The sequence below is a fragment of the Lutjanus erythropterus genome, chromosome 20, assembly GCF_056507025.1.
Source record: "Lutjanus erythropterus isolate fLutEry1 chromosome 20, fLutEry1.hap2, whole genome shotgun sequence".
NCBI lineage: Eukaryota > Metazoa > Chordata > Actinopteri > Lutjaniformes > Lutjanidae > Lutjanus > Lutjanus erythropterus.
The window spans coordinates 28,229,278-28,279,871 of NC_139336.1; the positions used below are offsets into that span (position 1 = coordinate 28,229,278).

The following is a 50,594-nucleotide window of genomic DNA, read 5'->3' on the forward strand; positions in this document are numbered from 1 at the left end:
AAATGAATCAATTATCAAAAGTGTCTTTCCATCAACATCAAATTCTCTAAAAATATAATGTACATCAACGTAAATTATTCCACATCTGTAAATTCTTAATGTCAAATGGAAACATGAGCCAATACAAAGCAAAGCAGACTGATGAAGCCAACATCATTTAATTCGACAGTCAAGTCATGAGCAGCAGAAAATGGTGAATTCAGACCTTTAATAGGTGGACAAAGTGATGATGCTTCCCTTTAATTGTGATGCATTTCTAAACTAAGACAGACTTTGGATTCATTTTAAGCTCAGTGGAACAGGTCGTCTCCCTCACTGAACGCACTCAGCTGTCAGACGGCTGCGTGGATGATTCCTCAATGATCCACCAGAGGGAGACCTTCTCAAACTCGGAGGTCTCAAGTTCTTTGCTGAGCAAAACCATAACACTGAGGAATAAATTACTAGTTGCTAACACATCATAATATGCTTAATACACTGTGTATGAAATAGAAAATAAAAAAGAAGAATTTCCTGTTATGATTCTGTTACCTTTTCAGTAGAAAACAAGAAGGCAGCATAATGTGAGCGTAACTGTCACATAAAGGTTTGACTGCATGACAAACAAAACAAAATTTCTCTAAACCAAAGACTCAGAACATTTACAAAAGAGTTCATCTTAAGAACAGTGAGAATACTTGGAATTTTACACATCTGCTGTAAAGAATAATTTGCTCTGATTGCATCAGTGTGCGTGACCAAGACTGAATCATATCTGAATCACACGCACAGAGAACAAGAAAAAACCCCAGCAACAAAATGTTTATCTTGGCTTATTTATCATCACTTTGTCCTGCAGCTGAAATACATTTTTTTTCTTTATACAGGAGAAAGTGCATCTTTGATTTTGTTTTTTACCAAAGAGCTGACAAGACTTTATTTTAAATGGTCAATTAAACAGTAACACTTTATTTTAAGTCCCCCTATTTAGTGTTTATAAGCAATGTGACATTAATGTACATGTATTTGTCAGCAATATTGACATTTGATATTAATTTCATATTGTAATTATCAGTTTATACACCAGCCTCCACCTCTGGGTGCCCTCAGGAATTCTAATCAGGTTTTCAGTCTTGTTTTTAAATGTGTTTCGGGGGTTAAATTGAATAGATCACGCTGTAACAACTCTAAAATAAAATCATCACATACTCTGATTGTTCCTCATATTCTGTGCACTTTTGTTGCCAGTATGGACGTGAAATAGGTATTAAATTGCATCATAATGGTCTTAAAAAGTTCTTTAAAAGTCTTAAATTTAACTTTTTGAACCCTGCAGAGACCCTGTATAATTGTCAACATTAACTTTAACACTTTTATCTGTTTATACCAGCATTATAATGTGTTATAAACCATCTATTAAATGTTTTGTAAACTGTAAACAGGGGGCCTTCAAGTGAAGTGTAATTATAGATGTTTATGACTATTGACCTATTGGAAGTATGCGTAAAAATAAAGTGACTAAAAATGCCTTTTTACGTATGATTAACCTGACAGCACTGATAGATGACGATCTGTCTAAACTCTTAAAGGCTGTGAGGTCGCATGAAGTCATAGCTGGAAGTGGCGGAACATATTTGGCCTCTGAGGGGAGACTGAGGTTTTGGCGTTGGGTCGTGCGTCCAGCTGCGATTTGGACTTTTCAAAAGTCATAAACTTTGTTGTTTCACGCTTTTTGGTTCACCCTTGTCTCTATTCTCTCAGTCATAACTTAGATTTATTTCGCTCTGTTCTTTGTTTGGAGGAAAAGAAGTTGCAGATGTAATCTTGTGAGTTTGACCCTAAAAAGATGGTGTCATTTTTGTTTTCATGAATAACAAGAACATGCTATAAAATTGAGTACATGGAGCTCAAGAAACGTTCAGTCCTGTTTATCATCGCTTTTCATCTTACTCCCATTCCAAGAATTTCATGGTTTATTGCATCTGTCAAGTGATATGAACATTTTTATTTTACACATTATGCCATTTCAACTCAATTTATAATTGTTTCATTACGTTTTTTTTGTTTTTTTTGTTTTTTTTTTTTAGAATTTCCTTGATTGAGAGTGAAATCTTTTTTTCATTCTAGGGAAAGGAAAAGATGGTTTGGAGTTTGGTTTTCATAACAGATCATAAAAAGTGAAACAGGGATCACATGTCAACAGCTTTCATATCAGAATATTCACACTTTGAAAGCAAAATGTCTCTTTAAGCTGGACATCAGTGATGATTTATGCAGTGGTAGAATGCAACTAAATACATTTACTTAAAGCCACTACAAAGAACTTCTTCTTCTTCTTCTTCTTACTTCTTAATGTATAAACAATAATAATCTAATTAGTCTTTATAAATAATGAAATAACCCTCTCAAAATACACCATCCTGCATAATGAATACTTTTACTTTTCATATTTTAAATTTATCTGATAATCTGACATACTGTTCTGTCAGTTATTTTGCTTGCAATGCAGGACTTCTCCTGGTACTGTAGTATTTTTACGTTGTGGTATTGCAACTTTTACTGAAGGCTCTGAATATTTCCTGCACAGTGCACTTCCTGATAGTACCCCTGTAAATCCACCAGGTGGCGGTCAGTCATCGGTCACAGACAGTCTGTACTGTGAGACTGCAGCCCTTCGACTGACGCACAGCAGCACACGGCGCTCAGTGAACTCATTAAACTGCGCAGTGTAGTTCACACAGAAGCACATGAAGATAATCAAAACACAATCATGAATGAAGCTCCGCGGAGCGTGGCGAAAATCTGTGTTCGTGTTGTTTATTTTCAGACTCAATTACTGAAATTAGACTTTCTTATGCAACAACGTTTAACGTCTTTCCTCTCAAAGATGTTTGACAGCATGGTCGGCCGCCAAAAAGACACAATTAATACAGCCTGTCTCTGTCGGGGTAGTTGTTGTTACCATTTCTTGATAATCTGTTACTTTTTGTTCCTGGAAGCAAAACAATCATCTTCATCGTCTTTCTTGCGCAGTTTTGGAGCATCACAATCAAATGCAATCATCGGTGTTATCGTCCTTTCATCAAAAACATAAACACAAACAGATTTGTTGTTGTTTTCAGCGGATGCCAAACGTTCCCTCAGTGCCACCTCCATTAAACACTAACATCATTGTTTACATGTTGGTTATTTGTTTGACAATGAGCCCGTTTGCAGGGAACAGTACACGTCATGATTTGCGTTTGATTAAAGACGGGCCGAAATTAAAGCCCTGTGCACATCCTTTTAACAAGCTGGGGTCATCTCGTCCTGGAAAAGACAGGGAAAGAAAAAAAAAACTTGGCAATATATTTCTCCAAAATCCCTTCTGGAAGTAATTAATCACCATCATACAAGGGCGAGCCTTAAAAGATTTCAAATATTTGCTGAAGTGCCCCCTTGTTCCTAATTATATCTCCCTGCTTGTCCCCCCTCATTATTTAGAACCACCCACAAAAAGATGCGGCGCTGAATGGGAACCAAAGAAAATGTTTAATAGCAAATGAATGAGTGCGCCACTGTGCTGCGATAAAGTCCCTAATGAGGTAATTTTATTAGCAGCGGCTGCCCAGAACTGTTGGAAACCCGACGGAGGAAACAAACAGAGAGAGGCGGCATAGAGAAAATTAGTGTTACCCAATTCATTAATTAATGCATTAGTGCGGGCAGCAAATTAACTGCCCCAAAAAACCCCATTCAGTGAAGATTATGATGAAAAAAAATACATTGTTGCCCTCCGACGTAATTACAAGACAGTGCAAATTCAATTCTAATGAGGCGAAAGGCACCCCCTTAACATACATCCCTTGTCCCCCCCCCCCCTCTAAAAGGGCTCTTGCTCTTGTCGGAGCCTAAGTTTAAGGAAGTATTGAGAGTGAAGGAGACAATAATGAGAGATCGGCCCGGTCCTGAGTGCTTCATGTGCTGCAAACAGGTAGAGGGGATTGAATGGCTCTCTTTCTGGGACTCCTGGGGGGCCTGTCTTCCCAGCACAACAACACTTGGCCCTGAGAAAAGGGTCCGCTGAGGAGCCCGGGGAGTGAATGGACCTGTGCTGCAGTGGGTCAGCCTGAATGGCCACAAGTTCTTCAATTATTACAAACTATGTTGTGCCGGCCGGGGCTGCACACATGTACACAAACACACACACAAAAACACACGTAGACGGCCCTCACCCTTCCACCTCTCCCTCTCATTGAGTTATCTTTACTCAGGCTTTGTCTCCTCTAATTGGAGCTGATGAGGGACTAATTGGTAGCTTTTTTACAACACCCAGTACTTAAGCGATGGCAAGCCGAGGGAGGCGGCATGAGCGGAGTTAATGAGAGGCTTTGCACAAATAAAAGCTTTAAAATGGGCCTGTTTCACAGAATGGGGAGAAAAGGAAAGTTGAGAATATCTTTTGTGCGCTCCACATCTTTCACTTATGTGCAGGTATCTGAAAAGAAGAGGGAGTGGTGGAGGGCACACACACACACTGGTTTGCCGAAACGTTGAGCACTTGTAGGCATAAAGGGATCTGTTCTGTATTGTTTGGGGGCCCATCGTTTAGTGTGTCTGTTAATAATGAGAGAGGGCTGCTCTTCAAATGAATGTGGCAAAGTCCTCAGTGGACAATAAGTGCCCTCTCTTCCCCCCGGACCACACTGGACTGTGTTGAAGCAATCTGAAATAAAGGTTTAGTCTTTCTGCATTGTTCGGGGTGAGTATGTGGCCTATGTGCGCAGAACTGAGCCAACAAATAATACAGCGGCCAAGCCAGTCTGTACAGCTCCGATGTGGAGTAATCACTGAATCTTTAAAGATAGCTGTTTGAAATAATCACCGATCAAACGATAAACGGGGGCTTGAACCGCCATCGGAGGGGACACTGCAGAAATACTGAAGCTCACCGCACTGTACGTCCCCCTGCTGCCTTAAAAATGTGAGCTGACCGAACACACTGTGAATAATTGGCTCAAAGTCGTCTAATGAGCCTTGAAAATGTAAAACGAATCGACCCTTCCCAAGCCCCGCCTCTGTCAACGTTCTCCTCTCCTGTAAACGTGACATATAGTCCCGTCTTAAGTTAGCTAATGTTTGCTAAATGCTAGCTAACTAGCTAGCTAGTTATCAATGTATATTTGCCAGCTATTTTGCTAGTGTTTTGCTAACAGTATAGCTAACTTAAGATGTGAATATATGGCACTTTTACAGGTCCTCCATCGTATTTTCTTGTCATTATTGTGTATTAAAGGAACATTCTTGAAAGACTGAGTAGTACACAAGCATTGATAGAGGCAAGGCTGAAAACCAACATTGGATCACCCTGACCTTTGACCCCTCAGGTCATTAAAAATCCACATAACTGTATAAATGTTACCACATGGGTTCGGGAACACTTTGGAAAACTGTTGTCAGTTTGTTGCTGCATCTACAAATGCAAGTTGAGACTCTAACATGCAAAATATATATCAACAACGGATGTCTGCAGACGTCTCTGGGCTCATCTGAGATGGACTGACGCAAAGTGGAAAAGTGTGCTGTGGTCTGATGAGTCCACATTTTGTTTTTTATAAATCTCGAAGCAAAACAGGAAAAGGACCATCCAGATTGTTACCAGCACGAACTTCAAAAGTCGGCATCTGTGATGGTCTGGGGGTGTGTTAGTGCCCAAGGCATCATGGGTAACTGTCACATTTGTGAAGGCCCCGTTGATACTGAAAGGTACATACAGGTTTTGGAGCAACATATGCTGCCATCCAAACATCGTCTTTGTCAAAGACGTCCCTGCTTATTTCAGCGAGACAACGCCAAGACGCGTTCTGCATTTGATCCAACATCGTGGCTTCATAGTAAAAGAGTTCAGGTTCTAGACTGACCTGCCTGCAGTCCAGACCTGTCTCCCATTATGAAACAAATAAAACACAACAGAGACCTCAGACTGCTGAGCACCTGAAGTCGTATATCAAGCAAGAATGGGAAAGAATTTCCCCCAAAAAGTCCCCAAAAGCCGACTTAGTGTTGTTAGAAGAAAAGCTGATGTGTCACAGAGGTAAACATGCTCCTGTCACAACTTTCTGAGATTGTGTTGCAGGTGTATATCTACAAAAAAAACAACAAAGTTCATCAGTCTGAACATTAAATATCTTTTCTTTGTACTGTATTTAATTGGATATTAGTTGAAAAGTTTTTGCAAATCATTGCATTCTGTTTTTATTTATGTTTTACACAATTAGCCAAATTTTTTGGAATTGGGTTTTTAATCTGAATCAACTATGTTCGGGGGAAGGAAATAAATTCAGTACAAACCTTAATCAAGGTTAGCATTGTTTTCATAATTAAGGAAACTTAACCTTTTTGGTTTATCTCAACATTCATTAAAGACACAGCAAGTTTCAGTCATGAAGTTTCTTTTGAAACCTGAACTAACAGCAGCACATTAATATGAATCAAGATGCTTTAAGCCAGAACAACTCACATTTATAAGTTATGAAGTGTTGTGAAAATAAAATTTAAAACTGATATAACTTGAAAGTATTAAAACTTATATATTTATGATAAGTTAGCCAGAAAAGATTAGTTGATTCTGCTAAATTTCTGCATGTTTTACAGTGTAGATGTTAATTTAAATATAAAAATCACTCTTCTCCTGGTCGTCTTGGACCAGTCAGCGATTTACATCATGGTGGTAAACTTAAGAAAATGGCGGGTTCAACCACAGGACGTTTCCTTAGCATGCTGTCATCTCAGCAGACATTTTGTTCATGTGTTAATTGATTGTTTTGTGCTTTTCAGGTATGAATAAACACCATGATGCAACAGGCTTCGTTTAACTAAGCCACAGCGTCACAGCAGGAGGTGACGAGCCACTCTCCCTTTCCCCTTCACGATCCACCGGGGACAAGCAGCCCCATCCACAACAAAAATGTTATTTTATTTATCTGATTAGTCGAGTTTAGGATCTCTAAATACTGACATATCCATATGATGGAGAGAGCAAGTGGAACTGAGGTAGAAAATATCAAGTTATGAAGAATTAACCAGATCAAACTGTGATCAAATGCAGACACTGATCACTTTTTCAAATACAGTTTTGTTTAAAAATCCATATTTCAGGCTACAGATCAACCCGCTGTCACTTTCTGAGATAACGTTTCCTGCAGCATCGTATAATTCCCTGGCCAAATATTTGTGCTGACTCATGCGATCGGCTATTCACCGTCTCAGTGACCCATTAACATCCTACAGGTTCCCATTGTCCTCCCCTAAATGGATCCATTAGCATTGCTTTTGTTATTTAAATCCCACATTTCCTCACAAAGAGTGTGGTTTAACTCTCTAATGAGGACTTCCTCACACAAAAGGACACAGGCCTCTATTTTTCTCTGCTCTCTGAATCCACTGCAAACCTGTGAGACTTCACAACTTTTAGATGTTAGCATCTTATTTATAATTTAATGTACTCCACTTAAAATTTCCAATGTTCCTCCTGATGTTGTCGGTGGTTTCAGAGGTGTATTTTAAAAATTCTGCACTATATCTTAATTTTCCCAAAGAACATTAATAAGATTTTAATTTTTATATATATAAAACACTTGTATTTGTATCTAATAGGAAAAGTTTAAAAACTTGGGGTATTGCCGTGTAGTTTTTTTAGTCGACTGTACGTCTGTTTTTGTTTCTGTCATGTTGTTTCTGCCTTTTGAAGGGACGTTTAGAAAATATGTAATGAAAATAACTCTGTGATATCAGGTGATGTCTCAGAGACAAATGAAGTGAAGATTCCTTGAAAATCAATTATTTTAGAATGTTTATTAGTGGTTGTTTTATTTTGGAGGGCACAGGGAGAGATGAGGGAAAAAACCTCAAGGGTGAAATTAAATTATTCAATTCGTTTTTATATTTTTATATTTAATTTAATTGTTACTTTGTTACCCAGATTGTTGGGCCTGTTTTGATGTGTTGGTGTGACGGCATACATGTTGTTTGTGTTTATCTGGATGTTTTGATTGTCTATTTGTTTTATTTTTAGTCTGACTCTGATGTAATCTTTTTCTGTTTTTTATTGTTTGTTTGGTTGTTTTACTATTTTTGTGTGTTTATTGTCGTCTATGTCCGCTGGTGAGCTGTTTGTTTATGTATTTTTCTACCTTTTCATAGTTGCATACCCTGCAGTTCATCTGATAAAGCCATGTTTGTATATTCATTGCATGCCTATGATTTAAAACATGATTTTTTTTTTTATTGCTGCTGACATTAACCCCTTCAACACAGAAAGAGAAACATAAACAGTTATTTTCTCTTCATCGGTGAAGAATTATCTTGTGTTATTCTGGCACAAGACAACTTAGAAAAGCTTAGACTTTTATAACTTTTACACACAAGTTTGTGATAATATTGTAAATGTTAAGTCCTGTATTAACAAAGACGTGTTAATAAACGTCACAGACTTGAATTACCTGTTAAATGTAGTCAGTAACGTATCACAATATTAAAATAACTTGATTAACTATAAAGAAAATGTAAACCATTGTTAATAAACTGACTACAGCAGGAAACCTTGTCACTGTAAACCTGTGCAGATCAGTTCTTGCCACTTGCTGATCATTTGATAAAACACTCAGAATCCCTGGATTAGTGTCGCCACAATGGTCTGTTTTGTTCTGGGGTTCGTTCCTGAACCCGTAATCACGGCTCATCACGGTGAGTGATGCTGCACCTCCAGAGGCTACAGGAAGAAGCTGGAGAGAGTTAATAGAAAGCGAGTGGAGCATAATTGTGTCATCGCCCGTCTCCTACTGAGGCTTTCAGACTGCAGTGAAAACTTCTGCAGCCAGCACGGCTATGTCAGCTGACCTTTCGCTGACCTTATGAAGGCTTATGAGCCAGTCCAGAACAGGACTGCTGAAAGGACGAAGACCTCAACGAGTTTTTTAACAAATCTGATAAGTTGATTATTGAACTGAGGGTCTGTTATTACTGATTTTAAGATCATATATTGAGGTTTCCCCTAAACATCTGTGCACATTGCAGGTATGTGCTGGAGGTCTTCCCAAATAAAACTAATTGATTTCACCATCCTGGGAAAAAAAATCCTGTAACTAGATATGCTAAGTGCTAGGCTCATCTATGTTGATAAAAAAACTAATTTTGAAGATGGTTAAAAGAAGTTGGAGGAACCTGTGCAAGCAACATAAATAGTCACAAGTTTGCTAGCTAGCTAGCTAATCTGCTTAAATTCTTAGTTTGTTAGTTACATATGATAGCTAATGGTAGCAAAACATGTGCTAACTAACCAGCTAATCTAAATCAATTCTTACAGTTAGCTAGTTACTTATGATAGCTAATGTTAACAAAACACATAGCCAGCTATTCTAAATCAAGTCATAGTTTGATAGTTACATCTTATAGGTAATGTTAAAAAAAAAACACTTGCTAACTAGCTAGCTAATCTAAATAAATGCTTAACGTGCTTGTTACGTATGATAACACTTGCTAACTAGCTAGCTAGTAACTTTGGACCAATAAAAACATATACTTGTATGTTAACAAGAAAAGATTAGTTGATTCCATTAAATTCCTGCACGTTTTACAATGTAGATGTTAATTTAAACGTAAAAGTCACTCCTCTCCTGGTCGTCTTGGACCAGTTAGGGATTTGCATCATTATGGTAAACTTAAGAAAATGGCGGGTTCAACCACAGGACGTTTCCTTAGCATGCTGTCATCTCAGCAGACATTTTGTTCATGTGTAAATGGATTGTTTTGTGCTTTTCAGGTATGAATAAACACCATGATGCAACAGGCTTCGTTTAACTAAGCCACAGCGTCACAGCAGGAGGTGACGAGCCACTCTCTCTTTCCCCATCATGTGACAATACAAACATCTTTAGATGAACAGATCCACCAGGAACAAGCAGCTCCATGTACAACACAACTTTTATTTGTTTTACCTGATTAGGTCAGTTTTTTAAACTGAATGATGGCCTACAGCACAAAGAGAGTTCTAAGTTCTAAGATAGATTTTAAGTTTGATGCATCATATTTAAGTTAAGACATAATTTAATCAGGGTTAAAAATCAATCCTTCTTGGTGCAACCCAGCCAAAGTGTAATAAGAAGGCACTTTATATATATATATATAGCTGAATGAGTACTGTGTGCGCATTTTATTAATTTACTTGACAGCGTGACTCGTGTACAGACATGCCCTCTTTTCAGTTCAACCTCAACTGTAACAAAAACCGGGGGGAGAAACAGAGACCACATTAAAGTGTCTGATGAGAAAACGCCCTGTTGGCCCTACAGGCATCCCATCATGCACGTGGACTGAGCAGCGAATGACGGGCTTATCATAGTCTAATCTGTACATCACAAATGAAAACACATCAATGATAATAATAAAACAAACAGATCATTCTTTTAATAACTAAAAACAGGAATTGTAGCCTACATGAGTGATTTGATCTGGAATATTTTCACAGATTCATATGTTGTTCATACAAGTATTACTATTAATATAACGGTTAACTTTTGGGACAAACAGGACAGGGTATGGGACAACTGCTTGTAATTCGGAAATGTCTGGTCACCCTTTTCACTAGCTAGCTAAAAAGTTAACAAGACATTACATCGTTTGCTGGCTAGCTAAAAAGTTTTTAAAAAGTTATTCTGTTAGCTAGCTAGCTAACAGGGCTGCACAGGTAGGTAAAAAAAAAAAAAAAAAAAAAAAAATTTTGACCGAAATCACGATATGCAATACAATTAGTGGAAATGATCAGTTTTGCGTTACAATCTTCATGTTCACTAAAACAAAATTAAATTGTGATGATGTGATATTTGTTGATGTAAGTTTAAGTTTAAAGTCAATATTGGATTTTAATTGAAATTTAATGTTTTGGTGCAGACTAAAACTACACTGAGGTTCAGATTTAATCTGTCTTAATTTCATCACTTTAAAGTTTGGTGCGTCAATTTAATCAGGGTTAAAAATTAATCTGTCTTGGTGCAACCCAGCTAAAGTGTGATGAGAACTGTGTACTGTCTGTATTTTATTTATTTTTATTTTATTAATTGAAAATGTGACTCGTGTACAGACGACCTCTCTTGTCAGGTCAACCTCAACTGTAACACAAAAAAAAAACGGGGGAAAAAAATAAAAAAAGAGAGACAAAAAAAACCGTCCAATGAGAAAACGCCCTGTTGGCCCTACAGGCATCCCGTCATGCGCGTGGACTGAGCAGCGCTACGTCAGCAGTGATACAGAAACATGGCGGTGTCCACAGCACAGCGCCGGGCTGCCACCACCGCTCCTCTGCTCGTTTTAACTTTTCTCTCGGCGTTGGTTTTTCGCGGCAGCGTCGCGGACGTCGCCGCCGGTGCCTCGGCGACAGAAGAGCCTCCTCACCGCCGGTTCGAGTACAAATACAGCTTCAAAGGACCGCACCTGTCTCAAAGCGACGGCGGTATCCCGTTCTGGATCCACACTGGAAGTAAGTTTGAGTCCAGCTGTCAACATCACACACAGACCCGCTGCTGCTGCCGGTTCAAACTTAACGGACAGTCCCTCTGCGTGACAACGAGGACAGCCGAGCTCCGGCTCTGTTTTCGGTTTGTAACGGACGGCGTTTCCGCTCAGGAGGTGAAGAAGTGAGCAGCAGCGGTTTGCTTTGTTCATTCAAAAAATAAACTACACGAGGGAAGTCGTGCATTTTAGCAGCCCCAGCCTCATGTTAGTTAGTTAAAGGGCCACAGTGCAGCTGTGCAGACAGCTGACATGTCAGTGGGTGCAGACACATGCAGCTGAACTTTCCTCCTGCAAACATGGGCCTTTGGAGTCTTGCATCACACACACTGAGTTGTCCTGTTGCTGACATGAGCAGTCACTGAGATTAGACCACGTTAACCTGAAACCACCACTGATGGTTAAGGATAAAAAAAAAGTGACATCATAAAGTATAACTATCTGGAGTTTTTTTTTTTTTTCTTTCAATTCATAAAAAGAGAAAGATATCAAGGTGGCAGGAAACCTCCTCTGTGATGACAGGAAGCATGACTCAAACTTTGTGATTACATGGTCCATGTCTGAACCTCCAGAAAACCAGAGGGACTGTACTCTGAAGTGATGTTAAAGGGATAGTTCAACCAAATATCAAAATTCAGTCATTATTTGTTAGGGACGTTCCTGGCAACTAATTTCTAATTTCTAGTCGAACAGTAAGAAAACACTCGGAAAGCAGTTAACATCGATATGGCTGAATGATTTTGAAAAAAATATCTGGTTGCGATTATTTTGGCTGTTATTGCAATCTGCAATATGATTGGTAATATTAAAGGTAATTATTATTCTTATTTTGAATGACCGTGGTGTGATTTTTTTCTTTTTTTTTTGCACAAATCAATTTGAAAATTGCAGGAAGCCATATTGCGAGAATTCCAATTAATTGCGCAGCCCTAAATTCTAAGCACAATTTATTATTTGTAAATGTGAAACACTGTCCGGAAAAATACTGTGTGTATTGAGACCCATTTGAAGCTGTTAAATACAGTGTACAGTCGCCAAATCATATTGTGTATGTTGTTGAAATGTGAATGAACATTGCACATTATCCTACAAAACAAAACAAGACACGAAATGCTAAATGCTTCATGTGTTGCTAGCGTTAGCAGCAGCAGCAGCTGCAGCAGCCTTCTCTGCAGGTTAATGTCTGTGCTGAATGTGGTTACACGCTGCTCCAGTCAAGTGGTTATATGTCAGTTTATTCTAACACAGTTTATGTTATGTTATATTTTTATTTCCTATATTCAAACAATGAAAAACCGCGCTGGTTTTACAAGCTGTCACCTGTCCCAGTTTTCTGATAAAAGCATCCGGGGTTGAGTGGGCCACTGGGGCATATGCACTGGGTGAGAGGGGCCGCGGTCTGACGGGGGCCAAATAAATGAATAAATAGTTTAACCGACTACTATTGGTAGTGTGTAGTGTAATCGTATAGTCGAATTGCGCGTATCCCTGTTATCTCCTCACCTTCATGCTGATTGAAGGCCAGGTTTAGTTTTTTTAGTCCACAAAATACTGCTGGAGTTTCACAGGAAAACAGTGTTGCAGAATCTCCCAAACAGTGGAAGTGAATGAGGACCAGTTTTGAAATGCAAAAAAATAAACAAACAAACAAAAAAAAACAAACTCCGTACTGCCCGTCTGGTGTAATCCAAGTGTCCAGCGTGCCGTTCACTTGTGCGTGCACACCGTCGCACCACATTTTGTGGAGGCATTTTATGTTTTGTTTTGTTTTTTTCCCCAGTTGTCACATTACATTTGTGGCTCGTCAGACGCACACTGCTGGTATAAGTCCTGCCATTGGCTGCAGTGTCACGGCGTCTGCTATCTGCAAAATCTGTTTAAAGTCCCCAGTAAACGAGAACAGTCTCCTAGTTGCAATCTACACACTGAAAACCACAAATGAGCACCTGGTCCACTAATGGTACAAACATAAACAAGCTAACAGCTGTCATCTTTTCTTCTGCAGTGATGTATTCATTTTAACACCAGAGCTCTCCTCCCACCATGCAAATGTTCCAGCAATGTTCCCCTCAGAAACTGTTTTGCAGCAGCACTGTTGTTGCGTCCTGCGCTGAGTGCCGCCCAAGACGACTGTAATTGGTTTAAAGAAATTCAAACAAGGCAGGGCGTTTTTTTCCCCCCTTATAGATGAATGTGTATATGTTGTTCCAGACCTTTCAGTCTGGGTATGTGAGACTAATTTTTGGTTGAACTATCCCTTTAACGTTGAGCCTAAAGCCAGAGTGGCTAGATCACCATGGTAACTTATGCTGTACACCTAACCTGAAGTGGTTTGGTTTCAAAAATCAAATGTGCAACAAACTACAGTAATATTTAAGAAGTGCAAGAAGACCGTAACAGCAACACCTGTTCAGTTCTTTTACTGACGATATTCTCTGCCTCTGCCTGCAGATTCTTAGCTGCTAGAATACGTTATATATGAAAACTTGGGCTGCAACTATTAGATTTAGTTATTTGGTCCATAAAATGTCAGAAGATGGTGAGGAAATGTCAATCAGAGTTCCCCAAAGCCCACGATGATGTCCCCAAATGTCTTGTTTTGTTCACAACTCAAAGATATTCAGCGTACGGTCATGAAGGACTTAAAGAAACCAGAAAACATTCACATTTAAGAGGCTGGAATCTGTGTGAATGAGCTCAGAGCCCGGTGAGGAAAACCTAAGCTAACAAAGACGGCTGATAACCGCCATCGTGATACCCGTTATCTCTGACTGGGGTTTGAGGTTTTGTTGAGTCAGCTAAAGCAAAGAAAGCCCGGCTGTCGAACTTTCCTCGTAGCTCAGGCCCCAGGATCCCCAAGTTGTTTGTTTTATCCAACCAACAGTCCAAACCCCAAGTAACTCGACAAAGAAAAGCAGCAATTTAGAAGTTGGAACTTGTTCATGTTGTGGAATTTTGCCTTGAAAAAGTTACTTAAACAGATGAGATTATTGATTTATTGATGACATTGATCCGTGCGTACCACAGCAAGGCTGGTTCAGGTCATTTTAAGAGAACAGTGCAGCATTTTTTTTCTGATTTATCAACTCTTGTTTAGATAAAATTGCTTGTTTTTTTTCCGTCAAGCTCAGCAAAACCCATCGTTTTTCAAGTTACAATGATTTGAAACAGAGGAGAGGAGCAAGTCATGATCATTAGTGACTTCAACAATTAATAGATTATCATAATCAGTGTTGAAGCACAAGTCTTATGTTATACTGAGTAAACACTGACATGTACAAACAAATCTGGATCAGGTACTGAGGCAGTTAAATGATTACAAGGCAGACACACCCTGATCATTCTGACTTATGATAACAAACATGCTACTCGGCTGTGGAGCTTTTCCACACTGACTGGAGTGGAAGAGGCAGCCACACAGAAAATGACTGTCTCTAAATACTTTGCATGTTGTTCCAGTGAACTGTTGTTAATTATTTTTATAGAGAACATTGAACTGAACATGCTACTGAAATCCTGCTCCCTGTCTCCACCCCAGATGCGATCCCCAGCGCAGACCAGGTGCGCATTACGCCGTCCCTCAGGAGTCAGAGGGGCAGCGTGTGGACGAAAAACAGAGTCAGCTTTGAACACTGGGAGGCCGAGGTGACCTTCAGAGTATCTGGAAGAGGCAGGATGGGAGCGGACGGTTTGGTAAGGACGGCTCAAACTTCTGTATCTGTTAACGAACCAGTCAGGGAATGTGTTGCTCTGATTACAGTTTTTATAAAAGTTAAGTTCATGTTTAATATACTGACTGCAAGTCTAGAATTAACTACTTACTGCCATTTTACACCACATGCAGCAACCAAAATGTGTCTGTAGCACAAAGCGTCATGAGTCAAAAGTTGGTAGTAAGTGCTGGGTCACAATCAGTAAACCTCTCTTACCTCAGATTAACTTTGTTTTTTATGTAGGGAGAGCAAATGAGCTTATTTTGTAAAAATTAAAAATAGATTAAATGTGTTAGTTTTCCCCAAAGTATTGGTTTGTTAACGTTACAGAAACTCAGCTATGGACTCCAATATCAAAATGACAATGAATGCACCAAACAACAAACCAAACTAGGAACGAGAATTTTCATTATTGAGTACTCCTTCGACTCCTTTCGATATTAGATAATCAGTTGTTTGGTCCATAAAATGTCAGAAAATGATGTCTTCCAATGTCTTGCTTTGTCCACAACACAAAGACATCCAGTTTACTGTCAGAGGAGTAAGCAGAAATCAGAGAATTAGTTTTTTTGTCTTCTGCTTAAGGAATGACTCAAAATGATTAATCAGGTTTTTTTTGCTGCAGCTCTGAAACAATCCTTACCTCATACTTAAAACAATAAAAAAAATGCTTTGCAATAAGTAATAAATTGTATCTTACGTTGTTTTTGTTTTTTTTTTCAAAATAAGTTCAAATACCTTGTTAAAATGGCCTACATACACCTTGCCTTCATTCAGTATTCGAAGATTTATAAATATGCAAATAGTTCCTGCTCACTCCACACCTCCAACACTTAAGTAGCTGCAGCTGGTTTCTCCTCTGTTTTGTAAGGTAATCACAGTTAGTAGCTACATCCAGCTACTCCTGTCGTCTGGGCATCGCTGCTAATAATATGTACGCGGTCATCACTTCGATTAACAGGATTGGTTCCTGGGGTTTATGATGTCATATACCCAGCCTGACTTGTGCAAGAAATGCTCAGATAAGGTGTTTACTGCTTATTTTGTTCCCAATCGCATCTTAGAACACATGCAAAACACCAAATTGACATGTTAACAAGGCTGAAAACGTGATTTTCACTGGAGGGTGTCAGCATGTGTTTCCTATCAGACTCTGTATATTAGATGTAGAGAAACTTTAATTTGAAAGAAAGGTGCACATCCTGTTTCAGGAGGTGTGTCGTGCCCACAGGGTTAATTGACAAGTATTTTTCTACCTGACAGAATTGATTTGTCCTGTTTGATTAGTTTCACTGCACCGACATGTGACAACAGCAGATCTGTTCATAGCAGCACTATAACACATAAATACTTACACATCTGTTTACTGTCACATTCACTGTTTCCCTGGTGACCTGACTAACTTTATTTGTCAGCAGAGAAACTTCAGAAGCAAATCAAAAAACAACCACAGTGTTATGGCCGCTGCCTTTGATTGGCAAACTAATATTTCTGACCACGTGTTCTTTGCGTAACAGGCTGTGTGGTTCACCACTTCACAAGGCCTCGACGGCCCGGTGTACGGAGCCACGGACCAGTGGAACGGAGTCGGAATCTTCTTTGACTCTTTTGACAATGATGGAAAGGTTGGTGTCAACTCAACATTTCCAACCATTGTTTAGCTTTAACTAATGACTGCATGTTTCCAGGAGCGTTGCTGAGAGTTTCACAGTGAGTTTCTGTGTTGAAGGAGGGCTGGTTGCAGAAACTCACCGATGAAGACGTGTTCAGTCTTTGTTTTGTTTCTGTTCTTGTTCAAAGATCTCCTTGTACAGAGGCAGCACACATCAACACACAGACGGCCTCCGTTTGGTTGTTATCAACTGGTTCGGTCACAGAGAAAGACTTTTATAAAACAAAAATATGATTTTAAGCTGATGCATTTGTGGGATTCACATAACATATTCATGGTCAGCATATTAAATATTGGTTTGGGCTCAAAAAAGTTTTCTCTGTGACTTTTTTCACCACCGTTCCAAACTGTCCCAAAACACAATTAAAACTATCATAAAGTAAATCCTAGTCATAAAATTATAAAATGTCTGTTTTTCTACAAATTATATACATAATTAATAAATAACAATAAAATCCATCAATAAAATACAATTGAAATAATTAAATTAGTTCACATTTTATTAAAACATTTGTTATAAATACATATTCATTCATTTTTTTAATATTATATTCTCATTCAGTTCATAAATCAACAGGTTTTTTTGTTAATTTTTTTTTCACATCTGTAAACACTGCTTGTTCATGCGTACTCGCATATAATGCATCATTGACAACTTTGTCATAAATTAATGTTATGGTTTAAGAGCAGTTGTGTTTTTTAGGTCAGTTCTACTTTCCATCCCACTGCTGTCCAAAACATAAATTTTCATCGTCCCTGATCAACTTTTTTCCACCCGAGACAGCAGGACACCTTCAAGTTAGAGCCCTGAAAGAAATACAGATTATAAATTTGTTTATTTTGTATGTTAATTAAATTTTTTTTTTTCAATTTTAGATATATTTAATAGTAGATGGTAATATATCTACCATCTATCAATGCAAAATAAATCTTTCATAGGCCTGTTTATATCATATTTCAATAATATTTGTTTGTGTTCAGGTGTGGGATTAAATATTTTTGAGTAACCTAAAAGCAAAGCCTCCTCTGTTTTTTTTTTTAGGATTATTAATTCTGTTTGTTTTCTCGTCCTCGTTCCAGAAAAATAACCCAGCCATAATTGTTGTGGGAAACAATGGCAACCTTGTTTACGACCATCAAAAGTAAGTAAACATTTCCTTCGCTCTGCTCCGATGTCGTCATCAACTCAAATTTTAACAACTTAAAGAAGATTAGGAAATATGATTATATTTGCTTGGAAAGTAAATAATCCTCTATCTTTTCCTAATCTCCCTCGGGCCAGCGAAAGCTTTAAATCACTTTTTCAATGCCATTCCAGTTTGTCTTAGAATTCACACTGTTTACAAAAACATACATGGGCATTAATGTTATTCACTTATTTAATAAACTTTGATCAGACTACATTTCTTCCCATTGACCATTTATGTGAAGCTCAGTGCTGTATGGAGATGAATGTAACCGCAGTATCTTGTCTGTTGTTTTGATCCAGTGACGGCACAACACAGGCCCTCGGCACGTGTTTACGAGACTTCCGCAACAAACCGTATCCAGTCAGAGCCAAAATAACGTACTACAAGAACACGCTGACGGTAAGAGAACCTGCAAACACTCACATGTTGAGCATCAAATACAGTTTTTACCTCATTAAGAACTGGCGCCGGCTGATCTTATAATGTTTGATAATCAGCTCAGTCAGTGGTGTTTTGTTCAGCTGCGTCATTGTTCTGTCGTCCTCCTCTCAGGTGATGATCAACAACGGGTTCACTCCAGACAAAGAGGACTACGAGTTCTGCACAAAGGTGGACAACATGGTCATTCCCAGGGAGGGATTCTTTGGCATTTCAGCCGCCACTGGTGGTTTAGCAGGTATGACTCTCTTCTCTGTGTCAAAAAAACCTTAAAACCTCTCTAACTAAAACTTTACAGGCTAGACTTGTTCTCTTGTACCAGCTAAAATATCAGATTATTAGGCTTAAAATGTCAGATGTGGAGGTACAACCACAACACCAAAAAAGTTGTGACACTGTGTGAAACAAAAATAAAAACAGAACGCAGTGATTTGCAAATCATTTTAATTCAGATCAAACTGACAAACTTTATTGTTTTTGTAAATTTACACTCATTCTGAATTTAATGTCAGCAACACATTTCAAAAAAATTGGCAGAGATGCAACAAAAGAGTGGTGGATTGTTAGCGGGTGACAGAATCATGTTTGGGTATTAAAGGGGCGTTCACAAGCGTGATGGGGTGAGAGTCACCACTTTGTGAAAAACTGTGTGGGCAAACAGTCCAACAGTTTAAGAACTGCAAAAAGTTTGGGATTTCACCATCTATGATCTATAATATCAGTATGTAAGGGGCAAGGCACTACATTAAAAACTGCATTAAGAACCCATCTAACTGTATAAAGATACTACATGGACTCGGGAACACTTTGAAAAACGTTGTTGGTAAACACAGTTTGTTGCTGCATCATATATATATATATATATATATATATATATATATATATATATATATATATATATATATATATATATATATATATATATATATATATATATATATATATAATATAACATATATCAACAACATCCAGACACACAGCAACTATTTATTTCAAAGACCTCCTCCATTCAAAAATGTTTTTCTTACATTAATTTTCCCATTTTTGAGGGAAGAGGAATTTCGCTATTTTCCTTTAACATAACCCCATTATCTCATTATTATGAGCTAATTGCTATTATGACTTCTGTTGTGGTCTTTCTTATCAGTATTTCCCCACCTTAAAGCCATAATATGCATCATTATTTTTTTTTTTAAAAAACCCAATGTATAGACTCATATAAACATGTTCCCTCTAAATCATCACTAATGACCTACTAAGTGTTTGGTGGTGACTGTATCTGCACAGATATAAAAACTCATCCGTATCAATCAATGACACGACTCTATAGTTTGTTCACCACTGTATTTACCACCACACCCCTGTTTATAACCCTGTTATTACTGTGCAGTAAAGTGACGCCAGCATTTTAAATCTGTTTATTTTCTAACTCAGAATTTCTTTCCTTCATCAGATGACCACGATGTTTTGTCCTTCTTGTTATTCAGACTCTCGGAGCCCGGCCAGCAACCGGTAACTACACTTTCCTCAAGACCCTCATATTTTTTCCACAATCCTGTGTGTGCTGTTCACCACTCTGTAGCTGTGTGTGTGTGCGCACGTGTGTGTGTGTGTGTGTGTGTGTGTGTGTGTCTGCATGCATGTGCACTACATAGCCTTAAGCACAGCCTCTATTGAACTCAGAGAGGGTTTTTTTTTTGTCTTTCCCACTGAAGCCCCCACCTGAATCTGAGATTCCTAAAGAGGAGAAGGACAAGTACCAGGAGGAATTTCAGAACTTCCAGCAAGAGCTCGACAAAAAGAAAGAGGAGTTTCAGAAAGAGCACCCAGACGTCCAAGGAGAACCGAGTTAGTGTTCTGAATTTTATTATGTGAAATATAGTGACAAGAACTGCACATTTGTTTCTGTTTTCACTCTTAATCTCAACAATACAAGTTAAAGAGTTTGGAACATCAAAGAGAAATTCCCAAACACTGCTTTTGCACTTCCTGTTGAAAGGTTTGCAGATTTTATTTTAATTTTGTTAATGTTTTTCTGTCCCTCTTCACAGTTGAGGACCTTTTTGAGAGCGTGAATGACCGGGAGATCCGTCAGGTGTTTGAAGGCCAGAACAGGATCCACCTGGAGATCAAACAGCTGCACCGGCAGCTCGCCATGATCCTGGACGAGCAGCGGCGATACGTTTCTGTCATCACCGATGAGGTCGCCAAGAAGGGGCCGAACGCTGAGTCGGGACAGGTGAGCGTGTCACTGGCAAGAGACGGGTCCACACCAGCTGGGGACAGGATTATAAATCATTTCATAGTCTGATAAATAGTGAGTGGTTTTGATCCTATAATATTTAGATTGATTTCTAATCAGTTTTAGGGATGGGTATCGTCAAGATTCTACTCCTAATGATACTACAAAAAATAAAGACATGACATGCAAAGATGTGAAAAGATTCAACAGTCTTTTAACTGGGGTTAAAGCTGCGGTCATCTCCTGAGCACAGCATGTCACTAAAATCAGTCCACCTTAAGTGTGCGACCACTGGAGAGACCACTGGCAACCTGCTTCTGGTTCTCTGATCCGTCACCAATTGTCATCGACCTTTATATGTTCTAAATCGTTTGATCAGTGGTCTTAATAAAGGCCAATCAGATGACGAAGCGGCAAGGTACAAAATGAAAAACCACCAAGTGACAAATGTGGGTAGATTTCCTGTTTGGTGAGTAAATCTCTGCTCCACTGGTGGGTGATACTTGTCCCAGAATAGTGATGTAATAAGTCAATTATCCTAAGAGTCTGTCTGGTTTCATTTATGGGCACGCTGCTTCTGTTCTCTGCTGTCTGCTGTGTCAGAGTGGGGGCAGAACCTCATGGTGCTTTCAGGTGCACCTTGTAAACTCTAAAATCTACAGAGCTTTGCAAAGCTGGGGGGCCCAGACAGGGACTTCATAGTGCATTCATGTGCACTCCAAACTTAAGTCTGTACTTGAATATCTTCTTTGTGAAAATACATAAACCTGCATCTGTTCTTACTTTCATGTTCTTTCCTTCACATAATTTCAATAATTAGATGCTAAAATCAGAACAATATTCCATTCATTTCTGTAAAAAACTGTTACCAAATTGTTGTCAGCAAACTCAACCATATTATTGTACAACAGGTCCACAAGTACATCTGATCATTTTCAAGTTGTTTTATACTTAATATACAGTGTTGTTCAGAATAGTTTAGGTATTGAGCAGTACTGTTTCCAATGATCGGTGATTGGTCCTGAAAGTCTCTATCAGAGCACCCGTACAAACAAATTATCAGTAGAGATAAAAACCCACTGGTTTCACTTTTTCCTGTTTTTATGACAGGTTATGAAAACTAATAAACCTTTTTTTATGACTCCTTTACCTAATGTCAACACTGCAGTGTTTAACCTTCAGACCATTACGTTTTATTTCTCTTACAGCTGGATACCTCCAGTCAACAGCAGCTGAGTTCTGTCGTAGCCACCCAGCAGGAGGTTCTCAGAAATCTGAACGACTTGAGGTAAGTAACAACCGGGTCTTTGTTGTTGATGTCTTTAGAAACTAGCTGTTGTTTTTGTTAAAACATAAAGACGAGGTCCTTGATACTCCAGAAAAAACAAGGGAAATCCTCAAATCCCTCAAATCATATTTAATCTCAGGATGCGGTGGCTGCAACATCACAGGTGTCTGCCAGCCTCATAATCCAGCTGCAGCAACAGCTACGTCACACACACACACACACACACACACACACACACACACGCGCGCACACACACACACAGGCACTAAAAGCCTCAGCAGTAAATGGGATAACATTTGTTGTGATGAAATAAAAAGATTAATTCCATTTTAGCAGTTGCATAATTCAGATCTGATGTTAAAAACGGGACTTTTTTGCAGAAGTTTGGACATATTCTCAAACAGTTTAATAAATGGTTAAAATCTTTGGGCTGCTGGTAAAGGTGACTAATTCACAACACTTTTTATTTGGTTTGAAGCCAAGTTTTAAGTAATTAAATAATATATAAGTTGCAGATTGAACCAGGATTGGCTTCCAAATTAGTTGTGATATCACAGATCATGTTTGTAGGCCCACCGCTTATAGGTGAATCTGGCAAAGAACCGGAAGTTAACAAGCCGCCATTGCTGCGGTGGCGTCTCCCTACAGTTTGTGCGCGAGCCGTCATAAAAATTTTACAGTTTTCTACTTTAATGCTTACTTTTTATGTAACGTTACTTTTGACGGCGCTGTCTAGGAAGTTGTAAAAACAATGTGAAGTTCGGCTGTGAGGGTTCATGATCACGATCTACATGGTTTAAGTCATTAATTAATATTTAACATAACTAAAGTGCAGCTAGAATAAAAAAAAAAAAAAACATGCATTTTGTATCTTATTAATTATTAATCTCCATCAATTATGGATTGTTAACTTGTTCAACTATCAGTTAAAGAAACTGCACTAAATCTGCAGCCTTGCATCCGACTGTAGGAACAAGGGGACGAGCAGATTTTAAATTGAAGGGGACTTCCCACTCTCAGATGACAGCCTGCACAGACTTTAAGATAAAACAGCTTAAGAGATTTTATGATGGTGTGCCTTCCGCGGCAAAGACTCAAAGCGACTGTTTGATTTTGGTACTTACAGTAACTAAGCCTGATTAGGTGTACAGAATGTAATTTTTGATGTTCAGAGCTTGTATGTCGTCAATAACATATTTCTGCTTTTGTATTGCTCGCCTGTAAGGTGCTTGTGGGCTTAGTCATTGTGAGCACGCAACGGATTAAAAAGAAATGTCTTCTTCTTTTAGATTTGTGAGGGGATTTAAATGTTTTTTCTCAATTTCACCGGTGATTAAGTTACGAATTATCTAACTAGTCTGCTCATTTTCAGCTCGGCAACATTAATTTACTTCACTGCTCTTTTAAAAGTCTGCTGTATTAACAAAGAATTTTGTGTTTATGTAGTCAATAATGGCACGTTTGTCCCGTCGCTACAGTTTGATTGTGCGTCTTAATTTCAACACACCATCTGCATTAAGAATTAATCAGAATCACAAGATATTAAAGATTTTATTTTATGTAACATTAATCTCTTAGTCTCATGTATCATAAAAGAACCAAGCTGTTTATATGCCCTAAATCCAACAGGACATTCATCCTCAAATGACTTTGCATACATGATTTTCTTTATTATATCACTGACCCATAACTCGCACGGACCCAGACTCTCACTTATACGCGTCTCGTTTGCTAATTCATCCTAAATATTTGCGTAAGTGAATGAGACGGCAGGGAAAGACGGAGCTTCTGTGATGATTCGATTTGAAGAAAGCACATTATCCGAGTGGCAATTTCAAGATACACAGGAGTAAGCTGATTGACACAGTAAATAAGTTCAGACCCTGGCAAAAAGGCTGCAGCTGCTCCCTCTAATGTGCTAATGTGTGCGACTGATCTGTATTACTTTGTAGATTAAGCTCTCAGTTTATCCTGACCCATCTTTTACACACTGAGTTTATGATACGACCTCATCTCAGACTCCAAGGAGGGCTTTCGGCTCATAAATGGGTCACTTGTAGCAGATGAAGATTAGATGTAGTAGGCTTTAATAAATGCTCACTTACTTTCTCAAGGGAGATTTTTTTTTTTTTCTCTCTCTCTCTCTCTGCGAAACAAATTAGATTTTGTTTTTATGTCATCCCTGTCCGGCCCGTCCAGACCTCGGCCATGTGGCCGAGCGAGAAAAGGCCACATCTTAGCACCGTTTTGTCCTTATCAGATTAGTAGTCTTTAAATACATCTGTCATACACAGTCAAAAACATGCTCTACCTCCAATTGATTTCTTGCCACAATCCTCCCCCTCAGGGCCTTCCTACTTACGCCGCTGGAATTCCTTTCATTTGTCAAGTCACTTTTTTCTTCATAATCGTCTTAGACGTGTTTAAGATGATAAGGGAAACTTATTGCTTCCTCCCTGTGAGCAATCGACTTTAAGAAATTTCATTTTGTTGAGAAATATGATCCAGGCTTAAGGCTTCTTCATTCTCTTTTGAGAATGGTTTCAAATGTATTTGTACTTCTCTTAGTGAGGAAATTGAACGTGGACGTACAGATTTTACGGATTTCACGTTGTATTACTGGCGAGCCCTGACATTGATGATTTTTGATTCTATATTTTGACGTCTTTTTTTGAGAGAATGATGGATGGACATTTCAGACGCCACCATCAATAACTTAGAAAGACAATCCGACACATAAACCTTCCCAGATTAATGCAGTGAAGCCGTCATGTTTAGACAAACCGGTTTGGTTCAGCTCGAGGGTCCTGCCTGTTAAAAGGAGGTTTTCCTCTCCACTATGGCCTTTGTGCCTCCTCATCTCTTTATATAGTATGAAAAATTGCAGCCTTGACCTGCTCTATATAAATTGATTTGTAATTAATTAGATAAGATTAAACAAATGATATATAATGTTAATTTCTGCACTTTAGATGTGTGGCTAGCATTTTTTTTAATCTTTGGAAAGAGCCAGGTTAGTGACTTTCCCTGTTTCCAGTCTTTATGCTAAGCTAAGCTCAGCTAACCAGTGAAGATTCATCCAGGTCATTTTATTTTCCTAACCTAATCTTCCTAAAAATGTCAGTCCTTTCATTTTAACTTGTAGAAAGTGAGCTGTTGTTGAAAATTTCTTATAGTGACAAATGAAAGACTCGGTAGAATAAATATTGTTACACTCTAAATACACTAAAAATTTACAGCAGCATTTTAGGGCCAAGTAAAAAAAAAATACAGTATGTTCTGAGAAAAATTCAGTATTTTCAAGATGAAAGTTGAACATTTACAAGGAAAAAAATTGGATATTGTGAGAGATCAAACTGGTAGTTTTGCAAGAGAAAAAAAACCCTCAAGAATGATCTGAGACTAAAGTAATAAATTTGCAAGAAAAAGTATCTGAGACTAAATTAATAATTTTTCAAGTAAACACCCAGATATTCTGTGAGATTAAACTGACAAGAGTTGCAAGAAAAAAACTCAAAAATGCTCTGAGACTTAAGTCATTAATTTAGTCAAACACAACGCAGACATAAAAACATGATGTTTCGATGCATTTCCAGCCATCACACCACCGTCTGGCCTTGTATCGGTCTGCTTCCTGTTCTTTTTACAGGATAGGTTCAGATGTTTTATAATGTCTAAAACAATAGTTTTCTCTCCTTGCCTCAAACTAAAGCTTCCAGAGTACAATACATTTCCTCATTCATACACCTTTTTTTTAATTGTCCAGTCGCTTTTTTAAATTCCGTCTTTAGCATCATAGCTGACTGTGGATTCCATGTTTCAGATAATGTTCCTCTGTGGTCTGTTTCTTAACCTCCTGTACTTGTAATCTGATGTAAGAACATGTTTTTATAAGGGATTAATTTAGCAATCATGACCTCTTTTATCAGATGGCAATTTTCTGTTTTTCAAACTTTGTGAATATGTAGCCTCTCGTGAATAGGGATTAAAGGATTAATTTTGGACAATTTGATTTACTGTAAATAAATGATACCACACGGCATATTTACCGGACATCGTGTTTCTAAACATGAATTCACGTATCAAAAGAAGGCTATAAATCCATCATTTTGACTTTATTGCGGAAATTTTTGTTGAGGCACTGAATTTTATTTATTTCAGTCCTTCGGGGAGCAGCTGCAGTCTTATGTTTGCCACAGATTTCCATTATTGCCTGCATTAAACAACAACAAAGTTTTGAATCTGAATCTAAATGGATATTCCAGATTATGTGAAGTGGGGTTGCACAAGGTACTTACTGATGGTCAGTATTGCAGACAGTAGACGGCGGTCGGCACGTCCTCAGTTTGGAGAAGCTGAGAGGAGAACCGGTGCAGGGAGCTAAGCAACGTACTGCAATGACAAACACATTTTAGCCACAAAATCAATATCAGTTTAAGTGTACTCTTTATTTTAAGTGGTTTACTTTTCTATCAGACACCTTTTCTGACAGGAAACCACCGTGACATAAGACAAATACATCTTTTGCTAAAGCAACCAGACTCCATTGACAAAAATAGTAATTTCACCTCACAGTACACAGTAGCTGCTGGTCTACTGTTACTTCAGTCAGTTAATTTGCTTCTGTTATTTTGTGACTTTGGGGAATCCGAACTAACCTTTCAAAACATAGAAATCGCACGACGACACAAACAATCTGATCAAGGCAGCGGTAGACCAGCAACTCCTGTATTCTGAGAGGTAAAATGACTGTTTTTGCCAGAGAGTCTGGTGGCTTTGGAGAGGGTGATATCTGGCTTTTTTAATGGTGGTTTCCTGTTGGAAAAGGCTGTCTGACAGCAAAGTAAAGCCATGAACAGTCTAAATATAGCACACACTGATATTTTTTAATAGGTAGACCTTTTTTTTTTTAGCTACAATACGTGTTGCTGCTGACCATCCACACTGACTACCAAGAAGTACCTCATACAACCCCACTTCAAAAAATACAAACTATCCCTTTAAATGTCTTTGTAAATTGTAATTTTTCTCTTTGTCACTGCAGAAACTCCTTTTACGAGTCCCTGAAACAGATCGGCTCAGTCCAGCATCAGGGTAACACAGCCGGGATGGGAACATACGAGACCATTCAGCACTTCAACGACATCAAGGAACATCTGCACACGGTCAAAAGGGACGTGGAACATCTGGTCCAGCGTAACGCTCAGGTACGGATCAGAGCGTGGCGTCTCACTCGGAGCAGTTTATAAATCAGCTGACTGACCTCTCCCCTCTGTATGTTTTCACTCACAGAATCCTGCTGAGAAGGCCATAAAGTGTCCTGAGCTGCCTCCTATGCCTTCCTGCTTATCCACCGTTCATTTTGTAATCTTCATCGTCGTCCAGTCAGTCCTGTTCTTCTGCTACATCATGTACAAGTAAGACGCCGCCGTTTTTATTCGGCCCATACGTGCGCTTGTGGATTTAAACGACTCTCTAATGCTTTGTGTCTGTCCTTCGTTTCTCTTGCAGGAGTCAACAAGAAGCAGCAGCTAAGAAATTCTTTTGATGAAATTATCTTCTGAAAGTGTGTAAATGAGGGAATGTCCATTTTGATAATTTTTTTTTTTTGGTTTGATTTTCAGATTGTAAGTTATTGTACTTGAAAAATTTGGTTTTGTTGAAGAAGTTTGTTTTAATTCACTGCAGATTTTTAATTTGATCAGTAAATCGTTGTGTATGAATGCTAGTGTGAGACTTTGCTCTGGATTTTTCCAACATGGTGTAACATGTTCCTTACAGTATTTTTGGTTGGACAGATGTTTGGATTTTTTTTTTTTCTTTTTTTGTTTTGTTTTTTTTTTCCAAAAAGTTGAAATCTGCCACAGTCCCATTCCATGAACTTAAATGACACACACAAAAAACCCTGTGTTTTGAAATGTGCAATTTTGTATAAAATCATGCTGAACTATTGGTGAGAACTCAGAGCAGATGTCTGCGTCTGCTTGTCTGTTTTGATCGAGTGAAATATGTCAGAATCTGACAGATCTCCTACCTGAACAATTTACATAAACACAAAACACAAAGTCCTCTGTGGTGTGTCTGTGTTTTATCACGTGAGAATCCACAAAAGATGCATCTGCACTGAATAATTTGTCTTCTGTCCTTGTCTCATGAGTACACTTTATTCCAACTAGTGCAACTAGTCTGTTTGGGAGGAGCTGATTAATCAGAACCGTTCATCCAGTCGAGTTGAGTATTAGAATATTACTTATTACAAGTAAAAGTACTGGTATTGATAAAAGACTAAGTAAAAGTACAAAGTAGTCTTCTCGAAAACTACTTAGAGTATTAGTTACTTTTTAACCGCTGATAGGGGCGTTGTGTCCTGTGTTAAATCAAAATGTTATTAAAAGCTGTAGGGTACATAACGTTATGTGTCACATGACTCGTATTGCAAGTCGCTTCAGTGACATAAAGTAGTTACTGTAACCCCACATATGATCTTGTCCTAAATCTAGCCAAGGACTTTTTTTGTACCTAAACTAAATCAAACTGTGATCATCTCACAGCATTAATCCTGTGTTAAAAAGGTTTTGTGGTTGCATCAGATACAGCCTAAAGGATATGTCGTGCTTCATTATCAGACACCGAGGGGCGATGACAAATTGTTGAATATTTTCCAAACCTGTAACTGCCGCAGCATTTTGGGGTGTTTTTTCATCTGTATATTCTGTTTTTCACTGGCCTCTTTGTCATCAGATCACCTTCTTAGCCACAATAATGCAGATTCAAATTGTGCTCAGTTCTCAATTCTGGTTTTAAAAGTAACTAAGTTAATTACATTGTCAAATGCATACTTGAGTACGTTTTTTTGTTGAAAAACAAAACGAAACACTGCAGGAGCACAGGTTTGGAGTAAGGACAACCCTACTTTGGAGAGGTGACTGTGACATTAATAGTTAAAAGTAACTAATACTCTGAGTACTTTTTGCAACAAATACTTTGTACTTTTACTTAAGTATGTTTCTAACACCACTTTCTACATTTATTTGTAATTGAGTAATATTGTAGCAATGTAACAGTACTTGTAATTGAGTACAGATTTTCAGTACTCTTTCCACCACTGGATGATACACTTTATCTCTGGCAGGTGAAATGGTGACAAAGGTCATAATATTTTTAAAGGTAGGACTTTTTTCTGCACCCTGTGCACAACATGAACAGTGTTTGAACACCTAATAATGATTTAGAAAAATGTTTCCCAAACTTTTTAAAAATGACAAACCATCGCAACCTTTTTTTTACAACAGACCCTGTCAATAAACCTTGAGAGTTCATTTGTGCATAAATGAACATTCTTGACCATTTTTACTGCTATTTCTGCATCAACTTATCTGATCTTGTCACATTATTGAAAACATACATGTTAAAGGGATAGTTCACTGAAAAATGAAAATTCAGTCATTATCTACTCACCCTCATGTCGATTGAAGGTTGGGTTTAGTTTTTTAGTCCACAAAACACTGCTGTAGGTTGTGCACACCATGTGTTGAGGCTATCGGTCCTCTGCAGCGGCTGTCGGTTCAATTCCCGCCTGTGTCACATTTGCTGTGTGTCCCACTCTCTCTCCCCCTTTCCTGTCATGTCTTCAGCTGTCCTCTCTAAAATAAAGTCAAAAAGCCCCAAAATAACCTTAGAAAAACACAGGAAAACAGTGTTGCAGAATCTCACAAACAATGGAAGTGAATGGTGACCAGTTTTTATAAAATGCCTCCATACCGCTCATCTGGTGTAATCCAAGTTTTTAGCCTGAATCTTCACTGTAGATCTTTAGCTTGGAGCCACATTCACCTGCACGCTGTCTGAACTCGGTGTGTGTGGTGTGACGTGGTGCATGTCGGGACTTTTGGAGACTTAGATTATGCCAGACGGTACAGAGAGTATGGAAGCATTTTATGTTTTTTTCCCCTCAGTTGTTTTTACACACACCTGTGTCTCTTTGTCCAAGAGCTTCAACAGCAGGTAAAGAGGAGATGGCGGTGGACTTCAGACAGTTCATAAAACTTAGTTCAGCTGAAAACAGAGAGAGAGAGAGAGAGAGAGAGAGAGAGAGAGAGGTATTAAAACTACAGTATGAGGATGTGGAAAAATAATTTATAATTAATTATATGCCAATATTAAATCATTTTGTTGCTTTGCAGGTACAATAACTGCATGTTGCATTGCCAATGAATATTACATTCGAAAGAGAAACAATTGCCCGATTTAATGTGACTTCCGGTATAAGCCACGCCCACTTCTGGTCATCTTTACAAATACAGGCACAGACACAGATTATTTTTGTTGGTTTCTGCAGATACAGATACAAATGATCTCTGTGCACTTCCACTTAAAATATTACAGGACATATTTGGCTGCAGACGAGCCTTTCTGAGATGTTCGAGCGCTCAACAGCACTGAGGTAATCTACGGGTCCTTCGGCGGGCTTGCAGATAGTGATGCAGTGAAATGAAACGAGAGCCGTCTCCTCCTCCTCCACCTCTCATCCTCCTGTCAATCATCCCCGTTCTGAACAATAGCACGGCATGAACGACGGCTCCACTGGGGGATAAACAAGACTCTAATCCCGCTCCTCTCTCCCTCCACTCTGCTTGGTCTCAGCAGTATAAGCTGCACACGGGCCGGCCCTCACTTTACTAATATGATTAAGCACCAGTGGGCGGAAGCAGCATATGTGTGGCCCTCAAACTGAGGACACCCGTCTCCAAAACCACTTTTTATGATGAGTGCTGCACCTCGTTCTCCCAAAGAACATGTCGAAGTGTCAAAATTAATAAAGAGGAACATCTCCAAAGGTCTGCACAATTTAAAAATAGAGGGAAAACAGGCCATCTGCCTCTTAGCATAGTGGAGCAGGGAGGATTAAATCCAGATTATGGACGAGGCAAAACGTTGTGTGTGTGTGTGTTAGTGTGTGTGTTTGTGTCTGTTGCTGGTCGTCAGTGTGTCCTTGGCTCCATAGTGAAGCAGCAGGTTAGCTAGAGAGCTACCACTGGATTTGACAGCTATAGGAAGGCGAACCGGAGGGCGCCATTAAGGGGAGAAGCGTTGTGTCTTTTTAATCAGCAAAAATATTTTCATCCTCGCCGAGTAAACAGTCGCACAACTCAAGATGGCTTTCTTGATCAAGAGCATGATTGGGAACCCCCTGTCAGGAATGGGTCTCGGTGGTGGAGGCGACAAAGAAGAGGAGGCCACCCCCTCAGATCCAGCCAAAGCAGCAGGGATGACACGCGAGGAGTATGAAGAGTACCAGAAACAGTTGGTGGAGGAGAAGTAAGTAGTAACGCAGACTGTTCAACACTTTGTATCGATGGTTCTGGCCTATCGAAAAGCAGTATGGCTGCAGAGTTTGCAATCTGACCTTGACAAGCTGCATCACAACCCTTCACTGCTCACTTTCCCCCCTGTTTTGCACTACTTTCACCCTTATTTTTTAATCTAACCCTCCCTAAATGTAAACACTCATGCATTTATAATTTATATGAGCAAGATGTGTTTTTGAGACATGCATCTGTTGCTGAAGGTCACAGCAGAGGCACCACCAGCGTGCATCTTTTTTGTTTTTGTCCTGAATTTTCTACAAAACAATCTACCGAGGCTAAAGGTCATGCTGGACTTCGATCAATAATCTCCTGTAATCTGTTATCTGTTTCTGCATCAACAGCGTCCACACGGAACATTTTGAGGGACTTTGTAGTTCTGAACACAACTGAGTGAGCGATTGTAAGATGGCAGTTCAAAAATATGGACTTCAAGGCAGTAAATGTGGCAGCATTTCAGATAAAACACTAACAATCAAATGCAAAATTATATTTACTCCATTTTGATCGTGATTTGAGGTAGTTTATGTAGTTTGGAGTCCATATCACAGGACAGTTTTCTGCAGTATAAACACAGCAGTGTTTGTAAAGCATTTTTATTGTCACTCTTATATTATTTGGTATGCAATATCTAATTTATTTGTGTAAAGACTTTTAAAATTCTGCAGTAATATGAGCAGCAGGTATCTTGGTTTTGTCCAGCAGTGCATCATTGTCAGTTTGTCTTGTGCAAAGGTCCAGTTTCTTTCACTAAAGCAGACATTTAGGTAATAAAATATACACTTAACAACACTGTGATCGTCCATTTTGAAGAAAGAATGCAAAAATATTTTCATATAAAATTTGATAAAGTCAGAATTTTTTGTTGTTTTTTTGTGACACGGAGTAGATTTTGCAGCATCAAGCAGATCCAGTCAGCCTGCATTACATAATAAGATTAATCCAGCCTCGCCCCACTCTTATGTTTAGGAAATGACTTTTTTTTTTTAAAGACAACGTAAAATGACAACAGTGTCCATGATTGTAGATTTCTAGACACATATTCAGATCTACAGAGAAAAATCCTGATCCTACCAAAGGACAGAACATAAAAGACTCAGTGTTCTTCCTAAAAACTGTACATGTATCTGTATAATCTGTCCAGCCGGCGGGAACATTTGAACAAATATATACAGGACTTTGTTGATGGCTTGTTGGATGCCTCTCTGTCCACTGTGTTGTTGTTTCATTACAGTTCAAGTTGCGGCATCTTGGCTTGATTGCAAATCTGCTTGACTCAGTCTGGTCTAATAATCTCTTCTTTAATTGGCTGAGGGAAAGTACGTGAGTGGCGCCTTGAAAATGAAGGAATATACAGGGTCTCAAACAGTGCAGGTGACTGGAAAACTGGACTTTATCACTTAAATAAACAAGCTATGAAAAACTAGAACAACTGGTGAAATGTCATTTTCCAATGGCCCACACTGTTACTAACTCTTCAGTCACAATAAAATCTGATTTAATGTCTAACACAGAATATATTTTCTATTCCATGAATCTAACGGATGTAAACTAACAATGGAGTCGCTGAAAGTTATTACATTACCAAGGCAAATAAATTAAGTGGCATGCACTATATATTTCAGGATTAATTAGATCTTTTCCAAAAGGGATCGATCTATGTTTTTTTTTGTTTAAGGGTTGATTATTAGTAATCAAGTAGACTGATAACCAATATTTTGGACCAATATACAGTGGCAGTAAAAAGGAAAAGCTTAGTTGAAAATTTTTTATAATTTTAATTTTATAATTCCACTCCACAACATTTCTGAGGCAAATAATGTACTTTTTAATCCACTAAGCTACATTTATTTCTTATCTTTAGTCACTTTGCAGATTCAGCTTATTAATAAAAAATATAAACTATTATTAACAATTATGGTCTTATTATAAATTAAGATAACCAGCAGTACAAGTATGTGAATTAAAAGATTAAACTAATTTTAAAAATGAAGAACATCAAAACTGATCATTTGTCCACCCCCATTTTCTAAAACTTTTGGATGTTTCCGCCAGTTTTGGGAAGTTAATAACAGTCAATCTTGAATGAAAAGCCAATGAAGACTCACCCTTATTTTCTGAATAAACTGAATATTAATTGGTTAATTTGGTTAATTTTTTTTTCCTGCAGACATGAACTCCTGCTTTGATAATATTCAGGTGAATTGGATGATGCTGGGTTGAACTGTCTCTCTGTTGTTTATCTGATTGGGTTGGTGTGTGTGTGTGTGTGTGTGTGTGTGTGTGTGTGTGTGTGTGTGTGTGTGTGTGTGTGTGTGTGTGTGTGTGTGTGCGCGCGCCATGCTGGATTAAGAAACAGTGAAAGCAAAACAAACTGAGCCACTGGGGGGAAAACTAGTTTTCATTAAAAACCAAAAATGCTGAAAAATCTATTATGCTGCTCTTCTTGAGCCGTTTATGCACCGAAGACAAACAACAGCTCAGATACAAACACATTTTGTCTTGCAGCTGCTGTTTTCTTGCAGCTTTATTCTTTGTATTTTCCAGAAAATAGATTAAAAGAAATAATATTTTTTTTACCTGGGATGGTCTAGAGAACAATACAGGTCAAACTGTGTTAATTATATTTTTATTTCTATTCCAGGATGGAGAGAGATGCAGATTTCTTACACAAGAAGGCAGAGAGGGCAACACTCAGGGTGTGCCTCAGAGAAAAATACAGGCTGCCAAAGGTAAAGATTGTTTATCCTTATCCCTTTTAATATTATATATTAATAAATCTTCCTCTGTAGGAACACAAAGTCATACTGGTCTAGGCAGACGGCCGCTCACCCTGAGCCTGGTTCTTCTTCAGGTTTCCGCCTGGTAAAGGGGATTTTTTTTCCTCACCACTGTTTGCCAAGTGCTTGATCATGGGAAAAGAATACAGTCTAGACCTGCTCTATATGAAAAATCCCCTGTTATAACTTTTGATTTGATACCAAATAAATAAAATTGATTTCACTTGAGTCTAATTATTTTTAAGGTAACATTTCACTTTAACCCCCCTATTTAGCATTTATAAGTACAATATAAAGTGGAATAAATGTCTATAACATGTTTATTAATGTAGAGTATTGTTAGCTATTATACTTTAACCTATGAAGGCATAACTTTTATTATTACAACTGTGTTTTATTATATTGTCATTCATATGATAATGTTTATACACCAGGATCCACTGACTCTTCCTAAGTCCCGCCTCTTTTTGCTCTGTGCTCCAATAAAAGTTGAGCAAGCTTAGTACCCAGCAGAACCTCAGTTAACGTTCTCCTTCTCTGTTTCCTGTACTTATATATGTTATGTGCTCAGCTCGTCTATGGCTAATGTTAACAAAATGCTAGCTAACTAGCTAGCTGATCGGCACAAATCATTAGCCAGCTATTTAGCTAGTGTTTTGCAAGCATTAGCCATTATATGTAACTAGCTATAATAGCTAATTGGTGAAGATTAGCTAACTGGTTAGCTAGTGTCTTGCTAACATTAACTAACTTAAGATAAAGAGGAAAGAACGAAGTTGATTGAGGTTCCGCAGGGTACCAAGCTTGCTCACCAAAAAGGGGCGGGACTTATGGATCAGTTGTTTAAGAGAATATCATCAACCGTATTATAGCGTGTTATAAGCATTTTTAAAGATTGAGTGTGTAGCAATTAGTGGTATCTAGCAATGAGCTTGCAGATTGCAAACACCTCGTCTCACTCTTTCCTTCCAAGCATGTCAGTGAAAATACAGTGGCTGCGAAATATGAAAAAAAAAAAAAAAAAAACATGAAAGGCCCACTCTAGAGCCAGTGTTTGGTTTGTCTGCTCAGGGATACTGTAGAAACAACTCATTCTGAGGCAGAGAAAAAACAATGAATTTTATTTTCAGTTGATTATACACTAATATATTCCATTTCTGCCATATTCTGGCAATGATTACAGCTAAATATCCCACACTGGACCTTTAAATGTGTATATAGTGCTAAATAGGGGGTGTTAAAGTAAAGTGTTGACCTTGTTTCCATCTTTTAATTAGAATTGGTAATTATAATTACCAGTCCTCATTAAATGGATTTTATGGTGTCCTGACTGTGCAGGTTGAGCAGCAAATAGCTGCTTCATGGTTCAGGTTATCTTCATCTAACAGCAGAACTTGGCAGCTGCGGCTTGGATGACAGGAGGTGGAGGCCATGCCAATAGATTAGTGAGAAAGACGTTCAGCCAGCGTCCTGGAGACATTAGCCTACAGTATGTGTCCCATATTGCGCCCTGAGTCTTACAAAGCCAAATGCCGCTGAACAGGTGTTCCAGGATCAGTAGGGAGCACCGTCCAGTGTCAACTGGCCTTAAGAAAGAGCAACATCTACCTTAGTGGACGTAAACGAAGCAATCACACGATTTTAAAGGACCGTTAAAGAAAAATAAGCTGAAATGGAGGGACAGCAAAAGGTATGTTGGGATTTTATTTAATACCAATATCTTTAAATCCTATAAACAATAATAAAATAATAATAAAACTTGCTTGTGATGAACTTGTTTATGGCAAAAGAGAAGAATCACTCTCCAGTGCAGCTTTTCTGATACTGTGATTTTTATTTATCTGAATGCACTGATGACCTTGACTGCTGGAGGCGTTTCTAACAGACGCTTTATTGTTAAGTTTCCTGCTTTAAACAAAGGCTTCATTTCTTTTCACTCTTTGTCTTTTAAATTGAACCCACACATATATGATTAGGACAATGGCAGGAGGAGGCTATACATATAAATCTAATTAATTTCCATAAATGATGTTTACATTGCATGCCAGCTCGAAAAAGAACAAGAGAGAGTGAAGTGACGTGTCTTTATTAGAGCTGAAATCTGCATTTTAAATGGATTGACGAGAACAATAAGGCACCTAAAAGGATCCTGTTCTGCTGATTATTTTCATTAAAAGTACACATACATGCTCTCAAGTAGGAATTGTAAAGAATAAATATATTTTTTTAATGATACAAGTGTACAATTTGAGTAGAAACAGGATGTTGGTGCTGTTAGTCTAATGGAATTAAGAGTCCCGTGCAAACGCTATGGAAGATATCTTTAGACTATCGTTGGGATGTGGACAGGAAAGGCTAAGGCAAGGCTGAGATAATCCCTCAGACTGACGTTTAAAGTGGTCACAGTGGTACCTATTGCATGACTATTCCAGATACTACGTGATTAGATTGTTGTATAGGCTTTAAATTGAGTTTTGTGTGTGTATGTACACGTCACATGAGGAAGCAAGTCTCACGAGTCACAAAAAAGCAGAAAACACCGACGGCAGAGCAGAATATCCTCGAGTGCAGCTACTTGAATGCGGATTAAGACGACAGATCCTCAAACTCATCTGCTTGTTTGTTTTGTCTTTGATTGTTTTTTGCATATAATTTGATTTCAAACCCAAAAATCACTAAATGTACTGGATTTTTAAGTTTTAAATGTGTTAGATCAGAATTAAAGTAAAATCAAAGGGGGACAGTATAATTGAAAGGGTTGGGTAGTAATGGATTAATTGGGATTATGTAATCAGATTATATAAAAAGTAACTATAATCAGCCCAGAGTGAAAAAATGTGTAATTAGATTATAATAATAAAAACAACTTTCTTTAAATGATTTACATGGTAGACTCAGATTAAAACATTTCCAGAGTCTGACAAGTAAAATCAGTTTAATCAGATCAAAAATGAAGCAGAAGATGGAATAAACTCTCCCAAAACAATAAAGATCAATAGTATAATAAAACAAACAATAATAAAAAGTTACATTTAGTTACATTGTCAAGGATTACTTGATGGGAGAAAAATTAACCCTGTGCAAAATATTTCTCATTTCATTTGCATTGAAAATGTGATATGATATGATATTGATAATGATATTTTTACAGAAAAAAAAAAATATTTGTGGAACTCACTTTTTCGTGGCTTCATCCATTTTTTCAGTACAAGATGCAACATTTCTTGTGTTTAATTTTGAAGTAATCCAAATTAGTGGTAAGAATAGAGAAGCATGTAGCTCTTTCTTTCTACATTTGTATTTATTTAGCTATTTAAATATTTGAAATAAATAAATCAAATCAAAAGTAAACCACAATGATGAATAAAGTAATCTGACCTGATAAGTAATCAATAAGGCGTTTGTCAAATCTCAGGGTAGCAGTAGGATGATATGCTGCAGCGTACGTTGCGGAAATCAGGCCGGCAGACAGCATGTTAATCCTGTAAAGAGCCTTTAAGTCAGCCTCTAGGTTGTTTACTCGGGATGCACCTGCATCTGAATACGATATTCAGGAAAACAAAAATGATGCAACAGAAACAGATATTTTTATTGTCCGACGTTGCTTGTTATTATTCAGACAAGGCGACCTCAGCAGACTTAGAAATATCCTTCAGTTGACTGGAATTATCTTGGTGGATTAAATGAGTGATTGGTTACAGTTGATGCAACTTTTTTTTATGTACTTTTGTATCTTTACTGCAGAGTTTCTCTTTAAAATTCAAAACAGAATCTGTTGTTTTATTAAACTTTTTTTTATTTTCAGATTTTTCAATATCCCCATGTTAAAGAAGAAGCAGCTGTGGGCTTCAGACAGTTCATAATTTTTGTATTTTTAACCTAATATTCACTGGCGATGCAACTTCTGCACCTACAAAGCATTACCATGATTTAATATTGATATATAATTAATTATGAAATATTTCCACACCCTCATTCTGTGCTTTTATCTCTCTCTGTCTTTGGTTTTAGCTAAACTAAGTTTTAACACTTCTGCTAAAAAAAGAAATATCAACACAGCTACAGAGACAGAGTGCTTCTGTGGATACTTTAACACAATCAATAAACAGTCTTTGTTATATTGCTGGAAAACAAGATGTCAAAATGTCATCCCTAGAGTCTATATGCTATAAATTAAAAAAAAATGCTATAAATCTAAAAAAAAAAGCCACAGTGTAATGAACTACCACCTGTTGCAGCTCTCTAAAAAATAAACTTCTGTGATTTGTTTCGTGTTCTCAAGATTTTGCGCATCAAACACGGACCATCGTGGTACCCGAGTGTTGGTGTTTCTGGACACTTACCATGTTTCTCTGTTGTCCTCTGCAGAGCGAGCAGGATGAGAACATGATCGAGATGGCCGGGGACGACGTGGACGTGCCCGAGGAGCTGCTGAAGATGGTGGACGAGGACGCCACGGAGGAGGAGGGCAAGGACTCCATCATGGGCCAGATTCAGAACTTGCAGAACATGGACATGGACCAGCTGAAGGAGAAGGCCTCGGCCACCGTCACCGAGCTGAAGAGCAAAGCAGAGGAGAAGTGCTCCGTCATGTGAACGGCCAGAGGGGTCGTCTGCGCATGAATGATGAAGAAGAAGAGGAGGAGAAGGGAAGAAGACAAGAAAATTCATTTCAACACTTTCTGGGAATCTGCAGAGGAAGCAGCGTTAATAAGTCTGGCATCTGTACAAAATATTCTCTTTTATTATAAAAAATGAAGCCTGGCCACACCAGTCTGCACATACTGAAGGATATAAGTTGCCCTGTTATCTTGTCACTGAATGGATAGTAATTTGCAACATATCATCGCAATAAACTAAAAGTAATACTTAAAATCTTTCCCCCATGGCCATTTTCTTTAGATAAATTATGTAGAAAAATGATTTTTCCAGCCAAATATAGCTTTTTACAGTCACAGGCCACAAAACATTATAAAAAATTATGATTATTTGTGATATAATGTTCACCTTTTTCTCAGTTTGTTGTAAAATGAGACAATAAAGTCTCTAAAAGTGTGATTTTCAGTCAAATAAAATAACAATTTACCAAGAAAAAACCTTACTTAAGTTAAAACTTCAATCCTGTCTGAGTGTTTCAACGTTCCTTTTGGTTTGCTTGTTATTCTAGATTTCTTTTTTTTGTATGTGGTGTTTAAATTAATTATATTTAGATTTTTTTGTTTGTTTTTTTAGGTGTCATTACAGAGCAGACAATCTTCATAAGTCTTGACATGTTGATTTACCTTTAATATGTCCATGTACACATTTTAATCGTAATACAAAGGTTGAGCCTGAAACATTTGCAGAGACATTTGCAGATTTGCACAAATCATCACTTTAAAAATATTTATTTATTCCATAAAAAGTATAAACAATGTACATAAACACTGACGAATATATATGGAAGTACTTCAAACTAAGAAAACAAATGTACTGTTCAAATAAAGATGTATATTGAATACATAAAATGTGTGTGAGTCAATTATTATTCATTTAAACTACCAAGGATCCTGATTTTGGAAGAAGACACCTTGTTATACCTATTAAATGTATTAAATTTCTCATTTTAAATCCTCAGAAGCTTTTAAAACTGTCAGCCCTACAGATATTAAGTTGTGTAACGATTAAACATTTGAGATTAACTGCAATTAATCCCATCTACCTGAATCAGGGTTAATGCAGTGAATAAAGAAAAAAGGTCTTAATTTAATTGGGCATTATCCAAACACTTGTTAGGGACGATTAGGCAGAACGGGGGTCGGGGGGGAGGAAGGAATCCTCAACATTTAGAGGAGTTTCACATGAACACAAGTTTAAACGGCTGTGGATTTATAAAGTCTGGAGATTAACATCTAATAGGATCAGCAGAGCCAAGGTTGTCAGCCTGTGCCCCCGCTCTCCCTCTCTCTCTCTCTCTCTCTCTCTCTCTCTCTCTCTCTCCTTATCTCTCCGTCTCCGTCCAGATGAGAATACAACAGGACAAACTGGAGCCCTGCAATAGCAGATATCTCATTTTTCTTTTTATTGTCAAAGGAAGTTGAGGCAATAGACCTTTTGACAGGAAATAGTAGGGTAAGAACAGTGTTACCAACCATACTAATTAAGGTTTCTTTACATTGAGGTCAAACAGAGTCAGGGTGGTGCTGTTGCTCACTGGAAAGGCTCTGAAGGGTTTCTTTGTTAAGTAAGAAAAAAACTGAGTCTCATCTTCTCAATAAACCTCGTCCTCTGGAATATTTACATGTCTGTACATATCAAATAGGTACCAGCACAGAGTACTGATTCCTAACCAGGACTAGCAGGCTACTTGTACCCCGGGGGATACTACTGCAGTCGTCGGCAGTACTTGAAAATAGTAGGCGCAAAGACAGCAAAGATAAATTCTTGTGGAAAGAGTCTCCGGAAGAGGGAAGGTGGGTGTGGCTGTTAGCAAGTCCCTGTGTGTGTGTGTGTGTGTGTGTGTGTGTGTGTGTGTGTGTAGTGTTTTGGGGTGCAAGGATCAGGTTTTAGCAACTTAGTGTAACATTCAAGTCCCTTTAAGGCTAATTTAAGTCTCCTCTATGTAACACAAATAGATACGCCTGTTTCAAACGCTGTAACCGCCACTAACACACATTTGCATGTGTCCCTCATGGATGTTAAACGATACGTCCACTAGAGGGCGTCGCTCTGAGTCAAACATTTCCCAAAAGACAAAGAAGAAGAGTCAAATGTTTAACAATAAACATGGGGATGCTGCAGGAGGTTGTAATAACGTATCTCTGGAGAAAGAGACAAAAGCCGAGGCAGCGTTGTAGACAGCGGTGCGGCCATTACATCTCGACATGTGAACAGAGAATTAATTTCATCAACTGACTGATGACAAAAGGATTTCTAAAACTTCTTTGTTGTTTTCGCTGGTTGTGTCTTGCTTGAACTGGTAACACTGCCCCATGAGGCACTACTCTGTTTCATCCGTATCGGTAAGCTTTCAAAAAAACATGCACAAATATGGATAAAATTAAGTTCATGTCCATGTCTAACATTTACAATGAATGAGCCTTTAAATTAATATTCAAATATTTTGGGATGTAAACTTATTTGCTTTCTTGCTAAGACTTAGACAAGTAGATAGAAAAAGAAAGAGCTTGCCTGGCTTTGTGTGAAGGGAACATAATGCAGCCAACAGCAGCTCTGAAGCTTACTAACTAATTAACACATTACAGCACATGACAGCACATAAAACCCAAACATTTTTACACTTAGTTCTTTGTACGCAAATTAAACCTCACTTTCCAGACTTTATGCTAAGCTAAGCTAACCAGCTTCATGTTTGCAAGAGTGGCATCAATCTACTAATCTACCTCTCAGCGTGGTTGCCGAAATGTTTCACTAATGCTAAAAAAAAAATATTTTCTTGTTTAAATTCAGATGATCAGAGTAGATTAAGCTAAGAGTCATAATCTATCTCAGACTTGGAGAAGTTGTTTGGATTGAAGGACAAAGACTTTACGTTTGAGTCAACATCATTTTATCCTCATACTTTTTGAAAAGTTCAAGAAACCTGCCAGATATTTCCTGTCTCTTCATCTGTATTGTGTTATTGTGAACACTGGAGGTTATTATACTGACGCAGAAGCTTCATTCAATTTGTGCGCCTGTGACTTTTCAAGGCTAAATGATGTCTGAGCATTGAGCTAATGAGAAAGAAACTGAACTCTCAGCTTTTTCTACGGGTCAAAACATTATTAACATTTAACAATAAAACCAAATCACTTCACGGTCACAATATTCAACTGAAGAATCTATTATCATGCTCTGTATGTGGTCCATAAAATATAATCAGACCTCTTCCCATGCAAACACAAGAAAACAAGACACACTGTAAGAAATCATACAGCGTAATCAACTAGTCTTATCTCACTAATTTAAATACATAAGATTTAGATGTTTAATTAAACTTAAAACATCTAGCTCTTTGAAGAACTGACTTTTTAAACTGAGAAAATGTGGAAAAAAATCCAATGTGCTTGTAATCAGAATGACTAAAGACTTATTGGTTCAATTTAATATCTTAAACTTATTGTTACTTACTTGTTTTCTCAAGTATAAATAAATTCATTTCAAGTTTATCTGACAAGAAGTTTATTGGTTTTGAATCATTACAAAATTAACTTGTCTTTTCAAATTCAGTCAACTTAAATTTTTTGAGGCAGCTCTGTACACTAACTTTTTAAAGTTAAAACATACAGTGCAGCACTGTAAAAACAAAAAAGTTGAGAAAATACAAAACTTCAGGGCAACTTACTTCAATACTTTTTGTAGCTAAATTCAAACTTTTAAGTTTTGAAAAGGTTTTACCAACTGATTAAGTTTTGTTGAGATAACTTGCTGTTCTTCTTTAGACAAACTTGAATCTTTAAGTTTTAGGTATTTCAAAAAATTGTTGAGTAAACTTATTAAACTGAAAGTGAATAATGGCTAATAATTTATTATTTTCAAGCACCCAAATAATGACAAACTTAAATTTTGGTGAGGGTTTAAAACTAAATGATTGAAGTTTATATAAAGAAGAAAAGTACAGCATCTTAATAAAAGATTATAGTTTGGCAAAACTTTGTTTGGTTCATCTAAAAAAATAGGTGTTTGATTCAAAGCTCAAAAATCTGATAAAGTTCCTTTGAAATTATGGATTTTCTCACGTTTATTTTATTGATCGATTTATTTATTTAAGTTTAGCTGTATGAACAGCTTTGCACATGCTTTCCTCACAATTTGCTGGGCTAATTAAAACAGTGCTCAGTTAGCAGCATCCCTCTGACCCCCCCTCTGCTCTCAGGCAAACAAAGGATAAGGTCACCTTCTGTAATTAGGAAAAGCTAAATAGTTTTAGGGGTTTTAACTCTTTTGAGTAAAATAATGTAATCCCCTTAAGCAGGATTACCACACTGCTGTCAATCTTTGTTTGCTGTTAAGTGGTTATAGCCCAAATTTGTTATTGTTTGGGCTTTGTTACCCTCTTTGACTCAACACCTACAGGAAACTGGTTAAAGAAACTCCTCATAGTTTAAGTTTATTTCTCATTAATGCATGATTTAATTAATTCCTAATGAGCCTATAAAATTATTTAAGTATCTTCTATTCAACATGTGTCAGGAGGTGCATGGTTTTTTTTTTTCCTTTAGGTCAATAAAACAAATAATTATTCAACTAAATTTGGTTTGGCAACAATATCTTGACGCTTTGATTAAATATTAAGCTGTCATCTTGCAATCCGTGTCCTGCCCAGAAATCTTGTAATTATGATTTTGTTGTACCTTAATCTGTGCGCCTAATCTTCCTCTTTTTTACACAGACTGACATGAACATGACATCTGGAGGAGTGGAAAGATGGTTTTAAGATTTATGTAAGTCGGTTTAGAGCCAGCAGCACTGACTGATGCACTTGAGATGGAGGGAGGAGGAGGAGGAGGAGGAGGAGTTAGGGAGGAGGGTGTACTGTATGTGTGCGCGCTGGCTGCATGGGCGCACAGTTACCCCTAAATCCAGGAGCCAAATCCAACAGGACGTCCCCTCTCTGACGTGCAGCGGGGGTGCCGCATGAGCAGGGGGTCTTACAGCGGGGACTACTTTAAAAGCCCCCTCTGAGGATGCTCCATACCCACTGAGCAGGACGGTCTCACTGGTGTGATTCTTGTGCGCAAGTTTTCCAACTCGGCTCTGATTTGCTTTTTACAACTTCACCAAACAGAAGAGCTGCGCAAATAAGAAAATAAGTTGGAGTTTGAGTGATTTTCACCATCTTTTTTTTTTTGGACTGTGTCGACAAATGTGGCTTCTTGGATCAACTTCCCAAGTGATGATGATGGATGAGCGCCTGTCTCCCTCCTCACGCTCCGTCCAGAGCCCGGGAGACAACCCGTCCACCATCCACAGCATCGAGGCCATACTGGGATTTAAAGAGGACACCATCTTCCACAAGTCAGCCTCCACCTACAGCGTGACGGAGAAAGTCAAAGATGCTGCTGAGCGGAATGTAATCGTGACCCCGATGAAGAAAAGTCACTCCTCGGAAAGTTTTGACAGTAAGAAGACGCAGTTTTCTCCAAATTTCGGCGTCAAATCAGCCAATTTAGGCGTAAAAATACACTAAAAAAAATGCCATCCAGTATCTGTGGTGTTAAGTCTTGAAGTTTCTGAAGTTTTTAAACCTTTAGATAACGTAAATATGATACTTATTTCTCGAGAAAATCATCCAGTTGCCCATTAATTTGAGTCTGGTGTTATAATTTTTGGATTTTACGCAAATTTACTTATGTTTCAGCAGATTCTCTGACTATAAACCTCCACAAAAGATTAACAAATTAATAATTAAATACATTAATACGCTACATTACATGGAACTGTCAAAATTTGATTGTGGGGAACTTATTTTAACTTTCCCAAAACTTGAAATTTCTTGTCCTTTCTCCGCAGGTGTGTGTTGCGGCAGCAGCGCAGCTGAAGCCTCGGTGTGTCCGGACTCACCGGACAGAGACGGAAAACTGTCCGATGATGAAAACCCCAAAAAGAAACACCGTCGGAACCGGACAACTTTCACCACCTTCCAGCTTCACGAGCTGGAGCGAGCCTTTGAAAAGTCCCATTACCCCGATGTGTACAGCAGAGAGGAGCTGGCGCTCAAGGTCAACCTGCCGGAGGTCCGAGTGCAGGTGAGCGTGCCAAAAAAAAAAAAAAAAAAACATAACTATTTCGTCATTACGCACAGAAATGTTCGAGCCACACGCCTGCAGGTATTAATGATGGCTGATTAACCAATTGCATGGCTAAAAATGCATTATCTTCTCACAGAAACACGAAAAACAACTTTTATTTTTAATAAATACAACCATTATTACACAAATTTAAGAGATAAATTAGAGAAACAATGCGTAACATATTAGTTTTTATTTGATGTTTAACTTGTCATGGGATTATAAATGTAAAACTGAATTTCTGATATTCTATTATTCTCACTTACTGTTACTTAAATTGTTTAAATCAGAGAAAACGGTTCATGTTTTGTAGAACTAGACAGATATTTCATATATCAACAATATCATCTGCAGATGTATTGGCCTATCAAAGCTATATCGGTCTATATCCGTACCAGTATGTCTAAATGTGCCAATATAATTTTTTTGTTTAATCGTGAGTTATTTTTTTAATTTTTTATTTAGTTATTTATAATTATTAAAAAATATCAGTGAAAGTTTACCGTCTCCATTCTCTCACAATTTTAAACAATAAAGTTTATCCTGCCTCCATTAAATATCTGTCACATGTGATACGTTTGATAAGCACAATTGAGGGATTACTGCTACATATTTTTTCTTCTTTTTCTTTTTTGTCTCTTTAACTAATGTAATTTTTGGCATCTGCCCCAAAAGGCATCATCAGTCAGGCCCTGATGTTTTATGTTTGCAGGAACTGCTACCAGAAACAAAACAAAAAAACACAGGAGCTATTTTATTAATCTGATCTGGCAAATTTATTTTACACAATGTTTAACTTGCCTCTCCTGTGGTTTTTTTTTTATCTCAGATTCAACATTGAAAGAAGCATTAACAAATTATGTTTTTAACATCACTCATTGATTATGGGTTTACATTTAACGCCTATTTTTGGTATATCCACATTATACATTACATTAAATACAAGAGATAATTTAGAAATTTAGAGAACAAGCCGTAACATATTAGTTTAAGTCGCTCACATTAATTTGACTTGTACAGATATTTAACTTGTAATGGGGTCATAATTATACAACTGAAAGAATTTTCCTCCTTATAGCCTGTTTTTCAGAAATACCAACTTTTACATAAATTGTTTAGATCAGTGAAAACAAAGCATGTTTGGGGACATGGATTGGGTTAAAAAAAAAAAAAAAAAAAAAAAAGATATTTGCAAGAAGGCCCTTCTTGGTCAGTTTTAGGAGGAAAAATAATCATGGTTTAGGTTAAAATAACAAAATTTCTGGCTAACTTCTCCGATGTGCTGTGCTGGTTGGTGAACTGTTGCATACAGTTGCCTTTGCAGAAATATATAAATAAAGTGCAATGAGTTCTTTTGAAAAAAAATCCTCCTCTTTCTTTTCAGGTGTGGTTCCAGAATCGGCGAGCCAAGTGGCGTCGGCAGGAGAAGCTCGAGGTCAGCTCCATCAAGCTCCAGGACACCTGCTCCTCCTCCTCCTTGCTCTCCTTCAGCCGCTCTCCCACCAGCTCGCTGAGCTCCAGTCTGCAGCTCGACCCCTGGCTCTCCACCCCGATCACCACCTCCACCTCCCTGCAGTCTCTCCCGGGCTTCATCACGGGCTCGCAGGGCCTCCCGGGCACTTACACCCCTTCTCCTCCACCTTCCATGCCCTCTTCCTTGCCGGCCTCCTTCCTCAACTCCCAGGCCCTGCATGGACACAGCCCTCACCTGCCCCACATGGGCGCCATGTGCCCCCCACCCCCGGCGTACCAGTGCTCAGCTGATCCGAGGAACTCCAGTATTGCCTCTCTGAGGATGAAGGCCAAGGAACACATTCAGTCTATCGGGAAGACGTGGTGATGCTGAGCAGAGGTTAAAGATGGACATGGGAACCTTTGTTCTGAAAAAACTTTATCCTCATGCTGATGGGACTTTTATTTTGGAAATTCTACAGTCCTGGATTAGAGACATCATCGTTACTTATAAGGGTAACACTGTAAGCAGTATATAAAAATGTAATAAATGTATAATGAAGTTGTAAGCAGATATAAGTGTTCATTAATGTAGGGAAGACTGGGGGCAATTATCAATCAGTTCCTCTTATCAGAAACAAACTAGAGTGATGAATCTGACCTGCACATGCTCAGTAGGATTCTCCCTCTGCCCGGATCATTTCACTTCAGCAGAAGTTTTGAATAATAATAATAATAATAATAAAAATAATAATAATAATAATTCTGAGGTATAAAAGTTACTTTTTGGATGTGCACAGTTTTTTTTCTGCCCCCTGCTGGGCCTTGACAGTACTGCAGGTGGGCCATGAGAGGTCATTCAAAATAAATAAATAAAAGTTTTTCAAGTTTCAGTTTTACAAGATTGAAATAAGCATAAAATATTTATGATTTCTTTTGAAAAAAAAAAAGAATTGAATTGATCAAACAGACGTGGGATTTAAACTACATTATTCTCATGTGTTGGTCAGAGTTGTGATTACAGGACCACAAAATATTTTCAGATTTAAAATTGGGCTGTGGTATTCTTATTATTGGTTAAATATCTGTTAAACTATACTAATATACGTGTTACTAGCTAGCAACATGGCAGGAAGATCGAGGGCAGTTGTAGCACCGTGTTACAAACTAGTCCTCTGCAAAACTAGAAATAAACTTTTGCTTTGAAAGCATGTGAAGCCTGACATCTAAAAGAATTTGAACCATATACAAAAAAGCTTAAGTAAAACTATTGGTGAAAACATGTCAGTTCTGCTCATTACTGGACATATATATATTTCTTATATCAACAGATGACTAAGGCATTTCAAGGAGTGTACGAGCTACTATAGAAAATGTAAAAAATGTTACTAACGTCCCCATCCACCCCTATTTGTCAACAGTAATTCCTCCTGTGGGCAGCCACAAGTGAAGGCTGACGTATAAACAGAAAATGAACGACAACAAAATATAAAACACGTTTTCATAGGAGAAACTTAAAATGTCAATACAGCTCCTTACAACCCATTTATTAAATGTTTATATACTGCTTATAAATGCTAGATAAGAGGACGTAAAGTTTTACTATCTGAAAATCTGTGACACTAACTGTGAGATTCCTGTAAAATATGAAACTAATGAACACTGATGACCTGGTGTTTTTCTTGTCCTTTATTATCTCTGCTCTAAACCGTGTTTACTGTAAAGTTTTACATTCATTCAGCCCACTCAGTCTTATCCAGTGTTATGTCAACATTAGTATTTATTCTACTTTTGTAAATGGAGCAGTCTTCATTTTGATTCATGTTTCTCTGCTGGTTTTTCTTTGTCATGAAAGACATGAAATATTTTCTGTATACAATAAACTTTATATGTAAAAAAAAAAAAAAAAGTAGATTTGTCAAAAGTGTCTGTCAGAATGACTGAGAATGAAAAAAATACGGTGCAAATCAGACGTGTCTGCAATGCAGAAGGAAGCAAAATGGCATCCATGACCAATAGTTCATCTGCCAATATCACATTAAAGGAATAGTTGGGATTATTTACTTACTTATCCATCTGTCAGTCAGTGTGTTACACACCCACAGTTTGTGGAAGCAGAGAGAAGCACCAGCATTGAAGCTACCCAATGTACTGCTCTGGACGGGGTCTGCAGCAAAACATATTTTAACCAATTAAAACACATTTTAATATAGATTTTAAACACCTAAAATAAATTAATGTAAGTGTTTGCTATATTTAGTATATTTATACAGCTCTGCCTTCCAGTCAGAAAGACGTTTCTGACGGGAAATCGCTGTTATATAAGCCAAACATCGCTCTCTCTCACTTAACCAAAATCATTTGAGCTCACAGAGGACAGAGGTTGCTGGTCTACCGCTGCCCCAATCTGTTAGTTTGTTTGTATTATGGTGTGACTTCAGTGAATCCAAACTAATGTTTTAAAGCACCAAAGTCACACAATAACACAAGCAAAGTAGCCAAGTAAGGAGCCTGTAGACTAACATCTCATGTGTTCTGCAGGATAAAATTACTGATTTTGCCACTGATGTTTGGTGGCTTTGGACTGAGTGACATTTGGCTTATATAACGGCAGTTTTCCATCAGAAAAGGGCTGTCTAATGACAACGTAAAACTGTGAAAATTTTCTAACTATAGCACACATTTTTAGATGGGCCTTTTAAAATGGCTAATATATGTTTTGCTACTGACCCTGTCTACAACAGTATATTGCTTAGCTTCTTTGCTGGTGTTCCTTCACTGCTTCTCTAAACTGAGGACGTGCTGATCTGCATCTACTGTAAGTACACTTGATAAGTACCTCATACAACCCAACTTAAAATCATCCGAACTATCCCTTTAATGTAGAATAGCATGATTAATCATGCTGCAGAGTGGAGGTAGATTAAAGTGCAGCCCACAGTAACTGGAGTAATACTGAAAACAGCACCCCTTAGTGGTGGAATATACTAACAAGACAATCAGGTTGGAGAAAAAAAAATGTTTTCAGAAAGAGAAAGCTTAAATTTAACACTAAATGCAAATTTCTGATATATTAGTGAATTTGCAAAAGCTGTTTAAAACCCTTCAAGGGTTCAAAGAGGGTCACACAAAACTGCAACTGCAACCGGGCTCAAAAACTCAATTTAACGTCTTTATGGTATCAAGTTTCACACCCCCTCGACATGTAATCGTTTAATTTAAAGAGTCATTAATAAGAATAGAGAGTGTTATCAAGAGGCAGCTCAAACTCCCAGACTTCCTCCCACTGTGTTACAGAATGAGTTTGTCAACCCACTTATTTCCTCCTCATTAGCTCCTGTAAACTTTATCCCATTCGCTCGTGGGATTAGACTCATAATGATGGGGTGAAAGTGGCTTGTACCTCTATTGTTCGCCAATCATCCGTGACAAATGAGGGACGAGCACAGAAGAGAAAACTTCCCTCTTTGGCTTTAAAGAAAAACGATGTGTGTAACCAAATTGTTTCAATTAGCATTTTCTATTGTCTGCAGCCCCCGAGGGCTAATAAAAGCCCCCATCATCATCATCTATCTTACTGTCCTAAACAGACGCCGCGGGTGTTTTTGCATTCATTCGTTATGATGAGAAAAAGCAGCATCAGAGCTCAATGAAGTGACCATAAATTGCTTTTAGTGACCTGTTGTCATCTGTATTTATGATTGACAATTCATCCTTCACCTCACTGGTAACTTACTCAAAATGTAACAGAAAGACTAAAGACATTCTAATAATGGATATATTCTGCCATCTGGTGGCACAATCCGGTTTCTGAATAATCCAGGCATTTTATCCACAGAGTGGGTCAACCTCACACAAACTGCAACAAACTCAGCAGGTTTCGTGTCCTCAATATGCCTTCAATAAGATAAAATAAGCCTTAGGGAATCATATGAATAAGGGAAAGTTTTGAAAATAGCCCAAATATGATCCTACAAATAATAACTTTTTTTAGCACAGGCACGGTGTGAGAAAAAAAAGGATCAACTTTGTTGTGAGCAGTGTCACGTCATTTTGCCAACTTGAATTTTTGAAAAATTATAAACAGGGTTGGGAGAATTACTTTAAAAATATATTCTGATACAGTTACTTATTACCTGTTAAAAAAAATTTAGTCAGT

At 38.0% G+C, this 50,594-nt stretch overlaps 3 protein-coding genes across 3 annotated transcripts; all 3 read left to right on the forward strand.

Annotated features, from left to right (window-relative positions):
• Nucleotides 1-11,242: 11,242 nt before the first annotated feature.
• lman1 (lectin, mannose-binding, 1) lies at nt 11,243-28,134 on the forward strand. The gene is made up of 13 exons (XM_084746228.1): nt 11,243-11,491; nt 15,062-15,216; nt 16,754-16,861; nt 17,989-18,050; nt 18,398-18,497; nt 18,651-18,774; nt 19,990-20,048; nt 20,252-20,384; nt 20,588-20,775; nt 21,987-22,066; nt 27,111-27,273; nt 27,359-27,483; nt 27,578-28,134. Exons 1-13 carry the CDS (start codon nt 11,269-11,271, stop codon nt 27,612-27,614), a joined length of 1,557 nt encoding a protein of 518 aa, XP_084602354.1. The 5' UTR covers nt 11,243-11,268; the 3' UTR covers nt 27,615-28,134.
• A 2,789-nt stretch (nt 28,135-30,923) lies between these two features.
• On the forward strand, nt 30,924-39,718 carry cplx4a (complexin 4a). Its single transcript, XM_084745853.1, has 3 exons — nt 30,924-31,384; nt 34,076-34,163; nt 38,580-39,718. Exons 1-3 carry the CDS (start codon nt 31,221-31,223, stop codon nt 38,805-38,807), a joined length of 480 nt encoding a protein of 159 aa, XP_084601979.1. The 5' UTR covers nt 30,924-31,220; the 3' UTR covers nt 38,808-39,718.
• A 4,056-nt stretch (nt 39,719-43,774) lies between these two features.
• rax (retina and anterior neural fold homeobox) lies at nt 43,775-47,174 on the forward strand. The gene is made up of 3 exons (XM_084745783.1): nt 43,775-44,314; nt 44,706-44,941; nt 46,368-47,174. Exons 1-3 carry the CDS (start codon nt 44,059-44,061, stop codon nt 46,821-46,823), a joined length of 948 nt encoding a protein of 315 aa, XP_084601909.1. The 5' UTR covers nt 43,775-44,058; the 3' UTR covers nt 46,824-47,174.
• Nucleotides 47,175-50,594: the final 3,420 nt, after the last annotated feature.

Coding starts and splice junctions, on each gene's coding strand:
- cplx4a (XM_084745853.1), top strand. CDS start 31,221: ATGGCTTTCTTGATCAAGAGCATGATTGGGAACCCCCTGTCAGGAATG. Junction 31,385..34,075: donor AAACAGTTGGTGGAGGAGAA/GTAAGTAGTAAC, acceptor TTTCTATTCCAG/GATGGAGAGAGATGCAGATT. Junction 34,164..38,579: donor AAAAATACAGGCTGCCAAAG/GTAAAGATTGTT, acceptor TGTCCTCTGCAG/AGCGAGCAGGATGAGAACAT.
- rax (XM_084745783.1), top strand. CDS start 44,059: ATGTGGCTTCTTGGATCAACTTCCCAAGTGATGATGATGGATGAGCGC. Junction 44,315..44,705: donor CTCCTCGGAAAGTTTTGACA/GTAAGAAGACGC, acceptor CTTTCTCCGCAG/GTGTGTGTTGCGGCAGCAGC. Junction 44,942..46,367: donor TGCCGGAGGTCCGAGTGCAG/GTGAGCGTGCCA, acceptor CTTTCTTTTCAG/GTGTGGTTCCAGAATCGGCG.
- lman1 (XM_084746228.1), top strand. CDS start 11,269: ATGGCGGTGTCCACAGCACAGCGCCGGGCTGCCACCACCGCTCCTCTG. Junction 11,492..15,061: donor GTTCTGGATCCACACTGGAA/GTAAGTTTGAGT, acceptor TCTCCACCCCAG/ATGCGATCCCCAGCGCAGAC. Junction 27,274..27,358: donor TGGTCCAGCGTAACGCTCAG/GTACGGATCAGA, acceptor TTTCACTCACAG/AATCCTGCTGAGAAGGCCAT.